The 72,089-nt window shown below is 37.5% G+C and overlaps 1 protein-coding gene across 7 annotated transcripts; it reads left to right on the top strand.

The window, feature by feature from the left end:
- Positions 1–28,856: 28,856 nt before the first annotated feature.
- Positions 28,857–70,733, top strand: LOC129578042 (zinc finger MIZ domain-containing protein 1). Of its 7 annotated transcripts, none has more exons than XM_055466097.1 (18): positions 29,012–29,136; positions 29,873–30,365; positions 63,040–63,294; positions 63,457–63,704; positions 63,903–64,058; positions 64,237–64,370; positions 64,484–64,755; positions 64,893–65,100; positions 65,338–65,483; positions 65,713–65,848; positions 66,202–66,412; positions 66,565–66,747; positions 66,848–66,990; positions 67,141–67,288; positions 67,394–67,545; positions 67,685–67,829; positions 68,797–69,120; positions 69,223–70,733. In XM_055466097.1, the coding sequence occupies exons 4-18, from the start codon at positions 63,471–63,473 to the stop codon at positions 69,361–69,363; spliced, it is 2,733 nt and encodes a 910-aa protein (XP_055322072.1). In that variant the 5' UTR covers positions 29,012–29,136; positions 29,873–30,365; positions 63,040–63,294; positions 63,457–63,470; the 3' UTR covers positions 69,364–70,733. The 7 variants fall into 7 exon arrangements, with proteins under 7 accessions (XP_055322073.1, XP_055322071.1, XP_055322072.1 ...); XM_055466094.1 differs by having other exon boundaries at positions 29,013–29,136; positions 63,040–63,348; XM_055466095.1 differs by having other exon boundaries at positions 29,016–29,136; positions 29,452–30,365; positions 63,040–63,348.
- The last annotated feature ends 1,356 nt before the right edge of the window (positions 70,734–72,089 follow it).

The raw sequence follows: 72,089 nt of genomic DNA, 5'->3' as shown, positions 1-72,089 counted from the left end.
GATTTATATTAGCTCCCGGTTGGACGCAAAAACGATATCACCACTCATATTACAACATCCAACAAAACTTATACCAGCAAAGATATTTTTTTAAATTACAATCTTGTGGGAACATCGAGAATGATGAAATGGAAGAAATTCCCACTTTAAGACCACACCAATCCCAACTAATCCAATGTGCATATTTTACCGATGCTAGATGCTCTTCTATGAACACAAAAATTCTTGGGCTCGATGTCAATTTGGTGCCAAACACCCTGTATAATATATCCAATAACTCGTGCTGCACACATACGTATACATTGCGCAGTGATAAATTTGCACAGAACGCGAATACTTACTAAGTATTTATTTGGATTTCAATTGCACACACACTCTATATAAACAAAGTAGATAAACTGAGCAATATAAGCGGCAACAGGATGAAACCGGCTTGACAGTTTGCTGTCACCAAACCGATCCAGACGTTGTGACAGTGACGAAGGCTCCATGTTTTTGACCCAAAATTTTTGCTCCAAATGAATTGGAATCACTTATCGAATTTTATCAAGCAGAAGAGAAGCCCATCGTTTTGTTTTTAGATTTTTCTAGGTTATGTGCATCAGAAAATTGTACAAAAGTTTATTTTTGTAATTTAACAAATGGAAACGGTTTTTTATTTTGTAAAAAAATTCCTATTTCAGAAAAGTCGATTAAATTTTTTGTGATCAAAATAATTTCAAAATAATTTCGATATTTTTGAAAAATAGAAAAAAAATGAGAAATCAAAATAGGGATGGAAATGTGTGAAGAACGAATCGAGACCGTGGAATGGTTTGCTGACACACCTAGAACTGACAAACGATGTTATAGGTATATATTGTTGAATTTCCCATGGGTGTCGTGTAATGTAGTGTGAGTTACGAGTTATGCGAGTTATGTGTCCTTACAGCTCATGTTATTTTCCAAACTTTGTTCACATATTCGTCGTTCACCACCATCGAACAGATGAAAAGCGTGGAGAGCGCGACCAAACAGCAGCAACAGTAGCAACAGTAACACTAACAATAATAATAACAACAACAACAACAACAACAACGACGGCGGCGGCAGATTACCTCTACATGCTATCATCACACAAAAAATTTTTGAGCATATAAATTTTCGATGGGACACATACGAAAGCGGCATATGCACGAGCACATGCAACTATGCGATGGAAAAGTGTAAGCCCAACATAAAGACCATATGTGAGAGAGAGAGTGTGGAGCGAGTGAACGGGGCGATCAAGTATATGTGTGCGTGGATGTGTGTGTGGATGTGTGTGTGTGTGTGTATTGTGAGAGAGAGAGAGAGGGAGAGAGAAAGTGCAAAAGGAGCACACACACAAAAAATACAATCTATCCACAAATATGCTACTAGTGTGAACATCATCCACATATTGTGTTGTTTCGCCTCTTTTCATATTTTCGTGTACTGTACGTGCTCCAATGGCACACCATACCACTAACCTTTTCGCCATCGAATTTCAAGCTTCGTATTTATGGAAAATCTGTTGTTTGCCATTGTAAAATTTATTTTGTCATACTCTCTCGATACACTTACTCTGTCGATACATGCGTGCGTGTCAGCAATCACTACTATCACCATCGAACAATGATTCCGATAAGTACTTTGTCATTTCAATCGGCGCACAGCTGAAAAAGGATTTCCACCGTTTAGTTGCCGTTCGAGAGCGCTTCTGTAATGCCGTGTGCACATGCACAGGCACACTGTGGCGCTGCATGGGTTCCTTTGAATATTTGATTGGCTTCCAGGATTTAAATTTAATGATCTGTTGTGTGTTTGGGAGCGCTTAAAAAATGCTGAGCCGGAAAATGCTAGATTCGAAAATCATATCGAATTAATTAATTGTTGTCGTTGACTTTGTAAAGGATTTATTCTTTCCCACGACCACAATATTGGCGGCAATTTTGGTTTTCAATAAAATATTTTCCGTCTTTTTTTCAGCGTCGTGTCGTTTCAGATCGGCTTGGTCTTTTGCTGTTTTTGGTTTTTCATCTTTCAAACAATAGAAATGGAACGCCTAACAAATTCCACAATTGTAAAAACACACAATTTGATTCGGATGAACGTCATCACGCCAACATCTTTTCGCGTGGAGGAGTTCGACAAGGCATCAATTCATACTTGCGAAAGCAAAAAGATTCAAACTAATAAATTGTTTTATCAAGTTGAGTGGGAATGAGCAACACAGTTACGCCTTTGGATTACGTATACCTCAAATGCTGACGCAAAAAAAAGACTATGCTACGCTCCTCCACTCCCCCTCCCTCTCTTTTATGTTTCTTCTTTGCTTCCATCCCGCTCTCGTCTTAATTTCATACTATGATTACGAACGATAATATCCGTTTGCATTCGGCTAAATCTACGATAACACAACAATCAAAGCAATGAAAATTCATAAAGAATTTATTACAATTTATTCATTGAAGTCCGCGGTCGTTCGAAATATCTGTTCATTGTCTTTTACCATTTGTTCATCAAATGTAATTAGTTTTTAAATAGACGTATTTCAACTCAACTGTATTTGAATCCGCATGAAAGCGGTGTTCAGCAATCGTGATTTTCTTTTTTGTTTCGAGCGCTCGCCACTCCTAACGTTCTCTGGCATTTCCAATGCGGAATGACACATAAGCAAAGCTCGGAATGTGTAAAACGAAAAATATGTTCCCCATTTACCACCGAATCGAATAGTCGTCACTGCGAAAAATCGTATGCAAATAATATGCAGTTATAGAAGTTTTCGAGTTCTCGAAGGATAGTTAAATCGGTAGCTCACATTTAATTTTAAACAAATGAATAGGATACGAAGAAAACTTGCGATGCATACGACATGGATTTGGGGCGCTGTGCTGTGCAAAACTTTCGTTCCATGTACTTTCGTCGCAGGAATGTAAGTACATGTGCCGAGGTGCATGTGAGATATGACGGAGGAAAAATGAAAAGAACAACAAGTGCAGTGGCAGCAGCAGGAGCAGCGGTTCATTGTTCAACGCATTTGAAATATGGTCGCTGTAGAGTAATGTGTCTTCTTCAAAATTGGATAATTAAGGAAAATCGTATGCTGACAATAATTGCTTTTCCATCATACTATATGGTTCCAACGAAATTTTTCCGCCGGCAAATTTCCATATATTTCAAATTAATACAAAAAACACACACACACACACTCACTCATTCATGCAGCTTTAGATTAGAGATGGGACAAAATGTTGCCAATTTATATTTAACGATCGTCCCTAATATGGTGAGCACATACACAATATTACACACATTGAATAAAGTCGACAAAAAGCAAGCTGATGCATTGAGCCACATAAACTTTGTAAATATATAAGACAATAAATTAAATACCATATACATTATTCACGTCTCGAAAAATATACTTTTCCAAAAAAAAAATGCGGCGATAAAAAAAGAGACTATGCAATATGCATTGCCATTCTGTTTATTTTTCAAAATGTGTTGATTGTAGGAAGGAGAAAAAAATTCGATGAAACTTTTTCGAGTGCTTGTTCACATGCATTCCGTTTTTGTTCTTCCCGTTATGTGTTTCATCATTTATCCCAATTGTTTGATGGAGCAGCAATGAATTGCACCCTGCCTGAAACACTCGGTCACCAGTTTCACCCTGTTGATGATTTTGTCAATGAGCGCCACCGTTAGCTTGTACTCTAGATGTGTTTGTGTTAAGTCAAAGTGCAATGTGAAAATCATATGTTGCAATCGGATCTATTTTCAAGCTGAAGGCATCCGTAATGCAAACTCTTGCAACGGTGGATTATTCAGACGGTTTGCCGAAATTTCGCTATTGGTGCTTGCTTTCTAAAAAATGTTTGCTCTTTTCCGGCGAAGGTTGTTTTTTGGAAACTTTTATGTATGTTAGCATTTCAACGGTCTACCCCCAAAAACGATCTCGACCGCTTTTTATGAAAGTCAAGCGAATGGAATTGATTTTTTTCACTGAGAAAAACATGCCATCGAATATAAAAACGTGTTCCAACACGAAAAAGAACAACAACATGGACACACACACACACACAAACACACTCACAAACTCGCAAATTGAGAAAAATAAACCTTATTTTTATCCATTGGCATGCATACTGTATCTCAAATACAAATAATAGAATAATGCAATGGACGCGTACAAAGACAACGGCATAAACAGAACGAGAGAGAGGAAGAGAGAGAGAGCGAGAGAAAGAGATAGGGAGAATAAGCACATAAAAAAAGCTGAATGTTATTGTTAAATCCACAGTTTGGAGTGTACGTATGGTGCTGGTGGTGTTCATGGTACACAACATCAGCAGCTACATGATATAAATAAATTCATTTTTGAGAGGTGTGAGTTTGGTAGCTTTTTGGTCCTTTCAAATGTGAATCCATACGAAATGGGAAAAATATCAACAGCACACCACCGACCCTCGGCATAGATACTGACTGAGCATGGTGATGTGTATTGAGCAAACCGAAAACGAATAAACGAACCTATGAACCAATGAATGAGCGTATTCGAGCTCAAACACACAAAACATAACATGAAATAACTTTCTATCTTCTGTTCAGCATATCTGATTCATTTTTTCTATCTCATTTTTATTTTTATTCAGTTATTTTCTTTTTCTGCTTCTTTTTGCATCGTCTTCTTGCATGAAATGCTCCTTCTATTTGAGAATGAATAACAGCTTTCATTAATATATAAATGGATAGCCAGAAGATGGCGACGTAGTCTCAAGATGAAATTGAAAATTGAGAGGGAGTCAATGTCGGATTTCTTCATTACTTCCAACATTGCCAGCGGATGCACTCGACGAAAGCTTTGAGTAGAAAATGTCAAAATTTCCAAGATATTCTTTTCAATTGGAAATGAGAAACAGCAGCAGCAGCAGCAGCGGCAACAGCAACAGAAACAAAAAGACAAAGATGAAAAAATTAAGCAAATTTTTGAGTTGAAATTGTAGCCGGTTTTTGCGCCTTTTGCTCCCACTGACATTCATGTACACTGCGTTTTGCCTCTCGTTTCTTCATTCCTTATCACCAGTTCTCTATTCAACTTGATTTCATTTTTTCCCTTTTTCTGTCGGTTTTTGCTCCTTTTGCGTTTGGTGATGGACGACTCTAAGGATTGGGGGTGCAATTTTCGCAAAAAGAGAGAGAAAGAGACCGAGTGTATGTAACGCGATATAGACTTCGGCACACAATGTACATCGTATGGAGCAAACCGAACGATGTACACACTTTACAATGTGTACATGCTCACTCTCTTGCTCTGTAGAGTCTGTGAACGGTCGTTCTCGGTGTGTGTGTGTGTGTGTGTGTGTGTGTATATATTTTTTGTTGTTGTTGCTGCTGCTGCGTTTTTGCGTCTTCTCTTCATTCCCATTGAAAACGTGATGGTTCGATATGGTGTGTTGGTGTGTTTGAGAGGGTGTTTTGGAATGAAAACTACGTCGGATAGAGCATATCCATGCCAAAATATGTATTCTGTTTTCACTTATTGTGTAATAAGAATAGATTGCGTGGAGAGCGTACAACTTCGTCGCCTGTATTGCCTTCGTGCATTGTATTCATGAGTTTCTTTTGCTTTTTGGGATCCGCTTCTCCTCCTTGCCTTTCTTAAATCTATGTAAATGTTGATGCTTATATTAACCAAAGCACTTTGCAGAGCGCACACGAGGCGAACAAGCGAACGTACAAGCGCACGAATGAGCGAGTGAGCGAGCGAGTGTAACGTGCAAGCGGGCCAATGGCAACAGCTACATGTATAAACATGTATAATAACCATCCATTTGAGAAAATATACGATTCATTTTCTCCGCCACTGTTTTCACTTATTGTTGGGTTCATTGGTTTTTGTTGTTGCCTCTATTTTGACTCTCTTTGACTGTTCAGTGTTCACACAAGTCATTCAGTGTATGTAACTTGGCCTTTTTTTGTTTCGCCGCTTATTTTCTGCTCACTACGGCTGCTGCTGCTGCTGCTGCTGCTTGCCACCGTATTTTCCCGTGTACTCTTTTTCTTGTTGTTGGTGCTTCGTTACGAAATTGTCAGTATATATACATGAAACGAAACGGAACGAGGCATCGAGCGGTAAAAAAATAGGTTCGCAAAGATAAGAATATGTGTGTATTATGTAGAAGTAGTCTCTCTGTGATTGTATTCACCGTTTCATTTTCCATGTGCAATAAAGATCCGTCTAAAATGTAATTCATTTCTCCAGTTTTTCTTATGATTTCGATCGGTTTTTGTTCCGATTTTCCTATGCTTTAAGCGCCTGCAAGCATGTGTCTTCTCGGTCTCTATTCAATATACATTTCGTATAAATGTATGGCGTAACCGAAACTGTTTGTTGATTTTTCTACCTCCTGTAATAACGTCAACGTCACACTGGTGGTGTGGAGAGCCACATGAAGGCACTAGGCAATGACAGTATAATAATTGTGCGGTACCAACACCACCAGCAGCACCAACAAACGTAAATTGACGAAAAAATATCGCATGAGAATTGAAGTTAAACACATTACAAATGAATCGGTCTAAAGGGGTCTTTCACGTCACGGCCCGACACATTTTCCGGACAATTCGAATGAGTTTCATTGTTCAACACATTCAACAAATGGAAAACGCTTCTTCTGGAAATTTGAGACTGCTTCTTGTGGAAAAACGGTCAGAGAGCGGGAGCGAGAGCAAGAGGGAAACGGCCGAAGAAAGCGGCAAACACCTTGCCTTCGTTGAAGAGCCTCGTTTTAATGGAAATGGGGCCCCCTCACGCGGTGCTAACCTGATACATATTAACAAGAATAAAGCATAATATGTTTACAGTTACACAATACAAATATGCTAAATAAAACTGTTCACAACTTGCGACAGTGGGCTACATACGAAAAGTGTATATAATATACCATTATCTATATTAGAACCCTCTCCCATTGCCGATATGTAGTGTTAAACTCTTGTTATAACATTTTGAATACTTTTTGCGCTTTTTATATTTGCTTTTCGTCTCCCTCTTCTTCTTCTTTTTCTTATTTTTATTTCTTCTGCATTGTTTTTCTTCTATGCTACGTTTCGGATTCTTTTTTTTTCTGGTTTTGCTTTCGTTCAAATTCCATCTCAATTTTTGCCGTAGTCGCTATCGCTTTATGTTGATTGCACTAGTTATGGAAGGCAAGGGTTTCTCGTTTTACATTCTCTGTTATGTATTTTGATTGTACTTTTTGATGCAAACATTCATGTGCACCTTTGATTTTGTGTTTGTGTACAAACGTGTGTCTGTATTCGTTCCATCTTCGTGTATTCGGTTGGCATCGGAATCGCTCTTCTTCTCTTCGTTGATGACATTTGCTTTCATTTTCGTAATCGTTGCATTCGGCGGTTTTTTTTTCTGTATAGTGTGTGCACAATGCACATGGTCCGTTTTCACTGGAGGTGCGCATGTCAGCTCGAATTAACGTTAAATGTGCGTCCATTTTTCAATCAAACGAATTGATACCGCTTTAGGAGGAATAATAAAATTGTTTCACACCTCAATGGACTATGATGATACATTGTTGCTTGGGATTAAAATTGATGCATGCTAATTTCGTCCAATTATGTGCTTATTGGGTCAATTGAGATGAGATCATTATGTGGCTAACATCAAAAACACCCAAACCATTATTGGTTGATCTGTAATAGTTGAGATAGCTCAAGTTTAGTTCATTCGGAGTTTAGATTGAGCTTAAAATCGTTGTTATGTAAAGAGTGAGGCACACCGTTGCTGCAAGAGCATTATCACTAGCGACACCTTGTGGCACCGATAGTAAAATCCTGTGTGTTACAATGTATTTTTCAACACATTACAATCGGTGCCACCAGGATCGCCTGTGGTATATTGCTGTTGCAGCAACCTTGTGGAGTGAGGCAAAGAGAGCGGGCAGCGGGGCAGGGGCAGAGGAGAGAGAGTGAGAGAGAAAACTTTCGTCAAAATAACAGGAAATATTCGAAATCCATTGAATATTTGTGCATAAGAGGATTGAGTAGCGTATTTCAATATTTTATCCTCATCGGCAAACGTCGACTTTCCCATTCATTTGATGTGGATAGAACATGAGATGTGCTGAGAAATGCGATTACATCGCACCGCACCGCACTAAATTCTTGAACGGAAAATGGGAAACACCAATGGAATAGCTGAAATCAATACATTTATTTTGAAGAGAGGGAAAGAGAGGGAGGAAGGAATATTTTACTTACAATTATGCGAGCATAACAGACATTCAATGCATACATGTGATATAACGGTTAACGGTTATGCGCCATTTCTTCGCTTATTATTTCTTACATATAATCATTGTCATTTATGCTCGGGCTAAACACACTACACACGCATTAATGCTTATTTGACTGCGTCCGAGCCGAAGCAATAAACAGTGAGAAAGTTTACTCCTCAAATATGAATCACGTATTTCTCTGCATCGAATGTACCACCACTGCTATCGATGATTGCTCATAAAGCTCGCAATATGTTCATTACAATGGTTCGAATTTATGCTATATTTTCTTTCTTTAACTGTGGATTGCTGGGGCGCATTGTTATATTTCTCCCTCAACTTCTACATCTTTATTTATGTTGTAATCGGGATGAAATGTTCCGGGGATCCACTTGAATGTTCATTGAATTTGAACACCTTAAATTAAATTTTCAAGTGTAAATCAACAATCGGCTACTGGATGAAACAAAAAATAAACCTATCGAAACTTGGTTTGGTTCTTTTTCTGAATCGAGCACGGAATTTATTGTGTGGATGTGGGCCCAAGAAGAAAAAAATTGGGTTACTAAACAAATTTAGTGTTATAGACAACTGAAGAGATAGCATAAATTTGAACATCCCCCAAGCATATTGTTGTGCTGAAAAACAAATTCCCATGCATATCGACCCAGATTTCCCATTGTTATCAATGAACAAAGCGTTCAAGATCTATGACACAGTCAGATCGGAACAGAGAGCAGGCACAACAAAATTTGTGCGACAATGGGAAAGACACATCCGACCAGGTGGCAAACGCAAATTCAATTCATGTTTGTTGCTCGGGCGGTGTTGCTGTCGAAAATGCCAATTTACTTAACCCGTGCGAATCATGTTCATCTGAAACGAAAATTACGATTAATTTGAATTTATGTTGCGCAGAAGATCACTTATAGAATATAGATATCAAAGCATTAGAGGTGGTATGGTATGGCATGGTATGCGTTGCGCCTGCACAAAACATCGTTTGCACCGTAAAATTTATTTATGTGTTTTTGCACTTTGAGTGCGGCCGCATTTATCACTCACACTCACAAAACACACCGGTATCCCTCGTAACAAACACGAAATGTTTCATTTGGGACCACAATTCCGAAAATTCGATCCATTTATTTCATCATTTATTAACGCAATTGTTTGCTCACGTACAACACAAGTGGAATCGGTTCGGTTTGCGTGACATGCTACGCGCGCAAGAATGCTCGACAGTCAATATTAAGGTATTTGATCAGTTTTATATAATGATCATAATTCGGACAGTTGTTCCAAGAAATGATTTCGCTCGTGGCACCTAACGAGGAAAACAGAATAAATTTCTTTATGTTTTTATTCAATTTTTTCCATAATAAAATATGGAAAACGATATAATTACGCATTACAGGAGACGTTAAAAATATGCATTCATTTAAATAATGTGCAGAAAAGAGTATCACTTGAATGTGGCTGAAAAAGAGGCAAGAACACAAACACTAACACGCACAATGGGTGTGTGAGTGAGATCCAGACCGAGCACTGAGTCTGAAATTGAGTGTGAGTGTTACCAGGTGCCGTGGCACATGCAAAGTAAGCAAACCAAAATCAAAAGCCAATGACAAGCTCACGCCTGGTTTACGCATTATCTTCTAGTTTTTTTTTTACTTTTTTCTCTTGTTGCTCTTTACTTTGAATTTTTTTTTTTTTGTTGTGTGTATATTCCTTTTTTTGTGCGCTCGTAAACGACCGAAACAAATCTATCGCACTTTTTTGGCGTCTGCATTCCATTTCCCATGCTGTGAGATCCAATAAGATGATCCGAGACGTGCAAATGACACAGAATGAGAATGAGAGACGAATAAAGTTTGGGTTTTTCGACATTACAAAACAAAGAACAAATCGAAACGCAAAAAAGTGTATACACCAGCTACGCACAGCGAATAAAATAAGATAAATTGCGCACTGAGCATAAGACGAAGAGAGAGAGGATGCACACGAGGAGTCGAAAAAAAATAACACTAACACCAAAAAAAGAAACAACAACAGCGCAAACGTTATGTATAGCTATTTGTATGATTTTTTTCTCTCTCTTCATCTTCTTCTTTTGATTCTCCGCGCTCTCCTTCATTGTATGTATAAATATCCAATGTTCGGCACATTCAATAAAACACACATACTTTACTGTCCAGTGTTATGCATACACCACGCATTTTGCCTCAGCAGCCAGTACGCTATATTCAATCTTCACCGCACTAGACCAGACCAGAATAATACAATATTTATTCTGATTAAAATTCAACTCACAAACGAGAAAATGTTCTTTCTGTGCAGTTTGGTGTGCGAGAGAATATGCTTTTTTGTTGTTCGCTGCTGCTCTTGTTGTTGCTGCTGCTAGTGGTTGCCTCCATTCTCTTGCTATCTTCAATACAGCCGATTCACAGCTTCCAGTGCAAAAGACTTTGCGTTTTATTTGAATTTTGTTGTTGTTGATGTTATTGCTTCTTATCATCATTGTTATACACGAGGCGAGTGTATGTGTGTATGTTTGTGTATGTTTGTGAATGTCAAAAAACTTTTATACACGGGATATTATATTTCCAATATGTCCATTTTGCTTTTATCCATCCGAAAATATAGAGAGAAAAAAAATACTCTTTACTCATCAGGGACTAAGAGGTGGCTTATTTAACCGAAGCGAAAATTTAATTCGATCATTCAAATCAAATGCCAATCTCTTGTTGAATGCACGCAAACTCAAAGGTTATTGTCCATGTTTCGTTTCCTAGAAGGTTACTCACAAGAGAGACCGAACATAATAATGCACCGGAAATACCAGAAATGCGAATAAAAAAACACAGATGGACCATTTAAAGCGAAAGAAAAACAAACTCACTTCTGAAATTGATTGAAAATAAAGTAAATAAAAAAAAATTTATTTCGTTAATTTATTAGCTGATGAAATTATCCTTTTATGGATATATTTATTTCGCAAATTAAACGCAAAAAATTATCATATTGATTTGATGTGATTGAGCGCATCTAACGAAACAGTCCCTGCTATTCGTCACACAATATAAAAAATATAGACGTATATTTTCCATATTGTAATTGTACAAAGACGTATACCACACAGTAAGCAGTGAAATCCAACAATTCGAGGAGAAAAACAAGACCGCAGAGCGTAGCTTCGCTCCGCTTTGCGTTCTTGAGATTTTAGTTACTTATTCTATTTTGTTTTTTCACAACAAACTATTTTTTGGCGCACTACATGAAATGTATTTCGTCAAAGTAACTTTGAAGTAATATATTTATTTGCAACAAAGTACAGAAAAAAAATTCTTAGTTATTTCAAAAATGAATTACAAGATCTTGGATTTATTTCTTTTTTATACTGCCTTTGGTTTGAATAAAATAAATAATATGAGCAATGAGCATAGGATCGAAAGTCACTTTAATTCTGTTCAAGACCCAGAAAATACTGAACGAAAAAAGCTTGAAATAATGTAATTTAAAAAAAAACATTTTATCATAAAAATTTGATTGGCGCTTTGAGATATTTTAATTAAATAAAAAATATGAGCATAAAATTCAAATTCACCATGATTTGTTTCAGTACTCAAAAAGTATTAAGAAAAAAAAAACCAGATTAGTAGCTCTACATTTCATGTAGTGCTGAAAACCCCAAAGAAAAAAAAGAAGATGAAGAAGAAGAAGAAGATGGAGAATAAATGTGATGCACGCAAACACATTATCCATCTAGCTGTTGCCTACCATAAAGCGTTGTGAGTACTCACAGTGTATATATCTCAGCTTTTCTATCTCTATTCTTCTCCGATACACTCCTTGTATCGGTTGATTTCATAAAGAACGATTCGTAATATGTATGTATAATAATCATCTACAGTATGCATACCCTATCTAATGCAATCCAATCCGATTCAATACTTGCTCACTCGCTCTCGTTCGGTGTGCTGTATATGTCCCCCACCTCTCCGCATAAGCGGGGAGAATGAAAGAGCGCGGGCGGCAAACGGCCGAGCGAGCGAGCAAGTGAGCACAACACACAAGCGGCGAGGAGGCAAAGCCATGCAAAAAGAAAAGGCAAAGTGGAGCGAGGCAATACGTATGTGCGTTTACTGTAAAGTTATTCTTTTCTATATTCCCTGTCTCGTTGTTTTGGTTGCCTCATTCTTCTCATTTTATCTTCTTATTCTTCTTCATTTGTGTTTGTAACTGTGTGTTCTTTTCTTTCAGTTTTTTTGTTGTTGTTGTTCTTGTTGTTGATCCTTCCTTCTGCCGTTTTCCCTTTGCACACTCACACACTGCTCGACTCGACTGTCGAATTATTTTGTTTGTTGTTGGGCGCGCATATCTTTTCGTACCGCGCGCCACTGCCTCTATCTGAGAGTGAGTTTTTATATTATGCTAACTTCGTCTTTTATCCGTTTTTCTTGTGTGTCGTATTCTTTCCATAAGCTTAACAAAGTTACATACGGTTACATGCAGTCAGACGAAGCGAGAGACAGAGTGAGAGAGAGAGAGAGTAAAAGAGTGCACAAATGTTCAAATGAACGAAAGAGTCGGATGGAATAGAGCATAGCCGAGCCAGGCCAAGCCAAAAGCATAGCAGATATGCTAAATCTATACATAAACACTACGACCTCAATAACATGCACCTATCGCAGAGAGAGACACGAGCGCTCGTGTATTCTTGCGACGCAAAAATTGTGAGATGTGTGGCTCGTCCTCCGGAGAGAGCGAATTTCAATATCAAGAACAATCAATGAAACTCATATCAAATAATCGAGATTCCAGTGTATGTACTTAGCAAAAGATTTGCACACAAATTTTTGCGTTTAGGTCGGTATTTTCTGTTTGTACTCTGTTTGGTTGTATATAGTAGCACCATGAATCGAAGCATATGAACATATAAAAGTAACAACAATCGCGAGCAGTGAACATTATCAACAAGCAAGAATGATGAGAGAAGAGAGAAAGAGAAGAAGGATTGAGTGCGCGAGCACGAGAGTAGGAGCGAAAAGAGAAGGAGACAGAAAAAAAGAAAGATGAAATGAAATGCTATAGCACATGCATGATTTTATATAACGCACTGAAGCGGATCGCACATCTTAATGCAAGTATACGGATTTTTTCTCTTCTGTATATTAAATTGTGTAATTTTTTGCACGTTGCTTCTTCCTTTCTTACTTTTTTCAATTCGGCGCGACAAAACTCAGTAATGCGTTCGTTTATAAAATGAAAAACCCATGATATATCTCGTATGAATGATACATTGTCAATTATTGTAATTTCCACGGAATATCCTATGATCACTATGGAATTTCATTGAGCTTTTTTCTGTGTCTCTTCCAATTTTTCGTTCCTCCATCCCATGTTGAGCTTTTTTTTACGTCCCGATGTTTTTCCCTGTCAGTCGAAGCGCACAAATGAGAGAGAAAAACGTTGACTATGACGTCAGTATGAACATTTCTCTGTTGACTTACCGACAGATTTGCCTTTTTGCATACATAAGACCGACAAAGCTTTGAATCAAACAAATGAGTAAACAACCACCCAGATTTCTGTTATTTAACAATGATCAAAAAGCTTTTTGCTGCTGCACCCGATTCCTTACAAGCACACAGCTTGTGCACACTCCGACACACTGGAAAATCATGTGCGTACAGGTACTGGATGCAGACCAAAGTGTGCGAATCGACCTTAAACGTCCTTTGTTGTTTCGTACAGTTTAATCATGTGGCGCGTCGACGGTGGATGTAAGCGACAAATTCGAATTCATAGAAACTCGTGCGCTTGATCGCATTTGAGATTTTTGAAGTCAAACACCTCACCGATATTCAAGCTGAATGATCGAATCTAATTTTAGAGGGAGTATGTGTCAACTGGATACTTTTATATATTTGACAAAAAAAAACGTTACACTTTAATTTGATCTGATTTGTCGTTGTTATTGTTGTGTGCAAGTTGAACGCTTCCAGTCAGGCACCATAAACATCGTTAGCTACTGAGCCGTGCATGATCTCAAGACGAGCAAAGTGGAGCCTCCGACCAAGGAGTAATCACGCTAAACGAGAGAGATCAAAAAGTGAAAAAAATACGAAGAAAAAAATATGTGAAGAAATTTGCCAAGCGAATTGTGTAAATATTGGGGGCTGTATGCATAAGCGTATCAATATCATCGGCAAAGTTTTTGTCGCTGTTTCGGTTGGCTTTCGACAAACAAGAGGAAGAGAGGAATGGAGGACCAGAGAGAGAGAGAGAGGGAGAGGGAGAGTGAATAATTCCCATCAAGTTTGCCAAGTTTACAGTCATTTTGCTAAAAAGACCAAAGTATTTGTTATATATTGGACACTTTTGTAGCGGTGTAGCTGTGTATCGGTTTCGGCTTGCATATGATTCTTAAAGGTTCTGAACGTAGGAGTATGGATACTTTACGCACGGTATTTGCGAGATGGCACAAGACAGCTCATCATTTGTTTGTTTATTTGCGTGCATGGTTCGCTCTCACTCTCACTCACTCATTCTGGCTGTGTATACGTGTTGGTGTGTTGGTGTGTGTATGTGTGGGTAAATGTACGTTTGGTGTTGGGTCGTTGAAAATGAATCAACTTTGCGGCCGACCCGAAAACAAACATTGAAAAAGACAATCTTACGCACTTCAAACGTATTTATGCTTATGTACAACGGGATAGAAACAACGCAATATACATTTTGCCTCATACACACTACCAGGCAAACACGAGCTCAAGCATATACACACACATACATAGAGCCGACACTCACGCATAGGGCCATTTGGACCAGAATGAGATTGTGGTGTAATAATTAAGTGGGTGGAAAAATCTTTTTTTCTTATTCCACAATTCTTATGCTCAATCCTCTGGTTGCCGATTCTTCTCGGGTCCTGCTCATCTTGCTCACTTAAACTTTCGCATTTGGATAAATACTAAAGTAACCTAGCAAAGAGAAGGAGAGCCATAGGCATCGCATCTATACAAAACACCGCATAACATATAACATAGCAGAACAAGGCATGAACGTAAGACAAACGACAACGAAGTCTTTTCCATGGACTCGTTCTCTCTTTCTCTCTACATCCACTCCATCCTTTTTCTTGTGTCCCTTCTTTTTGCTCTCGCTCTCTTTCTCATCTCTCACCATTTTGCGTTCGGCTCTTGCAAATTCCATCAAGCTACTGATGTTCTTTTATATAGTGTGTTCTTTGTGCGTACAATGTTAGAACTGTTTGTACTTGTGTGTTTGTTTCTCTGCTTATCACTGTATCATTGTTTTCATGATTCTTATGTGCTAGCAGACTAACATTTTGAAAATTCGTAATCGTATGGCAGAGACTTCGACGACGACGACGACAACGAAGAATTCGACGATGACGCTGAAGACGACGAAAGACAGCGATGGAACGAACCAACCGACGAAATGAAAGAACACGGCGAGCTTATGATGTTTAACTGAACGACATAAATACAATGAGTCAGTGAACGAATAGCAATGCACGCCGAGGGAGAACGTTGTAATAAAGGCCCCATAAAGATACAATATTTAGTTACTGCTCTGCATGCAAACTGTACTGTACGAAAGCAATGCACGACCCGTTGTAGGCATAATTTCAAATGTGTTTTGCAACCTATTAATTCAAACATGCTCAAATGATCGCGCGATCTACGCAAAACGCTCGCAATAGAATGGAATGGTTTCGAATGAATATACAGGATAGATGTATTGGATGGATTTTAAAAGCAACAGCAACGGAAGCAGCAGCAGCCGCATCAGAGCACCATCAACAAAACAGAAGAATAAATAACAACAGAACTGAATGGATAATTCGAAGGTATGTGTATCTAGTCGTCGAATGTATGGGCGAATCATACTTACACATTGTGTAAAATAAAATATATAATCTAAGCAATTCGCTTGTGCTAGCTCACTCTCGCTCACTCTCTGTCGTGTCATAATCAACAACATTGAATATCATCGCCATCGTATGCCGTCGTTTTGTTTCTGTTCACCGACATCGTTGTCTTCACGGTTCTTTACGGTTTATGTGGTTCGTTGCACGTCTCATACTGTTTTTATGACTTTGGTAAAATTGTGACGCTGTTTCAACCGAGCAGATCGGGGCAGGCAGGCAGGCATGCATACAGACAGCATCGAAATGACGAGTGGGAGCGCGAACACGACTTTATAAGAGTGTTCACTGTGTGTCTCTTTCTATCATCTCGCTGATGCCTGAGCCTTCACTCTGGAGGCATATCATAATTTTCGTTCGAAGCGAGTCAAGTTCCATTCCGACTTGATTACGTATCGATTTCAGTCAGCCACGCTCTTTGGCACTGCCTTTTCGCTGTCCGCCGTTAAAGATTTGTCATCATCATCATTGCCATTGCCATCACCATCACCATCACCATCACCATCATAGCCGCTGTCATCATAACAAAACGGGAACATTTTTACACTTTTCATCCGAGTGCCGAAGCGCAACGATGACAGCGACGACGACAGCAACAACAATGAGACGAAGAAGAAAAAAATGATTCTTCTGCAAACAATTTGTTAGTCATCCCGTTTCATCGTTGGCATATCATCGTACTCAGCAAATGCACGGAACGGTTTACTTTATGTCTGCTTTCTTCACATCAAATGGTTAATTTCGAACAACCAAATTGCAAAGGGGATAAAATCGTATAAATTCGAAATCATTACCATCTTTGCTACCCAATATTGTACAATACAAGTCAATAACGTGATTTTACGATGGATTTCGTATTTTTCCATGGTGTCAATGTTGCGAACAAGGAGCGTGTTTGATACGAACCATGTACGATGGGATTTAAGAAGAGACATAGAGCGAGAGAAAAAGGGAAAGTCGTGAAAATAGGGCCTGTGTTTCGGTGTTATTCTTCGTCAAATTTTCATCTCTTCACCAACGATTACGACGAATGGGCAAAATGTGCCCGAAAACAACCGAACTCATAGAGAATATTGACAAATATAAAACGAAAAACGACATCATTTTCCACCAATATTCGCACAAGATTCTCCCAATGTAATTCCATTCCATTTTCAAGATCTCCCGTAATGTTGGTATTATATGCGACTAAGGATCGTCCAATGGTTTTGTTTACCCACACCGCTCTCTCATTCACTCAATTCTGGAGTTGATGTTGTTGTTGTTGCTTCTTCATATCACATATAAATATGATGTGTGTGTATATTTTCCGCGCTCGGATACAATCGTAAGCGAGCGAAGCGAAAATGTGAAACAAAAATCCATAACCAACCAACCCGTGGGAATCTAATCCACTCGAATCACAGACATTAATTTTCAAAACCAGCCGACGACGCGTATGCTGCACATTTATTTAATGTGTGCTCATTTTGGCATTGTACGCGATCCGTAAGTATGCACTTACTTACCCATACCATACCATACCCGACCATGCAATACACATACTACATATTCCCCATAACTTATAATAGATGTGCTATGACAATGATGATATGTGATAGAGTGGTGCGTTTCGACTCCTATTTGGCACGGCGACACTCCGCTCGATTGACTCACTGGCTATTTCCATCACATTTCTTCCACTGTCTGTCTGTCTGTCTGTGTCTCTTACGTCGACTTCACACAAACACACAGACATCGACAGCCCAAAAAGAAGTATCTCTCTATCCAGGCAGCAATCATCGGTGCAAGAATGGAAATGTGAACCACCCTAATACCGAGTTTCATTGCAATAACTGTTTAAATGAAGAGAAGACTGGGAGTTGAGCATGTTAATTCTGCGAGTACACCACAACAATATAAACAAATAAACGTCTAGTGTTAACATTCTAATCGTTTCAATAGTAAGTAGTAAGTCCTGAATTGTAGATGAGCGCGCGCTCGCTCGCTCGCTCGTTTGCTCATATTTATACAGACACAAAGAAGGCTCTTTCTCGGAAACAAACACACCAACACACACTTAAATCTATATATGCGCACACAAACACACATACATATTGCTGAATGCGATCCCGAAACGCAATAATAATAACTATGCTCGACAATAGTATGAATCAATGCATTACATGCCGCATGAAATTTATACAATATATTTATTTATAAATATACAATGCATTTAAACAATACTGATGAATGCTCTTGTACGTTGGTATACACACATATTGTGCTATGACAAATGCATGGATATTATGCTTTTCGCTCAAATTGCGCACATCATATGAATATCAGTTCGCTCGGGAATATGTCTAATGTATATGCATATGTGTGTTGTTGACACATAAGGTTTTTGGTGAGTGTTTTCCAATCTTATTGATACCTACTATGGTTCTAATTAAGGTATTCTATGGTCATCTAGCTATTACCCTTTCAATCTCATAAAATATTCACGAATATATACGCATTTTGCTCCAATGCTGTGCACAAACATAAAATACACACATGTAAGCCAGCTTGGACCAAGAATGCATCTAATAATTCTATGGGTGAGATTGAGAGTGGAGTATGTTTTTTCTTCGGTTTATATTTTTGAAAAGGCGAGTATGTTTTCTGATGATTCTGTTGGCGTTAAAGTAGAGTATGTTGTAGTACCGTCTAGCCTCCGCGGTCTTCATGGTTTTCGCGCAACTGATAAAAGATAACAACATGGTGTCTTCGGCAAAGTTGTAGTACTCGAGGTCTTCTATAACTAAGCTGAAGACAGTTATCTCTTATCTCTTATCAGTTGCGCGCAAATCGCGCACATAAAAAACCAAATTTTATATAGAACTTTTTTTTCTTATCATTTTTCGCGCTTTTCGCGGAACTGATAAGAGATAAGAGATAACTGACTTCAGCAATGTTATAGAAGACCTCGAGTGCTACAACTTTGCCGAAGACATCAAGTCGTTATCTCTTATCAGTTCCGCGGAAACCGTGGAAAACCGCGAGGACCCGCTAAAAACGAACATACTCGCTTTTAACCATTTTTAAGTCGACAGAAACTTGCTCTTCTCTTTCGTAACAAAGTCAATGAAACATACACTACTCTCAATCTCACCCATAGAATTAAGAAACTTATCTCTTTTCAAATCCACTTGCATTCTTTTGACCGGAGAAATTCAAAAGGACATCATCGCTTGATATGCAAATTGCAAACACCTCCCAGAGGAAACGACCGTGATGACCGATGATGATTCGGTCGACCTAATGAAATAATTAAAAAATATGCAATCTTGGTCATTTTGCATACATTAAAGATGCCATTTATACATCGATTTTGCCTCAAATTAAAGCCACTCGAGTGATTGATTGGACATTAGACTTGAACAAACATTATGTTTGGTGTGCATTGAATTGATTTACAAATTAAATAATAGTACATGTTACACATACACATGCACACACACGCTATGCTAAATCAATTCTACATAAATCTCAAATTGTATTTATATATTATGCACATAAAAACAGGGTTTGATTCAAATATATCTATTCTAGTTTTTCTATCCGTTCGAATACTGCTTCTTCAATTCAACCAATAGTTTCATTTAAAAATATATCCAATTTATTTTTAATCAGTTCATAAAATGTAATTAAGTATCAAATTTGGTTGAAAGTGTATTTAAATGAAAGTAAATGTTTTGGTGTGTTTAGAATTCAGGAAATCGATGCCCTGCGGTATATATATATATGTGTGTATACTGTATATATCATAATCGCCTGTTTTTCCATCAAGTGGTGTGAAATGTTATGCTGTATGTGACTCAAAATCATCCGCTCGTTCTCTTGCACTCTCCTTGTTTATTATGATATTTCATATAATGACACAATATTCTCGTCTACATAAAGTCACAAACGCACAAGACGACAATGATGAGAGAAGATGATGACAAACCCCATAAAAGACTCGCACACACAACACACAAATCAACAATATGCGTTATTCCAAATCAAATAAACCAAAGTGTGATTTTTCTATTTACTGCATTCACTCTCTGTTTCGCTCCCTCTTTCTCTATCCCACTCTGTATCTCGCTCTCGCTCCGGCTCCCTTCATATATTTTGCAGCCAAGCAGGAAAATCAATCAGGAGTAGTCTGATGCAACGCTACGACTCGCATTGCAAATTTGTTGGATTTATTGAATCCGCCGCCCCTAATAAAACAACCAGAATAAAAAAAGAAAACAAAATAATAAATATATGAGCGAAACCCAAAATGAAGAGTTCGAGAAATATCTTTTTATGTTACGTGACCTAAACGATTTCGATATCGCTGGAAAGAGAGAAAAAATCGGCAGCGGCAGCGGCAGAGTGACAAGCCGCGTGTGTCTTTTCCATCTTCTATTTGTTACTTGACTGTATTTTGACAGGCAATGCAAACGCATTACGTTATTCATATATGTATGAGAAATTTTGGCTTCTGCTTTTATTATTGAGTGCGTTCGCCAATTGCAAGTACATAATTCGGTTATGCATAGACTCATTTGTTTGAGCGTATCTTGAAGCCCAGAGAGAATTGCACATTACACTTTTGCATTGAAATTGGGCGCTCGAAAAACAACGCGCTGACTTTTTTGATCACCCTCGCCCGGAAAACTACAAATCTAATCACCGAATCGATTATGCCAACACAAAATGGTTTCATTTGAAAAGGCAATTTCAGGAAAAAATTAAGTGAAGTTTGTTTTTTTTCGGTTGCTGGTGCTGATATTATGTTGTCTTTTTTCAGGTGTGACTTCTTATCAAAGAAACAAGTCGTCTAGATCTACCGCAACAAAAATCTTATTCGTCAACACATGCATTCTCTGACGACACTTGAATCTCATCACAGAAAGAACATTGGTGAATCGTATTTTGTAGGAAAAAAATGTGGCTGGAACGCTTTATATTTTCCATTATTTACAGTTTAGGTTGAAAAAAATAATCTGAATTGCGATCACATAGTGATATATGTGAGCTGAACCACCTTTTTGAGAGACTTTTTGTTGGATTTATAAATCATTTTTCGATTTTCATTCAACATTGAATCATTCTAAATTCTCAGAAGCAATATGAATCAAATGCAGTGTACTACATCATATTCTCTCGATTTTATTTTGAAGAAAAATGCATGAAACTTGATTTAATGCATAAATCATATCGCGACAATGAACCACATTAAAATCCAGTAGATTCAATCTACTCGACTAGCATTGGCTAGTGACTAATCGTTTGCACACCAATAAATCGAGGAGAAAAAGTGAGTATGTGAAATTCTGGATAACACTCATCCATGTATGATTTTAACATACGTCATCACAACTTTAATTTATCTTATTCCTTATGTGATTTGTTGTTGTTACCATTCAGACGGTAATTTTTGCTGTTTCCGGAAAATATGCATGATATTTTTTGTTGGATTTTCTTTTTATTTCATTTCTTCGTATTTTTTCGTCTTCAAAATAGACGCCCTCGTATTTTCCCTTGGGCGTTATTTTTATATTTAAAATCATTTTGAAATACTACGATCATTTACTCCATGATCTTGTTGTGAATGTGAACAAAAATATATTTACAATAGTCATTATTAAAGCGCATTTTCAGATTGAGACGCATAAATCGGATTTGTTGATACAATAATATAATGAATTCGGCGAAAAAATTCCGCTTGCGCACGGTTTCATTTTTGAAGAAAAAAAAGAGCACACGATCGTTGGCGATCGATAGAATTATCCAGAATGTATGGTAATAAAATTCTCTGTCATGAACGATGACTAAATTGGCAAAACTTGCTTCAAACGCAATTATTCGGCGAGAATTTCATGCAAATGATGGGCTTGCACATGGCCAAGACACAACCGAAAAATTTATTTGAATATTTAGAGACAACCTGTCTCAGTACGACACATCGAAATGAAGTGAAAGAGAAGAGTGAATGTGAGAAAAAGCGACTATAATGAATACAGAGCGAGTGCAATAACACAACAACGTAGATTAACAGCTATCCTGTCATCCACCCGATTTTGAGCATATAGTATAGAGAGATCTGAATTGATGTCACCGTGTGGAATGTACCAGCGACTGTTTTTTTTCTCTCTCCAGAATCACATTATCGCATAGATGGTGGATAGATTCTTTTCTGATGCTGCCTCATAGTCTCGAAAAATTCGAGTGGGACAAACAGAAGATGGAGTAGAAGAGAAAAACACATACACACCAGCGAACGCGCATTGCAATTTTAGTAGTTTGCATCCACATGAGAATGTGAAAAGTGCACTTTTTTCTAAAGCATTTACAGTAGTAGCAGCAGCAGTAGCAGCAGCAACAACAGCAGCTTTCCAATTAAAATGAGTAAAAATAGTTAAAACAGTCGCTGATTGAGCATAGAGACGTTTTCAACATGTGAAAAGCATTGGTCTTTATGTATTCGGTGCGCACTATATTTTATGCTTTTATGTTAAAAAAAAAGAAGAAGAACTGAGCGCAAATAAAGAGGAACGAACAACAAAAAACTCGCACACACACAAGAATGCATGGCGAGCAAGAGAGAAAGAGAGAAACGAGATGGATAAATAAATAGAAGAAAAAGGACCATTAAGTCGAAAGAACGAAGAGAAACGAAAGAAAAACTTTGCGAAACTATAAAAATGTTCTGTAAACTATTCATTCAATAACATAGGATCTGTAGAATAAATGCACGCACACACGAGAACAAACTACAGAGTGAACCCATCTCTCGCAATGGAAGTTTCGCATCTCTTTGCTTGCATTCGGTCTCGGTATCTGCATGCACACCGAAGTCGAAAGTTATTTCCCATAGCAGGCAGCAACGGCAATATTGCATTCTCAATGAACGATATGAACGTTCTGAGCTCTGAGCACTTAGCACATGCAGTACGAATGCATACGCGTAGAATGACAGAAAATGATGTGACACTCACATACACATACACACATGTATACACACAATAACATTTGGAATGAAAAAAAGAAGAAGAAGAAAACATATAGAAAAAAAAGCAGCAGTGGCAAAAACATGCTAAAGTACATACACAACCACTCATACATGCACAAGCTCGACCGAATGGCTCAAGAGCCGTTCTATTCGACTTCGTCCGTCAAGTGTTCGTTGGTATTCGAAGTTTATTTATTTATACACAGCACCGTTTTTGCATCGAAACAAACCAAACCAAACCATTCCGAATCAGAATCTACCACCACTGGTACAAATACACATCCCTTTCGAAAAAGGTACATATAGAGTCGGGTAAAGCGTCCATTGCCGCCGTAGTAGTCGTCGTCGTTTTTTGCTTGTGCATTTGCATCGGGATCCTGTGCTTTCCACTTCTATCGCAACATATACGATGCTTTCGCACATTCACCCGAACCATGAAGCGACGGTTAAATATAATGAAAGGTAATACGCTCGCTTCCATTATTATTACTGTTATTGAATTTAGAAGCAGAGACCAAAATATCAGCTCTTCATTGAAAATTCATCATTCAAATTAGCACGCATTTTCACTGTATACCGGTGAAAGTATGGATTTTCAGGACTGTTGCAGTTCGTTTTCTTACTTTCTATCTCTCTCTCCGTTTTTGTCTCCATCTCAGCCTCATTTGTTCTCATTTTCTCTATCTCAAGTAGCGAAGAGCGAGAGTAGTTGAAAAAATCAAAAATTCAGAATCCTCGTCTCTATTGTCAGAAATGATGATTATTGTACAGCGTATTTTCGGCATGTACACACGGCTCCTTGGCTGTTTGACTATTTGCCGATGTCATATATCATGCATAGCATTCGTATAAATGTGCAAAACAATCTGTCCGTGCTTTCGTGTCCCCTCTCGTGCCATTCTGTAAATAATAATAACAATATAAGAACGTAAGCGTTCACTTATCGTCAAGTCGAGTGAGTATGAAGGTTCTAGTCAGTCTTTGGATATGTTAGCTCGTTCTCGCTCATTCTCCGTTTCCACATTATGGACTCTTCTCGCTGCTGCCACTGCTTTCTGTCGCTCTATGTGCTTGTGTATATGTGCTATATTGAGAACATTCGGCAAGAATAACCTAAATGAGAGAAAAAAACCCCAGTTAAGAATGAAGGAGAAAAAATAAAATAAAATATCAACGACAACGACAACGACGACGGCGGCGACGACGACGACTACGACGACAAAAAGAAAACAATTTAAAAAATGTACGAGTACGTACTACATATACATGCAAGCAATCCCAAATCATACATATACGCACGTTGGATCAACAGCAAGAGACCATACAACACACACTGTCACGTCATGTATGCAGGGCGCGCGCGAATGAAACGAATGTAAATATGTGCAGACATAGACACTAGAAAATAGAGAGATTCATTCCGAATTATAGCTGTGCCATATTCGTATCTTAATAACCATCCTAATAATTTTGAGAGATTATTGAGATCCGATCATAATACCGATAAATCTTAATAACGCTATCAACTTTTTATCAGGTTATTAACTATATTCAAATAATAACGTTATCGGATGAATCTTAATAAGATCGTTTTGAAGTTATTAAGATCGAATCCTGATAATTTATCAACATTCAATCTTAATAATCATCCGGTTTGACACTGCCCTTGGCCCATCCTGGAGATCCACTTCCAGAATTGGGAGCAGTTCTGGTCGATTCTGAGGATCCACCAAAACCCACTTCCAGAACTTGATGATTATTAAGATTGAATGTTGATAAATTATCAGGATTCGATCTTGATAACTTCCCAACGATATTATTAAGATTCATCCGATAACGTTATTATTTGAATATAGTTAATAACCTGATAAAAAGTTGATAGCGTTATTAAGATTCCATCATAATAACGATATCGAACGATATTTTTAGTTTATTACGATATCTTGATAAAAAAAAATCGTGAGCACAGCTATATTCCGAATAAATGCTATGATATAGCGAACTCGGTGCGAGTGTGTATATCTCTCTTCTTCTTTTTTTCTCACTCTCCCTCTCTCTCTCCCTCTTTCTCTCTCGCTGTGTGTATTCCTTCGCTGCTTGCTTTTGTTCATTGTGATTATACACTCTCTGTTACACACATTTTATATCGTATTATAGCATTATTCGAATAGATGTGAGTAGATTGAAGCCGTCCGCTGCTGTTCATACCCAATTGAAATGAAATGATTATTCGATATTTGGGTGACTTGGTTGTTTTTTTTTATATTCCTTTTCTTTCATTCTTTCTTGCTTTTTCTCTTCTACGTCTATTCTGTGTGTGTGTTGTGTTGATTCTCTGCTGTTTCGATCGCTATAGCTGTTTGCTGCCGTTCTGTTACCGTGGTTGTTCACATTGTGGCTGTTGTTGGTGCTATAAATGTTCTTGTAGTCGCCTTTTTGCTATTTATGTGTGTGATTCAATTCAAGTCAACGCCTGCGGGGATAATGGAATATTTGGCTTTACTAGGGTTTTCATCTATATGTATACATATAGATGTGCGTTGTGCTATTAATTAATATGAATTTCATATGTAAGCATAATAATATTTTGTCGGCAATCGACAACGACGACGACAACGATGATGACGGCAGCAGCGACAACTGTCGTCTTCGTCGTCGTCGTCGTCGTTGCTGTCGTTTGCTGCGTCTCGTCAATCGCACGCGCACAGTAATTTCATTCCGAATCGATTCGCTCAAATTGCACTTACAAATAAATTATTATATCGAAATATGTTCAGCCTTATTCTATTCACTGTAACCAGTGAGCTATCACTCACTCTTTGCCACTTAATCATCCTTTCCCCCTCCTCTCGTCTGCTCCTCTGTCTCTTCCTCTCTTTCATCGTCATAATCGACTAGATCCTATTTAATAAATTTTTGTTATCCTTCGAAAGCTTGGTGAAAATTGCACAACAACAGCAATTATCATTCATCACATTGGCTGTCGACCATGTGACAATTCATGATTTTGCTCGGCGCAACTGACTAATGTTACTGGCTACAATCGTTTCTCTTGAGCGCGGGTCCGCTCTGTCTCTCCGTCTCTTATCTCTTCGTTACTTTTAACTAAAATAATGGTAAGGAGTCAGTTTCAAGTACCGTGGAGAATTCCAACATTCCATGCTAACTGAACTTGGATTATCAGTTGCAAAGCACTTTCAAAACTGTGATCTTCATTCATCATTAACCGACCATTCGTTGCGAGTTGAAATCGTACTTCGTTATGGAATAAGTTGAGAGCGAGCGAGAGCGAGAGAGAAAGAGAGGAACTGAGAAAAAAGACCCAACAAATGGCAAAGAAACGTTGAAAAATGTCATTGGATGGACCTTGTCAATAAGAAAGAGAGAAGCTGATGTTGCGAAGTAACAACGTGACGTCAATTACAGATGTCAATCAGTGCGAGAATACAATCAGGCAGATTCAACCCAGCCGAGACACTCGAGAGGGGAAAACAATGATCCAGGTCAAGCACCGAAGTGTCTGTGTTGTTTTCATCATAATAATTTCATGCAAACCAATATGCTCATTTGGACAGACTCAACTGAATTTTGAAGGATCGCCAAATGTAGGACAACAGCAGATTTCCATGAGATTTGCAACACACACACATGCAGATGTGGAGGTACAAATTGGTCGACTGGCGCCATCTATTATTACCGATTTCGGGGATATGATTTTGTGGATTAAAACCCAAAAATATTCCCAAAAATTCGATTAAAAATACAAAGCAGTTGGCAAGTGAATTGAGAATGTCGATATTAGTACGTTTCATAAATGATCAAACTGAACTGATTTCAGGTGCTCGATTTGGTGTCAATACACATTTGAAACACGAACACCGCCAACGAATTGTGTCATTGAAAAGCGGCAATGTTTCAGATGTTCCTTGCATTCGCAAACACAAAATCAATAGGTGTAATATGTTTTGGTGGAACAATATTTACACAGAGGTGCTTCAGATCATATAAATTTTGTTCAATGTTATTGTCTGAATTTATGTGCTGAAGTATTAGCGTCGATAATAGTTTACATTGAATTTTCTGCAAATCAGTCCGATTCGATCGATAATAATCGAAAAAATCGTTCTTTTCTGCTATCTATTTGTTGTCGTTGCCGTCGTCTTCATCGTCTGTGAGTCACCCGAACGAATGCAGCGGTTAAAATATCACACTCTTTAAATCCAATTCTCGACCAATTGGAAACGAGTCAAACGGATTTTTTCGTTTTGTTTTATTGGCCATGTTTTGACGATCCACCCTATTGCTTGATCGTCACACGTATTCATATATCTATGGATACATGCAGTGACGACGGTAAGCAAACTGTAACGCCGCTCTGATGTTATTACTGCTGTTCGCTGTTGCTTTGCGAATGTTTATATCTGTGTGTTGTTGTTTTCGGTTTTCAGCTTATTACTAAATGGCTTGAATGTGTTTCACTCTTTGAATCGTTATCGTTGCTTTTTGCTCGCACTTTTCGTTTTGTTCGAGTGACGTTCGTATGATTAACAATATATGTGCATGTATATCGTACGTACGCTGCCTGCCTGCCTGCCTGCCTGCCTGCCTGCCTGCCTGCCTGCCTGCCTGCCTTGCCTGCCTGCTGCTGCTGCTGCTTATATATCGAGAGTATCTTATGTCTATTGCTTGCGACTGTTGATGTGCGCACACGCTTTCCACCAAACATTTTTCTTGCGTACGAGAGTGTAAGAGTGCGACTAACAGCAACACCATCGTCGTATCCATTCCATATATATTCACACGGCTTCTGTTATGTGTGTGTATGTGTGTGTGTATGCGTGCGTATATGATTTCGAAAATGTAAGTACGGCATGTATCTGCTGCTGTGATATAGTGTTTCCTCTTAAGATATATACAATAACGTCAAACGTTCGGCTAGGGTAAATGCTGCTACACGAGGCCTGCATAATAAGAAAACACACATCGAATTTAGTTCAGACGTAAAAAGAATGGAAACATTTATTTGGAAAACAAACAAATTCGATGAAAATTAAATGATATTCAGTTGATATTATTGTTGTTGTTTGCATTTTGGATGGTTAAATTTGTTATGAATTCGGATCCCAAAAGAGTTTGATTGGTTGAATTGCAAATTTTCGATGTAACTCGGTACTTTTTCCATTTCACATGATGGAACATTGTTTTCGAATGGTATGCATTTACTATGGATTCGAACAGATTTTCTGTGCCATTTGTTTGTGTGTATCTCGAAGCGATGCACATCGCACTTCGCACCTCGTACTCGATCGGCGCTCCAGAGAGAGAGGGAGAGAGAGAGAGAGAGAGAGAGCGCGCGCTTAGCGTATTCAAACCGAACCGAACCGAACGGACGGACCGAGCGACGTTCAAGCGTCAAATGTTTCACACAGAGTGCGAGCGGTTGAATACATATTTTTCCCTCGTACATAGTTTGCCTTACATATTGTCGATACACAAATATTTAAACCGACATAATGCGACAACAGGCCGATTTCCGACGAACTCGAAACGTACTATGCGATACGAGGTATGTGTTGCTGCTGCTGCTTTTGTTGCCATTGGTGTTGTTGTTGGTTGCTGCCGTCTCCGCTGCTACTGCTGTTAGTGTTTTGTATACACCGTTGGTTTTGCTTGCTTGCTGCTCTCTTCTGTGTGCCTCTTTTTTGATAATTTGAACATTTTATTTCTGCTCTACACCTCGTAGTTTCAGTTCATTTTTGACATCGAACAGATAAACGTTTTCGATATTGTGGGTGCCCGTTGTCGAACAATTTGTTATTTTATACACATTTTTCTGCTGTCATATCGTGTATGCTGACTGGACGTATATGGTGTGTGTATTTGCGATATAATTTTTGTGAACTGACATTGTAACATTGTGGTGAATTATTTAATTTTTGAACAATTTTTTTTTCTACTTCAAACAATTATATATTTTTTTCTTCGTTTCGAGTTGTTTCAAACAAATTTTTTGACGTTAATGTGTTTTGGTCGATTTTTAAATTGTTTTCCGCCAATCGATTGATTACAATACATACGAATCACTTATCACATTTTTTTTCCCTGTATTTCTCTCCCGTACTCGCAATCAAAACAGAGAATATGAAAATTTGAAGAGAGAAAAAAAAACGGTGAAATTATTTCAGAACAATGTACATTAGATACAGTCTAATAAAACGACAAACAAATATTTGCATTCAGACGATTTTGGTGTGTTCAAATCAATGTTTTCGCTTCAATGTTTGAATTTGGAAGATTTATACCACACAAACATACGGTAGAGAAGTGACGGTTGAGTAGTTAATTGAAAATTAGAGAAGCAAAACGAAGAACGAGAGAGAAGAAGAAAAAAATACAGCAAGGAAAACAAAGTACATGCGAAACAAATGATTTTACAAGGGATGAATAACATGTGAGAGTGAAGTATAAACGAGTTGTTCCTGGTGATAATTTACAAAAAACATAAAAAAAAACACATCAACGAACGTAGAAAAATTTAATTCAAGAGATAGAAAGAAAGAAGAAACAAGAAGTTTTGTATAATAAAATTCAATCGTTCATCAATAGATTCTGAATAATAAAATACGAAGACAAGTAAAAAACATATGAGCAGAAAACAGTTTAGTCTATCCGCTTGGTAACTTTTTATGAATGAGGAAAAAAATAAGAGTTAATTAATAACATGAAAAAATGAAAACAAAAAGAAACACACACACACACATATATAACTTATGAACTATGAAGAACTTTCGCAAAGCGCGCTATTTGTGAACGAAACATATATAAATTTGTTCGGTGTTGAAAGAAAAACAGAGTGAGAACAAGAGAAAACGAGAAAGAAAGAAAGAAAAAAACATAAAAAATTACCCGCTGCTTATTGTGTTTGTTTTGTAAACGAAATATTTTTTATACGAACAACAATTGTCAATACTGATATATCTTGCGAAGGAACTATCTACCAGACACAGACAAAAGGCAAATCTTTATTGCAAATAATAACTTCAATCAGTTGGTGACACTTTTTTGCGGCTTTTAACGGATAATCTAACAATGTGTTTTGGTAAGTGTCAATTTTTACTATGCAAAAATCCAAATGTCTATTATATGCAAGGAACAATTTCGTTTTTTGAAAATTCCGAAAAGTGTCACGATGCGAAAAACAAAGGACAAATAAATCGGTAAATTCACGTGGAATGAGCTGTCATCATAGCATTTGTTTATGTGTTTTTACGATTTATGCAATTGATTGTGTTAAGAAAATACGCAAATGTGCTGAATTTCTCGTCAATTTTGCTGGAAAAATCTCGCATGAGCGAGAGGAGAGAAAAAATAAAACCGTACACTCGATCCTTCGAGTAATCGTCGTCAATTTGATTATTTGTATTGCTCCGAATACATGTACATATGGCTTTCACTAAACGCCCAAACGTTCCATGCTGATTTTCTCGATTCTCATTCTCTCCATTCACATTTTCCATTATTCCTTTCTCACTCTCAATCGCTGTCACATTCGTACTATCTAGAGATAGATCTCGCTCGCTCTCTTTCACACTTTGTGACAATATCTTTGCGATATGTACGGGGGACCATTCGCTCTAGCATACGATTTCGATATCTAACAGTTACAGGAGTAAGGAGAGCAGTACACGACATATATTGCAATGACAAAAATACCAACAACAACAACAACAGCAACAATACAACACACGACCATAACAAGAGCATCGTAGTAGTAGCAGTAGTAGCAACAGCAGTAACAACAGTAGGAACGGCGGTATGAGCGCCAGCATAGACCGAAATATGCACAAAATTCATGTATCTCCTCTCCATTCTTACCATTTCAATTGATGGGAGAGAAGCAGTCAAAGCGCGTAAATAAATATACAAACAGTGAGTAAATTGACTAATGGAAACTAAAAAGAGCCAGAAGTAGTGGCAACATAGCAATGAGCCATGCTACACCATACCATACCATGCCATACCATTTGACAATACGAAAGCAATACATTCGGAACAAATAAATTTGACCTCTCTTTACAAAGATACCATATCGTCGATACTTACTCTGTTACATGGCACTCGTGTACTCTTTAGTACATGTGTGACTTTTTTGTTGTTGCCATTGCTGTTGCTGTTGCTGTTGCTGCTGCTGCTGCTGCTGCTGTTGTATACTAAATCGAGACTGTTCGCCTTTTTAATTTTAGTGTGTTTGTACTGATATATGCGTGTCTATACCTTTAATGCTCCTGATCATGCGGCTCTATTATTTATACATGTATTGGTGTTTTATCCTCGCCATGGATCCACTTAGTGTTGAAACTACATATAGTTTGCATACCCATAATGTACACACATAAATCTAAGGCAGTGCGGTTGAAAGAGGCAATATTAGGAATTCGTTGCTGTTGCTTTTTATACAATCATTTTTTTTTCTTCTTTCTTTCTCTCTCTACGTTACTCAAAATCGGTTGTGTGTATGTATGTATGAAGAGAGTGGCGAAAGGAAGAAGTAGAAAAAAAACGACGAGCGGACCTATACTTCTATTTCGAAAAGGGGTGAACATTTTTAATACAGTGGTATTGGTTCCATTATGTATTTATGTGTGCAAAACTCTTTTTTTTCAACGTTTCGTCGGTCTGATAAAGAAAAATGAAGAGTGGAAAAAACCCGAGTGCGATGGGAGCGAGGAAAAGAGAGACGGCGCGCGACAGAGCGATAAAGAGAGAGAGAGTGAATAAGGACCCGAGAAAAAATCCCTGCACTTCGACAAGCCGCTAACACACGTAGACCGTGCGTACGATTTTTGTTCGTATGTATATGGAAAACAACAAATGCCGTGTGAAACATGGGCTTATTCATTTTTTTCATCCTTTTGTTAGCAAAGAAAAAAAAGCGAGTCGAAAATAAACCGAAAAAATATATATATAATTCACGTACAAAGAGAGATGAAGAGTGTGTAACGAAGACTCTTTTGGGTACATGCAACAATGAGAAAAATACGAAACCAGCAAATTATTGTGTTGGTTATTTTGTTGTTGCTGTTGTTGTTTTCGTCGTCTCGTCGTCGTTGTCGTCGTCGTATCTTCGCGTCAAATGCAAGAGAAAGAGAAGAACCCAATCAGAGTGAATAAAATGGCAAAAGCAGCAACCTTCCATCTTTTCGCCAACCACTTTTCCATTCTTGTCGTGGCGAGAGAATCTCCTTCATACGCATCACTTTTTTTGTTTTGTACATATATACAGCACAGAAATATCTTTGATTCGGCTCCTTTTGCACATTACTCCTGCACCGAATTCGTTCAGCCATTCAACTCCTCTTATCGCGATTTCTTTCCCATTCATTCAGTGAACAAGAAGCGATCCGAATTATTTCTTAGTCGACTTTTGTCCCACCGAGAACAATTACTGTATACATCTTGACCTTCGGTTGACGAAATATACATTTTCAACCAAAAGAAGAAGAAGAAGAAGCCAAAAAAATGTAGCTGAGTTTCGTTTGAGTTTTTTTCTCTCTCTCATTCTTATCCTCTTCCTTTCAATGGAATAGCACGTGGACTGTCATTGATCCCGAACTGCTGAATTTGTCATACTCTTTCCATTCTTGTCGTTGTTGTTGATTTTGGGTTCGACTCTTGAATTGGACCCAAAAAATGTTCGGAATGGCATATAATTTAACAAAAGGTAACGTTAAAAAAAGGAATTCATCAAATATTTCGGATGATGATAATTATGATAATTTCATGGTTAGAATGAGGCATGACAAAAGGAATCTCTTAAAGTGAGGCATCATCATTTTTTTCTAAAACTTTTTCTTCTTGTATCCGTTTCCGCGAACACTTCTCGATTCATAGCCGATTCTCAATGGGTAATACCTGGCGATACCTGGAAGTGTTGTTGTCCGAGTTCGTTTTTCATTCGGTATTTAATACGTAAATCCGATGGATTGAATGTTGATATAAACACCAAAACACACACAGAGGAAACGCATGCAAGGATGTTTTGCTTTTAAATATGCCGCCTCGCACAATTATAATTCCATCCGAATGCATTGCACCGTGGCATCCCCACAGCTACTCTAAGCCTCAACAGCAACAATAATGCGTCACATTTCAAAAAATTTGTTATTAAAAATTGAGTGGAAAAACAAATGAAAGAAAATAAAAGAGAGGACAGAACGACGTACAGATGAAGGAACGAAAAAAACAACAACAAAAAACACACACACACACCAGCCAGCCAGCCATAGTCACAATGTGCACAGGCAGAACAACTGCTTTTCTTTTGCTCGCAATATGTTGTTGCGACGTGTGCTGTTTGGTCTTTGGTTTGATATGTATGCTGTTGTTGGTGTTTTTTGTGCGTTTTTTTTATCCGTTGAAAACATCGCGCTGAACTGCATCATTCAGTCATTGTGCGCGGCGCGTTCGTTTTAAACCACTGGATTGAAGATATGCCAGCAATTTATGTGTATAGTCGCGATACATTTGGATATCATACAATACACAACACACACTGTACAGTGTACACACAGTCAAACATTGCATTGTATTTTCGGAGCGAACAAAGTTAATAATGAATATGAAGAAGAAAAAAAAATACAGCACACAATCATTGATTGAAGGCAATATCATATTTTTGCAATGAAAACAGAGAAAAATATGCCAATCGGAGAGTATAAAACAGTTGAATCTGTTGAAGAAAAAAAAAGAGAGAGAGAAAGATTGGGAGTGAGATAGAAAGAGAGAGGAAGAGAAAAAAAGGGCCTACAATTCGAGCACCACATGAACACAACCGAACAGAAACTAACAAGAGAGAGAAAAAAACACAGTACGCAAAAGCAATAACAGCAATAGCGAACCAAACACATCGAGCACAGCTTCACATTAAACGCTGAACGATAAATTAAAACTGCATTTTATTGAATATATGCGATGTTTTGAATATTATTTAAATGTGTAAAACATCGAGTGGCATTTTCCATTGATTGGATTTTCACATTGGATGGCGCTCTCGATTGGCATGCTCAACGATCGCTATCTCGCGATGTGATTCCACTAAAAAACCAATAACAGCAGCACCAATAACAACAACGAAAAACCAAAATAAAAAATATTACAGCAAAATATTATCGTATTATCGGCTATGAGTGTAGTTGAACATTTTTCAAAATGACATTAAAAAAAGGCACCTTTTTTATGATACCGTATATTTTTCCGCCGCCGTTGTCGTCGCCGCCACCACCACCACCGCCGCTGTTCCAGCCATCAATATACACCACAGGCCATAAGTTTGGATACCCCTATGAATGAATTTGGCCCAAAATTTTTAAATTTCAAACCGCTTGTCCAATTTCAACATGCTATACGTCGTTGGAAAGGTCTCGGAGAGTACGTATCATTTTTGGTATTAAACATCAAAATCGGCCAGCTTTTGGCCAAGATATGGCTGATTGAAGATTTCGGCCAAAAATTACAAACGGCCATATCGTGGCCAATCGCCGGCCGATTTTGATGTTTAATACCAAAAATCACATCTACTTTTCAAGACCTTTCCAATGGCGTATGTAACTTTTTAATCCGATGGCCCGTTTAAGACTTCGATTTTGGCTCCCACAGCTCAAAGGCCAAAAGATGGCCATAGGCCGGCCAAATGTTATCTTCCAAAACTTCCATTCGGTCAGAATTTCGATATATTTTCATATCCAATACTAAATTTCAAGTGAAAATGTTCAAAAAACGTAGAAACAAACGTTTCATAGGGGTATCCAAACTTATGGCCTGTGGTGTATAAAACATTGTCGTGTATTTGTTAACGGAAAAAACGGTGCCTATCTCTCCATTGCATGTCACGCGCAGCTGTATGTATATATATATGTGTGTGTGTGTGTGTGTTCGATCGTTCGCTCCGTGGCTCTGTATACTTTGTGATTACTATTGAAGTAGTGCTTGATGTTATTGAAAAGAAAGAACTTGATTTGCGTTTATTGTGCGACTAAGTAACATTTCTACGATTTTATATTTCATTTTATTTTTACCTCATATAGTTCCTCGGTCCATTGCCGTACAATATCAGTGCGGCGTTGTAGAATACAATCCCAATTGTAAATTTTGCAGTGGAAAGGAGTTAGTGCTGCCGATGCCGTTGCTGCTGTTGTTGCCGTAAAAAAAAGCAACAACAACAAACAAATGATTTACTAAACAGAAACAGGAGAAGAGGCAGAAAAAAACGGCAGCAACAGCAGCCAATTCCATGATAATAACAATAATAATGCCAAATGATTCAAACTATGCACACATCGAGCATTATATTTCGTATTGGGCCGCGTGCAATACCGTGTTGTCGTTTTCATGGTATTCGTCAATCTTGTACGAATCGAAATGAATTTTATGAATATGAAAGCCTACAGGCCATCAACGACAGCGCACACATTTTCACTCGTACTCCGTGTATATAGGTTTATAATTTTATGCATTCAGTCAGTATGCATTGCGACCGCGAATCAAACGTAATTATTATGACAATGATTTTTTTTTTTGCACTACCACTCACACACACATTCACATGGAGTAGCTCTGGCTTCGTGAGCGTGTATGCGTTTAAACAATTTTGCATCGTTCTTATTTTACATCAAGCTATAAATGCTGAATTGCCGAAGGTCTATATATTCAATAGTGAATTTTTCAAACTCTCGAATACTGTCCGAAAAAAAAGCCCCAATGGATGCATTTAGTTTTATTGCTATGCATATTTGTATTACTATTTGCCATTGCTATTGGCATAGGCAGGAAAAAAAAGAAGCATTGGCTGTGCGGAGAGTGGCCGAGTGCGATTGACGATGTGTTTAAGGACGGAAAATCAACGCGTCTAAAAATACAAAAGCCTGTTTATTCAAACAGTCGTACCCCGTATGTATGACAGGGGACTAGCGTCTAGTTTCGTTTTTGGAAAACCATCACCCATCACATATTCTTATTCATAGTATACTATAGCACATATCAACAATATCATGCACGTATTATAAATGAAAATATGCATATATACCATATATAAATAAAAATATATTATTTCGTGTGTTATATTAATATGAATGCATAATTATAACGACTTTATAATAATTTATAATTATGTAGTTGCTTCCTCACAAATTCGCTCAGCCGAGTTCATTTGATGCAATTTTGATTTGCTTGCGCTAGTTCGTTCATTCACTCGCTTGTTCTCACACACACATCCGATACTGAGCAGCAGCGGCAGCAGCAGCAACGAATAGCGATCAAACGAACTGAATAAGCGGTCATTTAAAAAAAATACTCAAATTAAAAACGATATGTGCCAATGTTTAAATGTGCATCGGCTGAGTGAATGTGAGTGCGTGTATGCGTGTGTCTAGGGCTAGCGCTCCCGTTCGAAGTTCGCGCGAGACAGCACTCACCGAACGAGGTGCAAACAAAGCGTACGCTTCGGAAAATGTGTATCATATTTTTAATGATAAAATGATACAGGATGATAACGTGTCTAGCAGAGCGACATGTTTGCACCGAATCCACGACTATACAGATATATATATCGTATGCTGTTGCTTTGGTGGGTTTTGGGTTCATTCGCCCGTATTTCGTGCATCATGTTCTGAGGCAGAGATAGAGGTTAACCTATCAGTATTGGGAATTTATTTTGCGTGAGCTCAACACCAACCAATTTTATTGATATAATTTGTTGCGTTTTGCTTTTGTTTCGCTTCCATCCTTTTATCACATTTCTCTCGCGCTCCCTCTCACTCTCTCTCTCTCCTGTGCTGTGCCCGAGCACCCGAATATAACCATTATTATCATGGCTAATAAAATATAGTACGGTCATACATTGACTCCAGCATTAGGCGAAGCGACAGCTCGAGTACGAGTACATGCCGACATATTGAAAGCCCATATATTATTTATTAGCGAATACCAAATTCGAACATTTTAGTCTATTGAAGATAATGGTGTGCTGAGCCACGAGCTGAGCTGCGCTGTGCTGTTGCGCCCCGCAAACATGCACAATTTTTGAGTAGCAGCTATAAATCTGCTCAACGCTTTTGAATTATATCAGCCAAACAAAAACCAACCGGTTTATTATTGTAAATGTGCATTCGATGTGTCGCACAAAATATCATCGAAAATGAAATAGACATAGAGACAGAGACAAACGCAGAGAGAGAGAGAGGGAGAGTGAGAGTGAGAGAGAAAGAGAGATATAGATATGCACGCAAACTGCAGCAAAAACAAGCAAATAGGAACAATAACAAAGCAAACCACAACTATTTTTGTAATCGTTCTGCATTCGATTATGATAATGATTATAGAAATTCATAGCGTCGACAATAGCCCAAAGTATACATTTGGTGCGGTCGATGTGTGTTGTGTGTGTGAGTGTGTTTGTACCTTGGGCCTGAGTGAGTGTATATGGCGACATACAACGTACGAAAATAACACCGAATCGCGTTCGTTCTGCACTCTTGCAAATGTCTGTTGAGGTTTATTTATTTCCAATATATCGTTTGCACCTGTATGCAGTTGCACCGTGAAATTCTCTCTCGATCGAGGCTTTGCCATTTGTTTCTGTTTTTGGCCCATTAAATTGCACTTTGGATTGGCTTGTTGTTTTTGTTTTTCGGGCAACGGCATAAACAGCACACATGATCTAAATATTATTATTTGTTAAAACAAAAAGAAGAAGCAACAATAGCAGCAGTAGAAAAAAATGACAATATAAAAAATGAGACGAAATGACCGCGAACATAATAACTCATTGTTTATGTTTGCATCTGAGCCCAAATATGTCACGTCTACTGCTAGACACCCAATTGAACATCGCAATAGTTGCAAAGTAATTTTCTATTCTATTTCATTTTACGGTTTTGGTCGGTTGAAATTGAATTGAATCAATTACAAAAAAAAAACACATTTATAGTTATTGTTATTTTATTGAATACGATGCGCTTAGAATTGTGTATTTGAGAGTTTTTAGAGGGATATACATATCAATTCAATGAACTTTTCGCTAAAAATTAGATTTTAAAATGGCAAAACAATGGATTCACATCATGGACAGCCGATTCGATTGCACGATTTTTTTTTCTTTTACACGAGCACGATTCTGATTTATTTTTTCGATTCTTATTGCCACCCAAAATATCGCATTTAAATTTATAATACTTGCTAATGAGACGGCGATTCTTCTGTGAGAAAAGAAAAGTAAGAGAGAAAAATTGAAGAACGATTGACTTTACTCTCCTCTGAATACGTTAGCTTTTGCTTTAATCCAGAGCCTCAAGAATTCGAATTCGGTATGAATTAGCAAAACGTTCTTCGGATCAAATTGAACCAAATTTGTCTGTCGATTTTTGTAGCAATTGTAAAAAATGTCAGCCGAAAAAAAAGTATAAGAATAAATTGTGCTGTTTTTTTGTTGTTGCCTAAAATGAGTATCTAACTGGTTTCTATTTGATTTTCTAAGTTCTATCACATTTTGTGTATTTAGTTTACATCGTGCTAAGCGATTACTTGCTCGAATCAGTCTTCCATATTGTTGTTGTTATTGCCGTCGTTGTCGTCGTCGTCGTCATCGTCGTCGTCGTCGTCATCGTCGTCGTCGTCGCCGTTGTTGTTGTTGCTAAAATAATTTGTATGTGCTGCGAACGGGTACACGGATAAACCATTCGAAACGATCAAAATAAACATACATTATACAATGAATAAAGTGGCCATGTATTGCATTTTTGCTATGTTGTTATTTTTTTCACTCTTCTCTTTAGCCAATGATGCCAATCGTTCGATTCGCCATTGCTTCTTTCTATAAATCGAAATTTGAGAGCTGGGCCACAGCGCGCGCACGTCTCGCCTTCGTTGAGAGACAGAAAGGGTGAGAGAAAGATAGAGATAGAGAGAGGCCAAAGCTGGGGAAAAAATCTGAGCGCTTACTTAATTTAATTTTGTTTTTATTTCTTTGCATGGTAACACACAAATCCAATCGATTGTCGACACAAAATATCGCTTCATCTCTGCGAATTCAATTTAATGTGTACGAATTCAGAAGTCAGAAAATTATCAACGCGGTCTAAGGCGACAAAGGTTTTTTTTTTGGTTGTAGTTCTTATTGTTCTGGCAAAGTGAGGTACATCGAAATAATAAACCAAGTCACACATAAATCTAGACTATTAAACATTGATAAGTTTCAGTGAATTCAAGCAAAAGTTTGCATAACAATGCGATTTTGTAAGAAAAAAAAATTCATTCTCTTCAATTGAGCGCCGTTTCACTTACTCAATGGAATAGGTTTCAAACGTTCTTACGTATGCTCTTTCATCGATGATGATGACAATGTCGGCAATCGGAATTGATTTTTGGACATTTTGATTGACGAAATTGGGCTCTGGAATCAGCTATCGAATCATACATACCAGCATATGGAGAGTACAACGAAAAAAAATGAAGCAATTAGTATGATTTTTTTGTCTTTTTTTCCATTGTGCACGTGCCTCCAGTTGGTTTATTGGTCTGATTTCACTGTGAATGAGCAATCTTATTGTACAACCGAAAAAAAGAGACACAGAGAAAAACGCTCAAGTGGATACATTTGTTCAAGTCGTTCATGTCAGGTGTCCTTTGTCTGCTTTTCCTTTTTTTTTCTTTGCTCAATTTGTTTTTTTTCGGTTTTCTTCTTCTTTCTGTTACTGAATTGTTTTTTGTGTCTGTTCGTTTGAGTTTCTTTTTTATTTAAGTCTTGTGGTTCATCGATTTACCATCATCAGCATTCGACTGGGCACGTATTTATTATGCATATGCTCGCCTTTTCTTTTGATTTCTGCCCGTTGCCACACTCATTGAAATACGTTCGACGTTGCGAGTCGTTTGGATTTGGGCACATAATTCGTTCACTTTGGTCAATTTTCCGTTGTTTTTCGTCTGTTTCGTATCATCATCAGTCTTTCTTTGTATTTTTTTGAACCTTTTTTTATGGTTTAAATTTTTTTTTGTTCATTCGTTGACGATGCATATGTGTGTGTGTGTGTGTGCAGTTTTTTTTTTCATTCGACTCCTCTGTAGTATTCTGCTCTTTGCTGCTGTGTGTAATATTTATTGTGCTTTCCACCAAACCAATTTTTCAATAAATAATTAAATATGGACATATGTTATTTAAAAATTCTTCATTTGGTATATGAGCTGAGCATGTGTTCGCGGCCGTGTATGCTTGCATGTTCTGAATATTTTTGTTCTTGTGGTGTCCGTGACGATGGTGTGTCTTTGTGGGCTGTCTTGTTTACGCTGCTTTCTTGTGTCGCTATTGATGTACTGCTGCTGCCATCGACGACGACGACGCTGACGCTGTTGTTGTTGTTGATGATCGCATTTCATTGAAAATGGAACAAAATACGTAACAGTATCAAAATAATGCTGGAAATAAATGTTACAACAGCACAAATAAAGGGAGGCCATAGCACATTCGTTCAATGTGCTTTTCTAAATTTTTATATAATTCGTATAAGTTTTTCTCTAGCTCTCTCTCCCTCCCTCTCTCTCTCTCTGTCTGTGTGTGTGTTTTTCGCTTCACTTTTTGTTATTCATTCGTTCATATTTTTGAGGTTAAATTAAACGTTTTTTTTCCATGATTTCTTTGTTTGTGTATTTCTTTTTATTTTAATTTGTTCGTTGGCGTCGCCGCCGCCGTCACTGCTGCTGCTGCTGTTGCCTGCTGTATTATACAGCTCACATTGAATGGCAGTCTAAAATATATGACTTGGTGTCTATGTTCCACACAACAATAGTTCGACACGGTTTTTTTGTTGTCGTATTTAATGAAAAAAGTATACAATTCGTATGTCGTCGATGGCAACGATAAATGAAATACGTACGAAACGTTGAAAAATTTGGTTTTTGTGAAAAGGTTAATGCTTATATACATATACTTGACGGGATAGTTTTCGAACACTTAACGAATATACACATCTCCAGCGCACTCGCGTGATTTATCTAGTAGTCGACGCGACTTGAGTCGCGTAGTTTAGTGGTGTTGTTGTTGTTGTTGCCGTTCTTTTTTTTCTCTTTCCCTCGTTCCGTTTTAAGACTTTACCCGTCAACAGAGCAAACGGTGAGAAGAGAAAACAATTGTAATTAATAATATTGAACGGAATTGAGGCGACGGTGACCCCATCAGAGACACCGAATTTTTGTTCGGTCGATTGTCCGCCACCAATCTCTTAAATATTGATCACAAATCTGATTGTAAAGGTTATTAGGCGAGAGAATCACCGCCGTAAAACGTTGAATGTGACCGCCAATGAACCAATTCCCAAGTGACAACAGCCACAATTCAATTGACACACCAGCTACACCAACATTTACATGCACTTATAATAACAACGGTAAACTGTACATTTCGCGTAGCCCAATAAATATCATAATTTTGACAAACCTGCCAAAACAAATTTTGTTTCTGTAAAATACGGTTTTTTTTTCATGGAAATTTAATGAAAAACACATATTTTGCTCATAAAAATTTATCAAACAAATTACTTTAATTCGTTTATCGAATACACTAAACGCTTCCAGTATTATTTCAAATGACATGTGCACTGGCTCACAAGATGTGTGAAGAGCGAAGAACATCGATTAGGGCGATTATAAAAATGTGCATCTGCAAAAGGTGTTTCGACCATCGTTCCTGTTGTTGTTGTGGTCGCCGTCGTCATCATCGTCTCCGTCTTCGACTCTTCAAACGCACACGCTCACAATCAATTTAAAATTTACATCGTTTTCAATGATCGATGTTATGGCTACGGTTTTTAGTATATGCCCAGAACTGTTGCTGAGTTCATCGAAAACTTAAACGAAGAAAAAACACACGCACATACACACACACACGCACGCACGCACACAGAAACAAATTATGAGAGAAACGAAAGAAAGAAAAAACATTCTTTCACTGTGGCGGAGTTATGGCATCCTGTTCAAAATTGTAAAAGACAAAACAACTTGCCCTAGTTTTTTTTTGTCATCTTTTTTAACCATTGAAAATGTCAGTATCGATTCAGGGCTCATGCCTGAGAGGGAAAACAAAACGACGAACCGAAATAACAAGAGTTTCCGGTGCGATCAATCGGGAGTCAGGCAAAATGAAATAAGATGAAATTCAAGAAGAAAAAACCGACGTTCAATTCGAAGGTGTTTTGAAATAAGTCCCTCATCAATGGAAATATCGATGACAATAACGAATTTTGTGTATACGCTAAGAGATAAAGTTAGTTCGTATCATTTTTGTTGTTGTTGTTGTTCTTTGGTCGTATTCAGAATGAATATAACGAGGGTATCGATATTTAGCGATCTCACTGTTCTTTGATTCGTTCATAATTCATCGTTCGATATGGAAACAGGTCGACAATCAACGATGAAATATAAATCAACGCGACTGGAGGAGAGAATATACGACGACAAATATTCGAATTCCAAAAAAAGATCGACGTGTGGTTTTTTGTTTTTCTATTTCTTTCAATGAAGCACACGTAGCAAAAAACTTAGCCAAATCGTCTGCAACCGCCGCACAAAACTTTGAACTCTCTTCACAGTTCGACGACGGAATATCTCACCCAAAGGTGTGTGTTCGCGCGCACACACACACCTACCAACCTTTGCTGTTCGCTTTGCGTTTGTTCGTTCAAATGGGTATCACACCAGCCGTTTGTTTACAACCGCACATGTCTACACGACATCGCGGTTTCTTTTGATAACTTAAGCAGTGCTTTACTTTTGACATTACTGAACCGAACCGTCTTGTTCCGAATGCGAATTGTTAGACAGTTTTATATTCATCTGGAATGCATTGGCAAGGACAACAACAGTCATTGACAGACAGCCCGGACCCCTCCAATAATCTTGCTCTCGTTCTGTTTGCGTTTTTGTATCAGCGAGTGTATCGAATGTGAACACAGAGTGTTTTCTCCCAATTGGAGCGCAAATCAGATCCTTTCATTGATAACCTAAAACTGTTGCTATCCAACACAAAGATCGGGTAACATCGAACAACAACAACACCAGCAACGACACAATTTTTTTCTTTGCGATAAGGCAAAATGTATCGATTTCAGATGGTCGGTGATTCAATTCCAAAGAGAGCAACGACTGAATTTAATGAAAAATTCAACCGAAAAATGTACACGCTGTTTGCGCGTATAATTCGATATTTCTACTTTTGTTTCAATTTCCAATATTGACTAATAATTTTTTTTTTGTTCGCCGCCATCGTCGTCGTTATTTTTGTTGTTTTGTTTCGACGGTGTATTAGCATTGCCGTTGTATTTCATACCAAATACAAAATCATACTCATCATATTCAACGTCGTTTTGTCGAGGTTCTTTTGTTCTTTACATTATATGTATATATTCGTATTTTTTTTTTTGATTCTCTGTATTTCATTCTCTGTGTGTTCGCTCCCGTCATTTTCATCGGTGTATTGACTTATTTTGCTTTTTCGCTGCTTTTTGCTGCTGTTGCTGAAATTATCTTGTCGCACGTTCGGTGCTTCAAGTTCTGTCTCTGTCGCGCGCACATTTGTACACACCGATTTTGTGATGTGTGTATTCGTGCTGTCGCTGTCGTGACATCGTCAGCGTCACCGATAACCTTCAGACTTTTCATAATTAGACAAAGTCATTTACTGCATATCGTGTGCCATACCGTACGATATTCGTACTGGTTGACAATTTTTTTTCTACTTCTTTTTTCAGTTAAATTTTTATTTTATTTTTTCATATAAATGAATGAGAAGAAGTGGAATAAAAATCTTGTGTATACAAAACAAAACCGAGAAGCAGAGCGAAAAAAAACACCGCTCGCTACATCGGGTAGGCAATGAAGTGTGTGTCTGACGCCAAAATGCTAGACATATCTCGCTGGTGAGTGTATGATTTTTTCTGATCCTCATTACGAATGCAACGTGCTTTTTTTCGACAATTTATTGTTATTCCTGTCGAACGAGTCGATCCCTGAAGAACATCTACATTTACGGCTTAAAAAGTGCGACAATTATGGAATGCGACAGAGTCAACCAGAATGAAGAAAATAATGATGTGAGTGTGTAATACACGTCTCCGGTTCAAAATATCAATTCATTGTTGTTCAGCTTCATTCAGAGACAAAGCCTTACATGTCACGGCATATAAACCGAAAACTTTATGAATGACAACCGGACCACGATACCGAAAAGCTGTACGCCGAATTAAAAAGCCAGAAAATATCACAGACGCAGAGCGACAGAATGCTCAAAATATTTGAACAGTATGTCTGGTGTCGGTGGTGCGTGGTCCATACCGACTGATGTCATGTGATTGTCCTGTAATCGATCAGTTTTACCTTTCTACTCAATAGTAAAGCCGATAATTATTGAATGTGTGCTGTTTTCACATGTGTATATCGCCAATTACGGGCGATGTACAATGTACATTCAATCGAATTGATGAGAATGTGTGAAAGCACGCGCACGAGAGCATTTCGTTCGTTCCGTTCGTTCGCTTGTTTGTATGACGCTTCATGTCTAGAACACATTATATAATTCTCATTTTATCGTTCATGTTCTCGATCGTTTTGTATGATATTTGTCATAATTCGGTTATCTATTTCAAATGCATGATTGTTAAATCTTAACCTTTTTCATCATTTTCTTTTTCTATTTTCAAATTGTTCGCGTACGCTTCGATTCGTGCATTTATCAGCGATAAAAAAAAACAAGATTTACACCGTACAAACAAATGCGTCAGTTATATGCACCATGCTTTGACGCACACTCAACAAATCAAAACAATGCCACTTGAAACAAAATCCAAATAAAATGTTTTCGGTTCAGACGTTTAATGTTCGCTCGATTGTTGAGCAAAATTGAGCCAAGAATTGATTTCGCAAAGGAAAGGGAAACACGGCGAATCGGTCGAACCAGGTTTTTTTCTCATTGCAATTGCATTTAATAACCTAAATTCCGACCAATCGAAATCTGGTACAAATGAAACTGATCTCGGTGCGTGAAGAAACAATGATATGCATCGGCCCGTGTTTTTTCTTCTTCTTCGGTTTCTGTCGGTATCCTCCTATAATTATATGCATCAGTAAAACATTTATTTTGGTTTGTGTTCACGTGCAAAACGGACAAAAGACAGTAGAAAAACAAACACGCATAAATCACGCAGTTAGTGTTGTGACTTGTTCGATTGAACAACATCGAACTGAAAGCGATCACACATTTTGCGCACCATTCTTTTATGCACATTAAACGACAATTATTATTTTTTGTTTGCCGTTTATTTTTAAGCAACCAATTTGTGGGAGAGCCATTTCAGTTGTGTGTGTGCGCGCGCTTTTTTATTGCTTCGCTTTTATTTTGTGCATATTTTGTTCACCTTCAAACCGCAAAAACCTTAAAATACTACAGCTATTTTAAACAAAATTTACCTCCATCGGCGCACCAAACAACAAAGCAAAAAAGCAAAAATTGCGTGATAAGCATAATGCTAATGCATCACTCGCAGAGATATTGTATGGAGCGCGCGCGCGCAAAATGAAACAAAAAAAGAAAAGAATCATACAAATGTAACGATCGACGAAAATGTGTGATTTACACAATTAAGCTAAGTACACAGTTCCTTGTGAAATGAAAAAATTTCTCCGGTGAAATTTTCACCAGTGATCTTTGTTTCAAGTTTTTTTATATTCAAATTGCAAGTATAATGATTTTTGATGTATAAAACAGTTAGCTGCTATCATTATCAACACAACATATCAATAAATTCGTGTTTTGAATTTATTCTTCTATTTATTTTCGCCTCTACAAATTTTTTCACGACCGTGAAAAAATTTGCTGTGACCGAAATATATAGAAGAATAAATTCAAAACACAAATTTATTAGTGTATTGTGTTGATAATGATAGCAGCTAACTGTTTTATACATCAAAAATCATTATACTTGCAATTTGAATATAAAAAAACTTGATACAAAGATCACTGGTGAAAATTTCACCGGAGAAATTTTTTCATTTCACGAGGAACTGTGTACTTAGCTTTATGTCTAAAAATACAATTTCATCACTGGCTTCCATGAGCAGTGAATGTTTCGACTTTATTCCATAAAAAAAAACTTATATTTTTGCCTTTTCCGTGGTGCTTCCCTTCGGAAAAGAAGAAAAAAAAAGAAATACACGGGCCTTTCGAAAATAGACAATCTCTGTGGAAAGTTGGCAGCAATTTTTTTCCTCTTCACTCTCATACTCAAGTTGTTGTCGCTTTTTTTTTCGTTGGTTTTATCGAGAAAATGAAATGGCAGTCGAACATAATTCACCAAACAGATTATGGTGAAAAGCCTGAAATGAGCTGTCGGTCTGGAGCCAAAGTGGAAAATGAACGGATCGTCGATGAAAATGGAGTGTGATGTTGTTGTTTGTATTGCAGCCGAAAATTAGAAACACACCATTTCTCAAGCGAGCATTTTGCCTATGTGTACCGACCGATCAGCGTACGCACTCTCTTGTGTATTTTTAAAATGTGGACTTTTTTTTCTACTGTTTCTGCCTTCTCTTCTTCTTCTTCTTCTTCTTCTTCTTCTTCTTTTTCAACTCAACATTATAATTTATTTAAAGAAAATTGAAGGCACTTTTAATTTCAAACTAATATTCAATTCTATTTTCGATTGTTTCCCTTTTCATCTTGCGGTCTACCGTTCCCTGCTTTTCTACACTGAATTTGCTTGCTCCTTACGTGTGTTCCTCTTCTTCTTCTTCTCTTTTTTCTTTCACTCGAATCATGATGATGCACGCGTTCCGCGCGATCCGATACGCCGATGTGTGTACATTTTAATTCCTTTCGGTTGCCATCTCTCACTTCAATTTTTCGACATATGCCTAAGAGTTACCGTATTATTTATTACCCGAGCTATTTTTACTAACGGAAAAAAAAGATAGTTTATATCGGCGCTGTTGGTGAAGCGTACATTTACAATCGTCAATATTTATACGTATATACATACATATATATGCACAAAGTAATAATAAAACGATTTAGAGTCTTTTTTACATTTCGTGTTGTGTTGCTGCTTATTTTATTTCTATTTCAAACTATAAGCACAGCACATCATATTCAACGAGAACATAGCGCGAGCGCGCACGCACATGGGGAAAAAAACACATATATAGAGACCCCGGCAGAGAAATCAAGCAAACAAAATCAACACACACTCAAAATCGATTGAGATGTGATTATGATTTTGAATTTTCAAGTGTTGTATATTCAAACATACATACGTGGAGGCACGATATTATTATCGATTAAATCAGAGAGGGAGAGAGAGAGAGAGCGGGAGAGAAAGAAACGTTCGATTGGAAACGAAACCGAATTGAATGCGACCAAATAATTTCTGCATTTCGCCGACTGGTTTTGATTATCAATTTTGGTGGAATTGGAGATTCTACGACACACAGAAAAAAAACCGTAATACGCATTGTCAAAAAAATTTCTTCGTGTCAATATTTATAACGGTTTATTTCCGACCGAACACCAAAAAGAATAAAGAAAAACGATAAGCATTTTGTGTTTTTGTCTTGCTTTCGACATCATTGGAATAAGATTCTCATTATGTTATTCGCTTTTGGCGTGAATGATAAAGTAATTGCGCAAATAATCTTTTTTCTCTCTCTCTCTCTCTCTCTCTCTCTCTCTCTCTCTCTCTCTCCCTATTTTTGTAAATAAAACACATACGTACGTGAAGGCGAAAACTACGCATTATCATTAGATGATTTGTACCGGAGTGTTTTTCGTCCCCCCCCCCTTTCATTCTATTTGAAGATATATTATTTTGTCAACAATTTCGGTGTGTCTCTTCTAAACCATTTCTGCCGTGTGTTTGTGTTCGGGCGGTACAATATTCTGCCATTTGCGACACATGTATTCTAATGTACAATAGTGATTTTATTTTTCTGTGCGAAATTTACACCTTTTTTATTTCGCATCCACGTTGTAGTCACCATGTACGAGTACACGTATCATCGGTAGTACTATATGATGAATCAGAGCGTTTATTTTATGTTACATTTAATACTCAAGGTGTCAAATGAATCGCCACTTACAGCAAAAGAAGCAAAGAAAAAAAAACAATGAAATTACACGACTGATTTTGTTGTGTGTTTTTTTCTTCTTCTCCTTTTCGTTTTCATTATTCTCGCTTTCAATTTCGCATATTTGTGTTATTTCCGAATAGAAGAGTGAAAAAAAAACACACATACAGAAAATGTCATTAAATGATAAGACACATATATATAACTTTGCACAAACAATCGATTTGTCATAATCGAACTTCAGCGATGAAATTGCTTTTAATAATGCATTTATTTTGTAATTTTATGTTGGCATTTAAATGCAAACACAAATATAGGGAATGCTTTGCAATTGTGGTTTGTTCGGACAACTCAACGAGAGGAAGAGATATTGATTGCAATCAAATTATATCTATCGAAATATGTGTTTTTGTATGTGGATATGGTTACATTTTATTTTCCAATCTTTTTTTTTCGTCGTCCTGTTTTTTGCAATAGTATTTAATTATTATTCAAGACACACACACAAAAAATAGGTAGAATACCTTTTCATTTATTTTGCAAAAGCCAAATAAAAAAAAAGCCAACGTGTATGACGCACAAAATGTCATGAAATTCAGGCAGGTGCAGATGATGTTCATGTGTTTGCTAAGAAAATTCAATTGCAAATTACCGAAATTGAGATCGGTGCAAATAAAACATTTTTGCATTTTGATACGCGCAATTGAAGAATGAACAAACTTGAATGATATATATATATACTTACACGAAACTATTTGTGTTCATTGAATATTACGGGTCTTTCCGTAGTAAATTGGTCTTTTTTTCTATAGCTTTCGGTTAAATAGAAACAAGTGACGATTTATTTCGTTTCCATTGGCAGTTTGTGTTGTTAATGGGTGAGTTTGTTATCGTTTTTTTTTTCTGATATCGCTTGACATAGAAGCTCTCGATGTTTCATACCTTGATATTATTTCTCAAATTTGTTTGCCCGATATATATTTGCTGTTCAACTAAAATCGAGCGCAAATTTGCAATCACTTTTGACAAAATAGAAACAGAAACGCAGCATTTGGAAATGCCAGCGAAAAATCAATGCAAATCGAAGCAAAATAGAATGGACACGAGGAAATGTGCTCGAAAATCGGGGGGGCTCGACAACATCAACAACAAAAAAACGCAACTCACTCCAATCCAACACACTCGAGAGTTGTGGAGCTTTCAATTCAAATTACGAATAATTATAAATTATTACGAATTAAATATTAGTTGAGTTTATCGACAAAGGCGATAGAGAGATAAATGCTCAGTGGATAGCATTTCCAAAGTATGCATACCTCGTACCATTCTAGTATCATATCGGCTAGTATGTGTTTGTATATATTCATAAAAACGCCACGGAATTGACAATATCTCTCAAAACTGCTGAACCTACATTTCCATCACACACACAAAAAAAAAACAAAAAAAAAGCCACACGAGCTTACATATACACGCGTTGCCTCGCGCAATCGCTCGCTCTCGCACCCCGGATGAAGAGAAGAGGTAGAGAAAAAAAAGCTAAACATATTTGAATAATTGTATGTACGCTTTCGATATATTTCACTGCTATTCAATTTGTTGATTTTGTTCACAATTTTCAATTGCGACTGACCTTCGGAAACTATAATTATATAATTACAATTTTTTTTTTGCTTTCTTGATTTCGTATACAAAAATTGTGTGACACGAAAACAATTTTTCGTTGTTGTTGCTCATTGCCTTTGTTCGTTGACGCTGCTGTGTGGTGTTTGTGTGTGTTATTAGTGTTTATCGGTAAATAAGCATGAATATCGCCTTTTATTTTCTGACTATGTACTATGGATAGTTATGAATTCAATCAATAACAATCGATAGAGAAACGGTCTCTAACTTCGTCGATTGTCACTCAAATATGTCCGAATAGTTTTCGTGTTAAGTAAATATCGCGCTTCGTAAGCGTGTGCGAAGCTCTCTTCCTGTTGGAGACCACGCACTTTGTATTTGTTCCGAAGCTGAAATCCTCCATAGATTTCGGTAGCCTCGATCGAACGTTCGAGCGAAACGAGTCGAGTCGAGTTGAGTTGAGTTGAGTCGAGTCGAGTTGAGTCGAGAGGGAGAGAGGGAGAGATGACGCTTTTCCTAGTTCACAAACAATGTTTGTCTTATTGCTTTCATTGTTAATGTTTCATTAGTCATTTCCACGAAGGGAAAAATACACATGACTATCGAATACGTCGATCTAAAGTAAAGACGACAAAATGAAAAACATCAACAACACGAAACAAAGCGCAAGTGAATGCGTTCAGCATAACAAGATCCAAATATGCGTATCATTTTTCAGTGCATACATTTTTTTTTATTTGAATGAAGAAGAATGCAACCAGAGAAAGAGATTAAGTGGCTTTATTGCCACTTTTGGGAACAAAAAATTTATTCATTTTGTATGTGTGTATCGTTTATCGCATTTATTATTACAGCCATTTTTCATGGGCAAATGTTTCAATAAATGGCATATACAAAGCGAATGCAAACGAATTTAAAGAAGAAGAAGCCGAAAAAAATGACTTTGAAATGGAATCAAATCACACGCGAACAACAAACAGAAATGCAGAAATATTCGCACACTTAACGTTAGCAATGCATGAGAATCATGAAGCAGCCAACGCCAACACGTTTGGTGCGCACACAGCAAGAATAATATCATTGGCCCTTCATAACAAAAATCTCGGGAATATAAGAAAGACAAAGCGTTAAAGATCAACAATGAACGCAGAAACAAAAAAACAACAATAACAACAACGACATCAACGGTGCGAGCGAGTGTCTTGCAGGTACACCGTTGTGATATTGCGCTTCGGCAATTCGAACACTGCGCGAACATTTACATGTATCGATAACGCCTTTGTCTAAAGAAGAAGAAAAACAATCTGACCAACCATTTCGCAATGATTTGTATGCGTGGAATAAAGCTCTCCGCATTTGAAAAAGACGACGAGAGAAGCAACAGAGAAACATACACAAAACAGAACCAAACCGATGAGACCGTCATTTTAAGAAGCAAAGACAAACCGTTTGCTGCAAACGAACATTGATAATTGCTTGGATCGAATTCATTGAGCGAGAGAATGGGCAGCCGAACGACAATATAGCCGAGTGTGAGAGACAAAGCAAGAGATTCATTCGCCCCGATGACGATTCGATGTACAAATTCCGTGATTCACTTTGAACAATTTTCAACGTCACACAGCGATGCGTTCGCATATCGAGAGAGAGTTATTTTTGATTTTTGTCGGTTCGGTACGATTCGAACGTTTGAACAATGAAATATAATAAGAGAGACACTAGAGAGAAGCATCCGCAACAAACGGGCACATCAATGCTGCACATAGAATCGAGATTAAGAGGGAGAGAGAGTTGGAGCTATTGATGTTTATTCAACATAACAAAATTGTGCTGCTTCTTTTTTCTTCTTCTATAAACTTTGATTTTTCACGGAGCAAATAGATGGATGGATAGATGGATGGTGTTTGAGAGAGTAGCGAACGTTCAAGTCGGCGGTGAGCAGGCGACGACGACAACGACGAAAAAACATTTGGAATTTATAGCAAACGAAACTAAGCACAGATATGTAGAAGAAGAAGAAGAGACTGTGCGAGATAAGGAAATGCATCTCAGCTCTTCTTCGCTGTGTGTGTATGTGTATGTCTTTTTTTCTCGTTTAAATCTTGCAGAAGATATCTGAATTAAATGAAATGCATAGTCGCGCGCGGGCGCATATAGCGAAGAAACATAGGCACACACAACGCAAATGAATCAAATGAAAGACACACAAAAAAGAGCAGGAGAGAAAGGTCGACAATTCAGTTGTTGTTCAACACTCGTATAACAGAGAATCCACCGAAACACTTATGTACGGTCGCCTGTCTCTCTCTCTCTATCTTTCAATTCTCGTGCGCGCAAACACACACGCCGAATGTGTATCTTCCTATACAGCACACACACGCTCTTGATACGGTTACTTCACACAGTCGATAATTTTATTCTATAAATATTTCAATAACAATTGTACAAAATATGTGTTCTAAGCACTTTCAAAACATTTTCCGATTTCCATCTCGCTCTGCCACTGCCACTGCCACCATCGCCGTCATCGTAATCGTGCGCGTACTCTCTCACAGTAACGAAACGTTGAACTATTTACGCCGTTCATTTCGACCGATCGCACTCGTACACTCACATCGAGCCATGATTCTTGCACTGTCTCTCGGCTTGTTGCGATTTTTCCTCTCTCTCTCTCTCTCTCTCTCTCTCTCTCTCTCTCTCTCTCTCTCTCGTTTCTTTTCTTGTGTTTTGTTGTTATTTCTCTTTTTCATTTCGTCGAGGTTGAAACGCGCGCGCGTTTGTGTTTTTTGTTTTGCATTTGTTGTGGCCGTTGTTTAATTTGTGCGATTTTATCTATTGACTGAACCACTCACGGATTTCGAACAGCAACAAAAAACTGTGGATATGTTATGAGGAGAGAAGAAATAAAACAAAACGGAACAAAAATTTACTCTATACATTTGAGGGAGTAAGAGAGAAACTGTTTTGAAATAGGAGAAGCAATAGTAAATGCACTTAGCGTGTGCATTCCATTTCAGAAAGTAGACGATCGAAAGTCGTAATGAGGTAGAGAAAACAAGAGCTTCGAACAAATTTAGATAATCTATCCTAAAGCTATACATAATCCCTGGCCAATGCAATTTACATAAAATCATACCGAATCATACAGTCGTCGTTGTTGCTTCAGTCGCTCTCTTCGATACTACGTTCAAATGGCGATTTGTTTTCATCTCTGGACGCTGATGCTAATGCATAAATGTGCAGAGAATGTACAGAGTCAGTCTTCTGTGTGTACACACTTTTCGGCTTTCCGAATTTGGAAATGGGTATAAAAGTGTGACAGTGAGATAGAAAGAGAGGGAGAGAGAGAGAGAGAGAGAGAGTGAGAGCGAGTCGATCGGATAAGTGCAACACACCAATGAACTTTGCTCGAAATCGAATTATCGAAAGCACTTTATCTGAAACAGGAAGAAGTTGGGCGATTTTTCGGAATGACAACGGAATGTGTTTTTCGCTTCTCCACACTTCTCTCACACTGGTGGTGTGTGTCCGGCGGGCAGCTCGCGTACCAGCAACAGCAGCCTCAGCATCATCGATGCTCACCGCAAATATCAACGCTGAGGCACGTATAACGTAGCATAGCAATTAGAAAGAAAGAAAGAAAGAAAGAAAGAAAAAGAAGAAGAGAAAAATGACAAAGAAAAAGAATGAATCGAACAAAACGGAGCAATATTATAGTAAAGATAATAAAAGAATCCAACCGACCGAACGAGTGAAAAGAAAAAGAGAGCCGGCTATATATTGAATATATATATATATATATCAACGAATATTTGTTGGTTTCACCAACCGATGAAAAATTGTCCGAGAACAGCAAGCATATCAATCTGTTGTCCATTGCTAATTCATTCGCTCGATGATATGTAATGAGACGCCAAACGTATGGCAATGGTACTGAATGTTGGTGGTGTTGTTGTTGATGTCGTTGCCATCGCTGAATTGAGCAGCAACAGCAACGGCAGAGCATCGACTTAGGGAAGAGAAAAATTACTTATGCCTAGGGAAATGAAATACCGAATACATAAAGTGAGAAAGATGCACTTACACAACAAATCCAATGCTTATACATGATAAAGTCACAAAGAATCAATGAGTGCCAGGTTAAACCACATAAGCATAAATGAAATAAAACGATTAATAAGCGAAGCCGAATTGTACGGAGCGGACGTATTTCAGCGCCGTTGCTAAAATATGCCGTTCATAAAACATACAATAGCGAAACGAAAGCGTCAACAGACAAAGAGCGGGAAAATGATGAGAAATGTGCCAATCGCCGTTCACAGTGGTATTCATTCGCTCGCTCGTTCGTTTATTCGTTCCTTCGTTCGTTTGCTCTGCCAGAGAGTAATGAGATGGCAGAAGAAATCAAACAAAGAGGCGACAAAAGCACAACTCGGGCTCGAATGCGAGCGAGCGTGAGCGTGAGCGCGAGCCCGTTCATTTGCTCACACAACGGTCCAACTACTCACACTCTCTGTGTGTAGCCATCAACTCACGGCGAGCGCATGAAAACAAAAGAAAAAGCCGATTGGAATGTTAGTCGAGAGGCCACTTAACACAAATAAGTTCATATACAAGGAAATCGTAACCACGTATTCTTCCACCGAGTGAATATTGTTTGTGGCAATCGTGTGCACTGACGAAGACCAAGACCATTGCATGCTACGGCAAGCAAATATTCGTTCATACCATGCCATGCCGTTGCCATTACCATATACCCAAAAGCATAAAACATGCTAAAGCAAAACGATGCAAAACCATGAAATATCAAGTCGCCAAACCATCTCACTTTGCAACTGACAACAACGCACTGGACTCTATGTCAATTAATTTGGGAAGGGCATTGAGCTGGCAAAACTGAATCTCATTTTAAATGAAATCGCGCTTCTCTTTGATACCAACTTGTTCCTCTTCATTCATCACTCTGGAGTGCGTCTCCAGTTTTCTGTGACTCATTGATGATGATGATGTTTGCCAAATGTGAATTTTACCAACTCTTTGCCGAAATCAGTTGAAAAGTTTTGAAATTGATCTCAAAGACTTGCTTACACGGAAGGAAGTGTGTTGCTGTTGTTTCTTGTTTGTTACGACTGAGAGAGTTTACATTTTTTGTTTTCTTCGTTCGAGCGATACTAAATGGTGTCGTAAATATTCATTGCTGAAAATCAAATACATTCGATCGGCTTGTTATACGTATGCATGTGCATGTGCATTGTGCATTCAAACATACAATGAGCACACACACACACACACAGATACGTGCATAACATTTGCGTTACAAACGTCTTTGATTAAATGGATTATGTGTTTATCAGATGCACCAACGGAACCATATTCAATGGAAATATGTCTCGATATTATATATTATTGTTGAGCCAAACTTGCCGTGGCTGGTGGGTTTGCGATTGATGTTTATTGCTCCACTGGCCAAGAGTGAGATCATAAAACTCGGTTGACGCTTCGATTCAACGACGTCAACTTCTTTTTGGCATGACAACTTCGTTTTTTTTCTCTCTCTCTCATCTTTTTCTCTCCTTTATGGGAAACGGAATACATTTCCTGTTAATTGGACAGTGGGGCGCTTTCAAATCGATCATGTTCGGAATCAAAATGGAAAAACGCCACCACTTTTTTGTGTGTGTTGCCGTTGCTGTTGTCGTCAAATGTCGATATTGGTCTTCCTGAACTTTGTTCCGAAACCGTATCAGCACTAATGCCAAGCATCGAATCTATGGCCGTTAGTGCTCTCGATACGTTACTATGTTTTCTGATTTTTTGCAAAAGATATCATTCAAGTGTCAAGAGTGTAAACAATATAAATAAAATGGATTTGCCTCTTATTTTGCTCGCTCATGATCTCTGCGTATGTGTGTGTGTGTGTGTATGTGTGTGTGTGTGTGTGATGCAAAAGCCATCTCTCTAAACTGCCTGTGGGTTGCATTTTTTCTTCTCGTATGTTTCACTCGGCTCTCGTAGTCTCATTCTGCTCGTTTTCGGTTCTTAATTTGTGTGTGCAAGCATGTTTGTGCCGTTGCCGTTTTCCGTCCGATGAGCGAGTGCCGAAGAACTCGCCAGCGACAAACATACTCTCTGAGTTGGAATGAGATGGAACAAACGTAGGAAAAAAAATAAAATAAAATGAAAATAAAATAAACTAAACTGAAAATCAGAATTAATATAAAGTATAAGAAGAATAAATGGAGTACATTGCACGTTGAATCAAGTTTTTTTTTCATTGAAATCTTGTTCGGTTTCTCTCAGTCACCATCTTTCTCGCTCTCTTTTCTCTGTGATGTGTGCGCGATTTCTTTCGTATTTGTTCATTTGTTTTTGTATTTTATTTTATTTAAATTCTCATTCTTGTTCTTATTCTTATTCTTACTTATTTTGTTCATGATATTTTCGGTTTTGTGTGCTGTTGCTGGTGCTGTTGTTGTAAGTCGTTGCTGTTATTTGGTTTTCATTTAATTTTCGTTGCTTATAATATACTTCAGCTCATTCTGTTTAGTGTGTGTTTGGCATCGTGTTAATCGCCGTCATCGTTGAACACTGACAACGATGTCGTTGGCTCACATGTAAACATTTATTCACTCGGTGCGATTATAAGTATTTTATTTTTCTTTTTCTTATTCTTATGCTTTTCTCATCTTTATCTCGTGTTCTTGCTGTGCTCTCTGTCTTTGCCTGATCAGCACATACTTTCTGTTCTGATATTTTTGTTCCCGTTCTCATTGTTGTTTCGGTGTGTTGTTGTCGTTTGTTTTGTGCGTTGTGTTTTCTTTTTATTATTATTATTATTATTTTTTGTTTTGTTTCTCGCTTAGCTCTCTCGACTTTATTGAGACGAAATCCGAGGGTCGAGCCGATTTCATTTTGGTTATTGCTCTTGTTTGATGTATCACTTTTTTTCGTTGTTTTTTTTCGGAATGCTGTCTCTGTTCCGCTGTTGAGCTCTGTCTTTTCTGGTCTTCTTTTTTATTTTCCATGTGTGTGTGTGTGTGTGTGTGATTTTTTCTTCTTCTTTTAAATAAAAGAATTCGTTGTTTTCGATATATATAAGCAAGAGAGTGAGCAGTTAACGCATTCATATTTCTGTGTGATGTGATGATGGTGATTCTTTGCATTGGGCGGAAAGCCTTCACCTTTTCTTCTCTCATTTTCACATTCGTGCGATACATTATAGTTTCGTTCACTGATTTGTGTTGTTATTTTAGTTTTCTTCTCTCTTTTTTTCCGTTCATTTTTCCGTTGTTCTTTTTTTCTTTCTCTGGATGAAGATGAGTCCCGCTCTCTCTCTCTCTCTCTTTCTCTCGTCTCACTCGATCTGCTTTGCACTGCGTGTTCGCTTACAATATCGACATGTTTTGCGATTTGTGCGCATATATGTATGTGTATCGAACGCATTCGAAAGATGTGCATTGTGCACACTGTGTATCCGTGCAACGTTTAGTCTTCTTTAATTGTTGTGTGATGTTATGCAAACAAACACGAACTTCGGTGTTATTAAGGCCAAACTTGTGATTATACACTGTGACGCGATGAGTGGAATCGGTTGCAGGAATATATCAATATATGAGCGCGAACAGACGACTTGAATATAATCCTGGTTTTTCCGATTCAATGTCTGTTCGTTTTTTTTTCTGCTCATGCGAAGAGCTCTTGTCTCTTCTTCTTTCCAGAGGGAGAGAGAGAGAAAGAGAGAGAGAGAGAGAGAGAGAGGCAGAGATTGCAAGCATAGCGGCTTTGTCGGCATCGAGCCTCCTCTCTTTCCAAGGAGTCACCAATTAAAGTCTACCAAGAGCGAATGCTTTATGCACTTCGGAAACATGTTATTAGTTACCATTTGGGTAGAATGCGATGAAAATGATCATATTGATCGTCGAGATCATTAAATGACCGAAGACGAGCTGCAGCACAAGGATTGCATTTTTTGCTGTTGCATTTCGTTCGGTTATTCACCGAAAAATATTTATATAATTTGATCCTGATACATGTAGATTTTTGAACGATTTACATCGAAAGACGCAGAGTAATAAAATAAGCGAACGAAATTATGATTAAAGAGTGTGCGAAGAGTCGAGACGTTTCCCGAGACATGATCACATGTATGCACATGATGTATACGTATATTTATATATATATATATATATATGCGGTTGGTGGAATAGTTTACCGCCGCCGTTGTTTTCTTCTCATTTTTATTATTCATTTTCTTGAATAATTTGGTCAAATGTGAAATCGAGATCGCCATCCAATATTAAATATTTGAATAAAAAAAACAACAACACAGCGACGAAATGATTTCGTTGAACCGAAAAGAGAAGCATGAGCAAGAGAACTGAATGAGTGTGCTCTCATTGTATAATGGAAAAAAAAATTGGATGGTCAACCTATCGCATGTATGCTACGCAGTTCGTGTATTGGGTTCACGCTTTGTTTGCGCCTTATTTGGTTCACCAATGCAAAAAAGACAGCGCGAAAAGAAAACGGAATGTACGAAAGAATATAAAAATAATAGACGAAAAAAAAAATCGTGCAATGAACCCGTGCGTATGCGCGCGATCCAAATGTATAATAGTAGCACAATTACAATTTTTTCGCTTCGTATTTTTTTTCCTTCTTTCTTTTACATTTTTTCCCTTCATTTTTAAAGCTGTTATTGTCGCTTGTGTGTGCTTTCTTTTTGTCTTTGTAGTCTGTATTTTGCTTGAAATGCTGCATTATTTTACATTTTTCTTTTCTGTTGCTCTCTTCGGCTCGCTCCGTCGCTCGCCGTTTTCCTACTCATTTTGGTCGCTGTGTGTGAGCGTGCGCGCGCGCACACACACACGACTTTGGTGCTCGCCTGCTCCACAATATGTATACATATAATGTTCGAATTGGTGAATTGTGCAGCATTTTACGTGTGTGGCTACAGAAAAATCGTTTCTCAAATCAAATATGTTTACAGTTAGTTATTGTGTGTATGGTTGAGGCGGTGAGGCCAAGATGATGAAACAGCAAAAATGAATGAAAAATTTTCATACCTCTTTTTCCTCAAGACCGTTGTCTATCTTTCGCACCGTTCCAAATATCTTTCAACTGTGTATTGCCATTTCGTTTGGCTTGGTTTAAAATGGAAGACGGAACGAATCAACCAACTAACTAACCAACGAACGCGAATGAAAAATAACGACTACGACGGCAACAGCAGCAACAATATCAAAACAAATCGTGTGCTCCTCGCCTTTATGTTTGTATTCGACACTGTTTAATGAATAGTCAATTGGAAACATCAACTAATGCTTTCGCCACATTCACAAATCACCAGTACAATTGGGCATGTGATACATTCGAAAGAAAATAATACTCGAGCCAACAATCGAAATAAGAAAATCAAATCAACTCACGGCTTCGCAGCTCTCGGCCGATGTTTCAAACAACACGAACTGAAAACATAATACATACAACACACACACACACACACACACACTCGAACGAATGAAAGATGAAGAAAGAAAGAAATAAAGAGGAGAAAACAACAACATTGAAAACGATGCAATAAAAACAGCAATGAGCCGAGCGCGCACAATCATAGAAAACAATGCCAAAGCATATGTAAGCGAACGATGATCGCTGTCATTTTCACCAGTAAAGTGCGGCAAATGATCCTCGCACCCTCTCATACATATCTCTCTCTATCGCTCTCTCTCTCTCTCTCTCTCTCTCTCGGTGTGCGCGGTCGGTCGCGCGCAACCAGAAACAACGAATGTGCCAAACATACGGCCATCGATCGTGAGAGTTAACAACAATCAATAAGTGGTACACTAATTCGGCTTGCGGTTTTATCTCTATCTCGCTCTCAACGTGTACAGCACACACACACAGCACACACACAGCACGCTCGACTCTTGTTGTTGGCCTTTTTGCATACAATTTTTCATACGCGAAACATGCTCAATGTGTACTTTTGTCTGCTCATATCCGCTACTTCTACTCGGCTATTTTGACTGCCTGTTATATCGTTCATCTTCGTCTTTGAATCGATCGTATTCCGTCTTCAGGCAATGCAAACTCAAATTCCAAGACATGATCGCAGAAGTGCACGCAAGCGCCCGCACGCTAAATTAAAGAAGCAAAACACAAAGTAAAATCTGAATCACAACACTTGATTTGATTGCATTTGTGCAGCAAATAATAGTAATAACAACGATAATATGAGTCGTTTGGAGCGAAAATGTAATACAGAAAAGTTGCGCGGAAAAATATCAAATGAAAAGAGATAGCAATATAGTTCACTATAGTTTACTATACAGTATACTATATAGCTATCCCTTTTCCACTCATTCATCATCGACATTTTTCCGCGCAACTTTTCTGTATTACATTTTCGCTCCAAACAACTCAATAATATCAATGATAAGAAATGAGGACCGTGTACGTATAGTGTACAGATTTTTTTTTCGACTCTTTTCTCACTTTGCCACGCTTAAATGCATCGACATGTAAATAGATTCAGCACAATTTCAATATTAAATACACATTTCTTCATTTTACAAATCACATTTCAAATGTAAGTTTTAATTACCATACATCCATACATAATTATGTAGGATTAATTGAAATTTTAAATTGAAACTCTTTTATGGATGTCATTGGAAATATATGTGTATGGCTTTTTCTCATCTTCTCTCCACTGAATGCACATTTCTGAATTTTATTCAATATTTTTGCATTTCAATGGCAATTGCCAGTCATTGAAGCGAACATTAATTCGCATGAAATAAACAGCCTCTCTGATCGTCTGTATGAACAGATAGGAAACGTTAAACAAGAAAAATAAAGTGACACCTGGAGAATGGTTGGAGAAATAGAGAATCATGCATATAGTTTGCTATAACAAGTATGCATCTGTGTTAGTTCGAACATTGAAAGTATGACACATTGCACTTAGTTCCCAGACGGCGCTGTATTGTTTACTATTTTCATGATCAGGCAGGCTGGAAATAAATCGAAGAACATTATTTGTGTTGCCGAGAGATAAATACGCCAAAATGTACAATTATTAAACGTGTTTACCATCTAAAACTTACGAAAAGTGTAAAAAATGCTCCAAAATTAGATCAACTGAATCACTTAATTCAATCAAAATAACAGAAAAAGCAATTCACCCCGGTGAAAAATGCGCACACCGCGACGCTGGTTCAATTCAAAAGTGGGTTAATTGACGAGGAAGCTCGTACCTGACTGAGCTAAGATATGGCCTGTTTTAAAACTATCAATGGAATGACTCGTCAGTATTTGACTCTATTATTCAAAGCTTGTCCATTATTATTCTAATGGAAATTATCAACAACTGTACGGTGTGATATTTTACATTGTTGTTACATTGTTCGCTCATCGAATTGTTCGCTTTTGTTGAGTTCCGTTCAGTTTGAGGCAAGTGTCGAATATCGTGCTGGAATTAACCGAAATTTTTTTTACAACAACAAAAGGAAAATAAAAAGAAAGAATTGTACGATTTATTTCGTTGAATCGCATTTAGAACAATGACCTTCTGAGACGATACACTGATAGTCAGTCATGAATGCGTACAAAACGACACACGATTTAAAAATCAACTGTTTCAGTATGGAACGATGTTTGGTGCCAATGGAACAGAAGAAAAAAACAAGTAAAAAAAAAGTTAAACGTTAATTTGTGGATAAATTTCATTTGAAAATTCGTTCGAATTTTTTAAATTAGTGTTGAGGATTGCAGATTGTCACTTATGAATAAAATAGCCGGAATTTTAATGTCACTTCCCTCCAATTGGGAATTGGTTCCATTTCTTTTAAAACTTTGAAAGAAACAAAAACAACAACGACAACGCACACCGAAAAATAAAAATCCTTTGTGACTTCATTTAATATTCACTTTCGCATACGTTTTACTATTTTTGACATTTATTTGTTTCGGTCCAATTCTGCAATGCGTTTAATGAAATAAATTTCTGGTCTTGTGTTACTCGTACGCACACACCGCCAATCGGGAAACGGCCAGGCAAAAATGCTGATTACGTGATAGCCAAATGGATTGCATTGAACTGATGGAGATTTGTATGTTTGTATGCGTGTTTAATTCAGCTATGCGAATCGAATTGTTTTGTGTGTGCACGAATATTGTTTTTCCCTTTCTGTTTGGCCGAAAAAATGTTGCGGGTAAAATTATAAAACTGATGCCATTTTTAAATCGATTTGTGTGCATAATATTTAATAAACTGCAGTCCAGATGCTCATGCTGATTGCTCTCTTTCTCGGTCTCTCTCTCTCTCTCTGCGGCCCGGTCATTTCGACTTGGACGCCAAAAGAGTAATTCATATTGATTTTACGACTTTTTAACCAAAAATACACGCAGATATTTCAATTAAACATTTTTGTTACGTAACAACACTAACGACGCAATTGAAATCAAAACAGCAAAATTGTACGTAGCATGTTTAAATGTGCCAGAGTATGCAATTATATGTTTCACTGGGCGAAATATATCGCATTCGAAAATGCCAACACAATATCTTTCGCATTCATTGGTTCAATGGCGAACGAAAAAAAAATGGTTACGAAATAAAAATGTGATAATTTTTCTTTATATTGGTAAATTTGTAGTTTTTTTTTCATTCTCTGCTCTCTGCACTGCAACCGTATTCCACTCACTGTCATTTGGGTTCGATGGTGTGTGTTGCGAAAAGAGAAGCGAAGTGAAAAAAAGACACAAACACACACACACACACGCGCGCAACATCAAGAGACCAATCATGTCACCTTCGTTCTAAATGACACTTTTCAATGAATTTTATAAAACATTCACCGTGTACCAAATGCAACTTTAACGATCAACATTTTTCCATTTATGCTATATATATACATATAGATATGTATGTCACCTTTAACCATTCTATTGTATTTTTGTTTTATCTCTGTTTATTCCTTTTGTAGGATTGATCGCGGAATGAAAGTCCGAGCTTGGTTCATTCGTCAATCGCTCAAGCGTCTCCAATGTCTGCAGTTGTTTGTCAGGAGCTGCACTGCAACAAAAACAACAACAACAATCACGACAACCAGTCAAGTCAATCAAATCACATACATTCCCGAACGCCTCAACAAACGGCCCTGAGTAAAGTTTCCCAGAAATTGAATTCCACCAATTGAAGTTACGTGAACGGGAAGAAAAGAAAGAAAGAAAAGACAAAGGTAGAGAGATAGAAAATTATGCAAACCAATTGAATCCAACTTTGGCCTGAATTTGTAAGTTTTTTTTCTGAAAAACAAAAAAACGATGCCATTAAATATCAAGCCAACAATGTGGAGAGCTTCCATACAATGCTTTACTTTTCTTCTTCTTTTTCATAACAGATATAAATTCGCAAATGCATCACTTTGACCAAAATTACCAGTACGAACAGGAACAGCAACAATCACGTTTTTATCAGCAGCCACCGCATCAACAAAATCAACAGCACCAACACCCGAAAAGTTCCGAAGTACAAAATTCTAGCTCCAATTTGAACTTTAGTGTAAATAATAACCATGTGCAAAGTAATTTAAATATGGTTGCTGTAACAGGAAGTCAACAAAACATGGATATGTGTTTCAATTCACAGGTGAGTTTTGTATGTGAGACAGAGAGTTTTAGTGGCGGAGTTTAGCATAATAATTCAACTCTCAATGCTACCGCCTCAACACTCAACACACTCGGCATTAGCATTTATTTTGAATTTTTATTTAAATATTCCGAACTCATGAGCAACAACAATAAAACAAAAAAATTGACTTGGTTTTTTTCTTCTCGAAATTGGCAGCTAGGCAATATGAATATGCAAAATCAAAACAATCATTCGTTCATGAATAACGGCAAGAATAATGCCAATATGGTCCAAATGAATAATATGGCGCCGCTGAACGGAATGAATTATAACAATGTATCACGGCAGTATCTAAATGCACAGAATCAACAGGTATATTTGAATGGAATGAGAAGAAGAAACACAAAAAAAATAAAACAACAAAAGAAAATGATATAATATCTGCTTGGCAATTGATTGTCTTTGTTGTTTGACAACTTTACTATATGATATCGGCCATTGTTTTGTTTTCAAATTTTTATTTTTGTCTTTTGTTTTCGCTCATACACAGATGCACCCCATGAATCAAATGACCAATACAAATATGGGCATGAATACAATGAATGCAATAGCACAATTGAATCAAATGAGTGAGATGCAACAAACAAATAATCCAATGGCAAAGATGCAAGGAATGGCTAATGGGTAATTGAATTATAATTTTAAACTAATTTAATCGCGACACGACTTGTAATTGACGGCCCAAACGTTTTTATTTTTACACCCTCTCTCTCTCTCTCTGCTATTGTTTACAATAGATACCCAACACGAAGAATGTCACCGTATCCAACATCACAAATGCATGTGGCACAAAAGCGAGGTATGTACCCAATGAATCATCACCATCAAATGGCACCAGCACAGAACATGGGACCGAATCAAATGTACCAACAACATCAGCAACAAAACTATGGCCCAGTTCCATCTCCAATGCATCAGAATTATATACGGCCCAGTGCGAATGCTATGGCCGCCAACAATTCATATCTGCGTGTTCCAAGTTCGGGAATGATGCCACAACAAAGACCTGGTAAATTATTATTGCTTTTGATCATGTGTGTCGTGTGTGGAAAATATAAATGACACGCACAGTGCACAGTTTTTCTTCCACTTCTCTATTGACTCGATCAATTTTAAACATGCTAATAGCACGATTCCATTTGACAGCTCCACAATACAATATGAACCAGGGCAATTCACCAGCGGCAGCCGCTGCAGCGGCGGCGGCCGCAGCAGCAGCAGCAGGAGGCATGATGACGAACAATCATCAAACACAATACTATAATCATCCCGTTCCAAACGCCAACATGAATAATATGAATAATATGAACAACATGAACAATATGAATCAAGCCGGCTATCAAAACATTCAGGGGTAAGGATTAAATCATTTTGATGAGGATTACATCAGCCAATCGTTAACATTCACTGTTTCATGAGCGAAATAAAAACATGCATGCGAATTGTTTTATTTTCTTCGTAAATGTTACACAATCAATTCAGTGAATTACTTTGTTTTTTTTTTTTTCCTTTCGTTAACATCATCATCGTAATCATCCTTATCGTTATTTATCCAGAAAATTCATTGAAAATTTTTCTTTTCGAAATGCAGTTTCCAACAAGACGTACGATTAAACTATCAACACAGTCCAGTACCTGGAAATCCAACGCCACCATTAACACCTTCAATAAGCAATACAACATCGTTGACTCCATACGTTAGTCCAAATCCAGATATCAAACCACATCCTATGCAGAGTAAGTTTTCTACATGCATCTAGTTGTACCACATACACTCATTTTCTTTCGACCAAACACCCGAAAGTACACAATCCACTTAACAGTCCAATATTCATTTGGTCAAAAGTGCGAAATGCACTCAATCAATCACATCAGCCACGAATCGATTTCACAAAAAAATTGGCATTCATTAAAGTTTCAACACTTTCCTTCGATATTTACAAACTTTCTCTCCTTTCTATTTCAGAAGACGATGAATTGCGACTTACCTTCCCCGTACGTGATGGCATTATTTTGCCACCATTTCGATTGGAGCACAATTTGTCCGTCAGTAATCATGTGTTCCAATTGAAGCCCATAGTATACAATACATTGATGAACAGGTAAGTGATTGGTTGGAAAATTGAACTGTGCATCCCCCAAAAATAGATGAGCAATTCCACAATGGCTGATAATGGTAGAATCATGCTTCACTTGCCCAACACACACACACACACATAGATTCAAGAGAATGATGACATTTAGCCAGCCACTGGAAAATCTCAATCAATTTTTGTTTTTGTATCCATTTATATATTATACCTATTTCATTCGAACGATAGACATTTCATATGACTGGGGTTATTTCGTTCGAATATTGTGCCAATCTTTTTGTGTGCATAACTGCATATTGTGTTTTTTGTTTTCTGTTCCCCTTGAAAATGTGATGTAATATTCGGTTGTGTTTTGTCATCAGATCGGATCTAGAGGTGCAGTTGAAGTGTTTCCACCATGAGGATCGTCAAATGAACACAAATTGGCCAGCCAGCGTTCAAGTGTCAGCGAATGCAACGCCGTTGGTGATTGACCGCGGCGACAATAAAAGTTCACATCGACCACTTTATTTGAAGCGTGTTTGTCAACCCGGCCGAAACACCATTCAGATTACAGTTAGCGCGTGCTGTTGCGTAAGTTAATCACCAAACCATTTGTCCTTCCTTTCTCCATCTTTAGAGCAGGAAACTGAGTTTCAATCGACATTTGCTCTCATTTAACATACATATAAATTAATGATAATTTGATTATGATTTTTTTCTCATCTTTTTTTCTCTCGTTGCAGTCTCATTTGTTTGTGTTACAACTAGTTCACCGACCAACAATTCGGCATGCGCTGCAAGGTCTATTACGTCGTAGTTTAGTGTCTGTCGACACATGTGTGGCCAAAATCAAACGAAATTTCAATTCTAGTCAAACACTAACTAGTGAAAATAAGGATTCAACAACAGATCAAGCATCGCTTAAGGTTTGTGCTCCCCCACCATACACACTTTTCCCTTTGCACAAATAATTTATTTGAAGTTGCGATTGTAATGCATTCAATTCTTGTGCCAATCCGTAAATAGGTTTCGTTAATATGTCCCATAACGTTCAAACGGATAACACTACCGGCACGAGGTCACGAATGCAAGCACATTCAGTGTTTTGATTTGGAATCCTATTTACATCTGAACCGTGAGCGTGGCAGTTGGCGGTGTCCCGTGTGCAAGTAAGTTTGAGTGAGAGAGAGAGAGAGAGAGAGAGAGAGAGAGAAAGATTTTCGACAATATTGACCTAAAAAACGATGAAATTTACTAAAAGCCGATTTTAAATATTCTCTTTCAATCGTTCTGTATCGTGTGCGCCCGTGTCTGTGCAGTAAGCCGGCGTTAACCGAAGGACTTGAAATCGATCAATACATTTGGGCAATATTGAATACATTGAGCTCAACGCCAATCGAAGAAGTCACCATCGATTCGGATGCCAATTGGAAATCAGTGCATGGACTTGGTGCAGCTAATATTAAGGTAAATTGTTGGTGTTGCATATAAATTATTGAGCGTATCGACACATGAGCCCGAACAAAAACTTAACATTTTCATTTTGTGTTTGTTTGTTTGTACGTTTTGCAGACGGAGGACGATAGCGAAACAAAGCGGCTGTCAAGTAATGTGGTATCGCCTGGCTCAACACAAATACCAACCTGGGATAACTCACAAGCAATGAGTCCTTACATGAGCCCGGACATGAATTCAATTGCAAGCGGCAGCATGATAGGACAAAAGTAAGAATTTAATTAAACATTCACTCGAATCACATGTCATTTTCTTCTTTATGACTCAATTTTGTGCATACGTGTACTGGATGAATATATATATGTATATTAAATGATTGTCTTTTTTATTTGTCTCTTCATCGACCAGCAATCGGAATTATGACAACGGTTCAGCATCTGGCACAAGTGTGGCACCGACGGGAGACTATAGTCATGGAAATCCATTAGCACATTTAAGTGAATCTGTGAACGCTATTGATCCATTGAATGCCATGGAAAAAACAATAAACGAGGTACATAAATATGCTGTTCATTTCGATAGTGGAGAGGATATCGATTCCAATTATTGGCATGTGCAAAGTTGCGAAATCTATATATGGGTTTCTATCCCGGTCTCTGTCCATCGCATTTATCTATCTCTGCTTTTGTGCTAAAGTCACACCACTACTGCAACACTAATTTAATTGTAAATTGTTTGCAAACAAAACGATTTGATGCGCAAATGCACATCCTCAATTACGCTAACATTTTCAATTCCATACTCCACCCACTACGGTTTTGCGTTGAATGGAAACAGTTGACATTTCGTATTCATACGCGCGGATAACAAAAGATGTAGGAACAGAGAAAAAACCCGATATAATACGAAAACAACACACACTGCAAACACACAACACACTCGATCATATATGCATTTTGGTACAGTGGTGTTCGTCCGTTAACAAATGACATGCGCAATGACTTTTCTATCTTTCAAACACACACACACACACACACACATACAAACACGACTTCATTGTATGAGTCGACTGTACTAATTTTGTTAGCAAAAAAAGTCCCATTCTATTCCAATATTTTGTGGGCATCGAATGTGGCACGTACTATCATGTTCCACATACGAAAACACACACTCGATGTGTTTGGGGATGGCAGCGATTCTTTTATTACGACGCATTGATTTGTACATGAAGAACGCTTTCCAACCGTCTCCATTCGCATAAGCGTCTCCATTCGTCTCTCTCAATCGAAGCTTACTCAAGTTTAGAGTCAAAGCATCGCATTGAAGTTTATCATCTAAGCTCATTTTTTGGATGAATACGCTTTCCAAACCGTAATGTTTGTGTTTCAGGAAGATCCAGAAAATAAACAATAAAAAAAATTCAAAAGAAACATTTTGAAACAAACTGAAACGACATTTATGTAATGACCTACTGTCGCATTGTAACATTGAAATCATCATTGTGTAACCATTTTTTTTAGATGCCACACACACCGCATACACCTGGAGGAGCAGCGGCCACACATCCATTGACACCAGGTGGACCTCCAAGCGTTTCATCCATCTACAATGAAACCAATAATAACAGCAACATGAATGCGAACCATTCGTCGCCGGCCCAAAATCAATCCCCGCAACACAAAAGCAATATGAATAATCAAAACTTAATGGATAATTTATCGTCAAATTCGCTCGCTAATTCCCGTAACACCGGCAGCTTGGTCAATCTGTCAGTCGATCTAAATTCTGATCTCAATTTTGATCCAGCTGCTGTTATTGACGGTAACAGTACAAACGATTTGAATGTAAGTGGACTTGATTTTCTCTGTAATGTGTGCCCCTTTTATTCTCTCTTTTACGTTCGATATTTTAATTTTTTTTTGTGTTCTTCTCTTTCGATTTTGCAGCTACTTCCAGACAGTGTTGTAGATCCCATCGAACTTTTATCATATTTGGATCAACCCAATTTGAACTTACACACGCCACCAAGCAGCGGCTCTAGCAATAACCCAAACAACGATGACATTTTGGCCGCCCTCTTCGATTAAACTATTAATTAGTTCGATTGTTCGATTCACATGAATCACACGGCATCACATCGAAATAGGCCAAGTCAAAACAAAACAACAGCAACAAGAACAACATCAAAATATACATTTACAAAAAAAAAATACCATCAACAAAAATGCATCATAAGTGACATGGATAGGGAAAATGTTTCATTTTCGCTTTTTTCAACAAAACTAAAATTGATTGTAGGAATTCCAATTTCACACAAAAAAAAACGACCGGAAAAAAGAAAAAGAAGAAAAAAAAAATACACAATTTTTTTTATGGGAATGTAATATTTTCAAGACATTTTACACCCAAATGACTAAAAACTAAACTGAACAAAAAAGAACACTAAATAAATGAATTAAAACGAAAATGAAGAGAAAACTTCGAATAAGAAGAGAAGAATTGTTGAGAATACAAATTTGATGAATTTAATTTGGTCTTCTTACGTATTGTAATGCTATTTTAATTCATGTATTGAATAAGAAGGCATGTAATGGACTGCGGAACATGTTTAATTTATTTCTATAGATTATACCGAAACCGGTCTGTTTATTTTATTGTATATCAATTCCACCCCATCCCACACTCCTTTTATCACTCCCAACCTTCCAACAACACAAACAAACCCAATTGACATTTAATTTATCTGTTGCAAAAACTACGTTGATATCGATTGTGCAGCTAGCGGCAGTCTTTAGAGATGATGAACAAAGAAACTAAGGACACCGAAAATTGTTTATGTTGGTCATCCAAGAAGAAAAGAGGGAAGAAAATAAAAAGGAGAAAGAGGAAAATGAAGAAAAAAAAGGAAGTTTAAGTCGTAACGCTAATTTAAGATTATTGATAACGAGTAAAAAATTGAAATAAAACAAAACAAACACACACACACACACACACAAAATTAGATTAAAAATAACTAAAATTTCAAAGGATTTAAACTTATGTGTGATACGGCTTGTTAATAAATACAAATTTTATGATTTATTTATATATCAGGCTACAAACAAAAGTACGCTTCAATGGCGTATGAATAAAGTATAATCAATTAATTTAAAATGAAAATAAAACAAAAACATAATAATAAAATTACAACAAAAACAACAACAGTAAGCATTCAGTAAAAGTTTCATTGAACAAAATTCGAGTAAGAAAATGGTATAGACGAAGAACAAACTGAGGAACACTCACAAAAATGCAAAGTGACTAAAATAACAATGGAAAGAAAGAAGAACCATGAAGGAGGCAAGAAGAAGGGAAAAAACTAAACAAACAAACACAAAAAGTCTCTGTTATGAACTGGTACAACACAGAACTATTATTGAAATGGAAAATAATAAAAAAAAATTAAAATCTAAAGTAATTGAAATGACGTCTTTTCATTTACATTGCACTAGCAATTAAGAATGTTTGGCCAGCGGCTACGTAATCGTCATCATATCAAACATTCAAACATTTTCCAGCGGATTTATTCTTGGGACGTAGTTTTGTGCAATGCATGCAAATTATTTCGCCAAATGGAACGTTTTTGTACTTTTGACACAACCAACTCTAAATATTCATGAATTTTCTTGGGCTCGCAATGAATAAAACCTAGAAATTACATACATATTCACCAAGAATTTTCAAAAGGAATTCCTTGAACTCATTGAATTCAGAAATTATTCACGATGACAAAATCCATTGATACATTATTAACAACTCGCATCGAATGCATTTTCAGCATGCATTCTTTACGTGCTGATGGGTTGTCAATCATTGCAATGAGCGAATGAGTGATGATGTGTAGATTTTTTTTTATTGGTATTTTCCTTTGCTATTACCGGCAATACAAGTCATTGTCTCGGCATCATTATTTCCTTGAGTTTGATTTTCTCGCCGAATTTTAATATTTTTTTCCTATAAAATTTATACTGACAACACACTTTGAAGCATTTTTTCTTCAGAGCACTGTCATTTAGATGACATTTGTGAATCAATCGGTAATTGTCACCACACCAGCCGTACATTTCCATAAGTCGATTTCGATTATTTTCGAGTAGTCTCCCATTTTGTGCATCAAGGGAGAGCTCAATATCATGCAATGGTCAAGTAGAAGCTTTAAAATCCTGAATACTTTTTGTCAAAATACGAGGCTTTTCCATGCAGAGATACTACGTATCTAACGATTCAGCGATTCGTGTCGTATTGTTTGTAGATGTCATTTGATTTTTTGAAATGTTGTGCTACTCATAACCAGCTGTCGGTGACATACATTAAACCAGGAGCCAATGATTTGGACAATTTAAATTGCTTTCTTTTGCCGGTTTTCCTTCAACAATTGGCGATGATCCCTCGAATCACTTGCTTCATCCGGTATTAATCGAAGGGAATAGTACAGAATGAATCATTTTAACTTCATTTTGCATAAAATTTAAAATTCAAATGAATTCAAATGAATTCAAATGAACAAAATGAAATGAATGCCAAAGAATATTTATAGTCCCGGCATTTGAAAAAAAGAAACAATTCATTATTTTTATGTCAAGCGCAATTATTCCATGCCTAATACACAGAACGAATGTGCGAATGTACAGCGTTTCAATTTTTTGGCATTTTTCACAATTCTTTAAATTGGACATTCAATCGCTATTGACGTTGACATGACTTTGTTGCTATTTTGGTCGAAAAATACGGCGCTCCTCTATATGAGATTTATACATATAATGCAGTCTAAACA

This window comes from Sitodiplosis mosellana, unplaced genomic scaffold (genome assembly GCF_009176505.1).
Source record: "Sitodiplosis mosellana isolate CC-2019 unplaced genomic scaffold, AAFC_SMos_1.0 Smas_scaffold_6226, whole genome shotgun sequence".
Taxonomy (NCBI): domain Eukaryota; kingdom Metazoa; phylum Arthropoda; class Insecta; order Diptera; family Cecidomyiidae; genus Sitodiplosis; species Sitodiplosis mosellana.
Note: the sequence above shows the minus strand (reverse complement) of the source record. Positions and strands in the feature narration are given on the sequence as shown.

Bases quoted from the DNA above. Each gene is read 5' to 3' on its own strand.
- LOC129578042 (XM_055466098.1), top strand. From the start codon at position 63,471: ATGCATCACTTTGACCAAAATTACCAGTACGAACAGGAACAGCAACAA. The intron at 63,705-63,902 runs GTGAGTTTTGTA...CGAAATTGGCAG, and splicing joins ATATGTGTTTCAATTCACAG to CTAGGCAATATGAATATGCA. The intron at 65,484-65,712 runs GTAAGTTTTCTA...TTTCTATTTCAG, and splicing joins CAAACCACATCCTATGCAGA to AAGACGATGAATTGCGACTT.